The sequence below is a fragment of the Mustelus asterias genome, chromosome 17, assembly GCF_964213995.1.
Source record: "Mustelus asterias chromosome 17, sMusAst1.hap1.1, whole genome shotgun sequence".
NCBI classification, from domain to species: domain Eukaryota; kingdom Metazoa; phylum Chordata; class Chondrichthyes; order Carcharhiniformes; family Triakidae; genus Mustelus; species Mustelus asterias.
In genome coordinates, this window is record NC_135817.1 from 23,022,827 (window position 1) to 23,094,915 (window position 72,089).

At 43.6% G+C, this 72,089-nt stretch overlaps 1 protein-coding gene across 1 annotated transcript; it reads right to left on the reverse strand.

Moving 5' to 3' along the window:
• Positions 1-18,364: 18,364 nt before the first annotated feature.
• Positions 18,365-46,524, reverse strand: syap1 (synapse associated protein 1). Its single transcript, XM_078232395.1, has 9 exons — positions 46,225-46,524; positions 32,644-32,762; positions 31,077-31,143; positions 28,048-28,121; positions 27,056-27,195; positions 24,301-24,449; positions 23,046-23,101; positions 22,748-22,889; positions 18,365-19,462 (listed from the first exon to the last, which is right to left on the reverse strand). Exons 1-9 carry the CDS (start codon positions 46,418-46,420, stop codon positions 19,338-19,340), a joined length of 1,068 nt encoding a protein of 355 aa, XP_078088521.1. The 5' UTR covers positions 46,421-46,524; the 3' UTR covers positions 18,365-19,337.
• Between the last annotated feature and the right edge of the window lie 25,565 nt (positions 46,525-72,089).

Genomic DNA, 72,089 nt, shown 5'->3' on the forward strand with positions numbered 1-72,089 from the left:
CACCCCCGACGGACTCTTTTTTTAAACAGGGGGTGAATGTGGTAAACCACTGTTATCTGTTATCTGTGGTGGTTAACCGCTGTGAGTTAGTATTTATTATTACCTGTATATGTGGCACATCCCTGTCGGTTCCGCCCAAGACTCCTCCCTCTGGTCCGGGTATAAAGGCGGTGGCTCCTCCCCCTCACCTTCAGTACAGACCAGATCTCCGACAGGGATGGCTCCAAGTTCTTGCTAATAAAAGCCTATTTGTCTTGCTCACAACTAGTCTTGACTCGATTGATAGTCCATCACTGCAGGAAGCTAACTACAGCACTGCAAACTCCAGAACACCCTTTAGTATTGGCAGATCCTGTAAATTGTCAGTGAGTCAAACTTCACGTACCACATCTAGTTCTCCCAAATCCGAAGGGCCTGTTTCCATGCTGTAAACCTTTATGACTCTATAAATCCCATGTACTCCTCCAGGAATAACACAGATGGTTTCCTCAGTCTGTACAACACTAGAACTCCTCCCCCAATCTCTTTTCTAACTCCAAAACACCCCATTGTTTCCAGATACTGTACTAGAACCATATATACTTTGTCCCTAAGCCAAAGGACCCCACCCCTGCCCACACTAATCTCCAGGACCATTCTTAGTGTTTTCATCATTATTATTTGTCTCAATTAGTGTTAGCAACTGTGTACTTGGTGACTAGAACCTCAGCAACATCAAACTGATCTACCCAGTGAGTGTGGCTGAACTATAAGTAGAACTCCGAGCATTCACTTGATTTATTATTGTCACGTATTAGTATACAGTGAAAAGTATTGTTTCTTGCAAGCTATACAGACAAGGCATACTGTTCATAGAGAAGGAAAGGAGAGAATGCAGAATGTAGTGTTACAGTGTAGATGTAGCGAAAGATCAACTTCGTGCAAGGTAGGTCCATTCAAAAGTCTGATGGCAACAGGGGAGAAGTTGTTCTTGAGTCGGTTGGTATGTGATCTCAGACTTTAAATTTTTTTTCCGACAGAAGAAGGTGAAAGAGAGAATGTCTGGGGTGTGTGGGGTTCTTAATTATGTTGACTGTTTTTCCAAGGCAGCAGGAAGCGTAGACAGAGTCAATGGGTGGGAGGCTGATTTGCGAGATGGACTTAGCTTCATTCACAACCCTTTGTAGTTTCTTACGGTCTTGGGCAGAGCAGGAGCCGTACCAAGCTGTGATATAACCGGGAAGAACACTTTCTATGGTGCATCTGTAAAAGTTGCTGAAAGTCGTAGAGGACATGCCAAATTTCCTTTGTCTTCTGAGAAAGTAGATACTTTCACTGTCTTAATCCTTAATCTGCAACCTACCCCATTTTATTTACACCCATACCCTTGTACAAAATTACTTGGAACAAATTAAAAGACAGAACGATATCTCCATCCCAAACTGGCAGAGCATCTGCTGAAAACAAAATACAGCATGTTAGTTTGTTGCTGTGGCTTCAATCTCAGCCCGAAGAGCACACAAGAGATCTTTGGAAACATTTATTTTGCTAAAAACTTTTGATTATTTCTGCACATTTCAGGAATTGAGTCAAAGCACAGGAGCCCCATTCATTTCCCACCCCCCAAGGAACTTTTCTTAACCTCAACTAATGTGAGAATGAAAACAAATTTATCTTTTCATTTATTTGTTGAAGTATGCCTTACAAGTAGCAAGGAAGAGAGACAGCAACCATTAAGTTTATAAAATCCATGTCTATTTTTAATTCAGTCAGAAACAGCTACCAGTTCTTTCAGCCTCCATCTTGGGTTCTTTACTAAGCCAGCCACTTACTGATGGAAATAAGGTTTGTAGCATAATAAAGTTAAAGAATTATAAAGCTTACAATGAAATTATTAAACTTTATTAGTATTTTTCTATTTAGCTCTTTCTGAATTCGTCATACCTCAAGACATTTCCCATTCGAGGCCTGTGCCTTTGTGAGTAACCTGAGCCTCCAGTCCATTCAAGTTTCCAAATGTAACTGCAAATTGAAGGACTCAAACTTGCTGGCAACTGCTCACAACATACTGCTGTACACCCATGTGGTGAACCATTGTTGGTTCCCACCAGGTAGTGCTGAGCCATGGACTGGCCAGTACTATGAGTCTGTAGATATGTTACCGTTGGGGTTAAGGTTGGGCTGTTCTACCTGTTAATATAGTCCTATGGTACACCCCAGTTGGCTCCGCCTCCTGGGAGAGGTATAAAGGTCACTGCTCTGCCTGGTGACCCTTTAGTCTGGGATCGTATACTGTATATAGTAGCTCTGTTATTGTTGGCAATAAAAGCCTTTATTTCCCGAGTACATCCTGCCTCCTGTGTGATTTATCGTGCATCAATTTTATTGCCAACAAGTAAATTCTTTTTTTTTGAAAAAAAAACGACAAAAGAAAACATGGAGCAAATGCTTAAACCCGAACGGCTTACGTTGGACCCACGTGCGGCGGGAGCATCGAACACTTTCAACCACTGGTTGAAGTGTTTCCAAGATTACCTCGACGCCTCCACAGCGGTCACCGACGACGCCGACAGACTCCGGGTCCTCCACGCGAGGGTAAGCGACGCTGTATACCTAGCGATCTGTGGGGCCACCGACTACAAAGGGGCCCTCGAGCCTCTCAAGAAGCGATACAACAAACCGCCGAATGAGATCCATGCTCGATACCTTCTAGCCACTCGATGGCGGCAGCCCGGCGAAACGACGGAACAGTACGCATGCGAGCTTCAGCAGCTAGCCAGAGCCTGCAACTGCAAGTCAGTGTCGGCAGACCAGTACATGAACGACCTAGCTCGAGATGCGTTCGTGGCGAGAATCGGCTCGTCGTACATCCGCCTTCGGCTGTTGGAGCAAGGTAACCTCGATCTCACTAAAACCATAGAGTTAGCTGACGCTCTAGAAACGGCCTCCAAAAGTCTGGCGATGTACCCCGACGACCACGTGGAGACATTGTGGCAGGGGCAGCCGCAGACTCCACTTCATTCAGCGGGACCGAAAAACTGCGCGATTGTGTTCCCAGCCTCGGACCTGACGACGGCAGCAGCTCCAGGTGGCCAGCGGTGTTACTTCTGTGGGGGGGTGAAACACCCTCGGCAGCGATGTCCAGCTAAAGCGGTGCTGTGCTCCGCCTGCGGCAAGAAGGGGCATTATTCCAAAGTATGCCGGTCCAAACCTCCATCCAAGAACAGCAGTGCGGCGTGTGACTCCCCGGAGCCGGCCTCCTTGTCTTCTGCGTCTTCAAGGTCTTCTACCACGTGCGATTCCAGGACGCCGCCATTCCGAACGACGGAGTCATAAGACACGTGCGACCTGCAGGGGCCGCAGGTTTTGGCGCCATCGTCCACGTGCGACCTATGGGGGCAGCCATTTTGGTCGGCACCGACCACGAATGACCAGCAGGGGTCGTCATCAACCATCTCAGCTGCCTGCAGTTGCACCCACGAACCAACGGTGGCGTCGATCATCCTGGACCAGGCCAAGCCTCACAGACTCGACAAGTCCATGATGGACATACAGGTAAACAGACGCCTGGTTTATTGTTTGTTTGACAGCGGGAGCACGGAGAGCTTCATTCACCCGGACACCGTGAAGCGGTGTGGCCTCCGGATTCGGACTGTCAAGCAGACAATTTCGATGGCGTCAAGGTCCCGGTCTGTCACTGTGCTAGGGAGCTGCGTGGTCAATCTGACGGTGCAGGGCACGGTTTGCAAGAACTTCAGACTCCTTGTGTTACCGCACCTTTGCGCGCCAATACTCCTAGGACTAGATTTTATGGTCCACTTGAAGAGTGTAACCCTGCAGATGGGCCACTCCCTCCGCTTTCAGTGGGAGACCCGCAGCCTCTAAATTGCCCAACGCGCTCCACATGTAGTCTCTCAATGCTTAGGATTACCACACCCTACCTATTCCAGAATCTCGTGCCAGGCTGCAAGCGCATCGCAACCAAGAGCAGGCGTTACAGTGCTGAGGATCGGATCTTCATTCGATCTGAAGTTCAGCGGCTCCTCAAGGAAGGGATCATCCAACCTAGCGCTAGTCCTTGGAGAGCGCAAGTCGTGGTGGTTAAGAATGGGAACAAACCCCGGATGGTCATAGACTATAGTCAGACCATTAACAGATACACGCAGCTGGATGCGTATCCCCTCCCGCGCATATCTGACATGGTCAATCAGATTGCGCAGTACCGGGTGTTCTCCACCATCGACTTAAAATCTGCTTATCGCCAGCTCCCCATTCGCCCAGAGGACCGACAATACACGGCCTTTGAGGTGGATGGTCGCCTGTACCATTTTTTAAGGGTTCCTTTTGGTGTCACGAATGGGGTCTCGGTCTTCCAGCGTGCTATGGACCGAATGGTGGACCAGAACGGGATGCGGGCTACCTTCCCGTACCTGGATAACGTCACCATCTGCGGCCATGACCAGCAGGACCACGATGCCAACCTTCTTAGATTCTTACGCACTGCATCTCGCCTGAATCTGACCTACAACAGGGAGAAGTGTGTATTTTGCATGCGCCGCCTAGCTATCCTCGGATACGTGGTGGAAAACGGGGTCCTTGGCCCTGATCCAGACCGTATGCGTCCTCTCCTCGAACTTCCCCTGCCCACTAGCATCAAAGCACTGAGAAGATGTTTAGGCTTCTTCTCATACTATGCACAGTGGGTTCCCAATTACGCGGACAAAGCCCGTCCGCTCATCAAGTCTACCTCTTTTCCCCTAGCAACAGAGGCTCGCTTAGCCTTTGCAAGAATAAAAGCCGACATCGCGAAAGCCACGATGCACGCTATCGATGAGTCCATCCCCTTCCAGGTGGAGAGTGATGCATCTGATTTCGCCCTGGCCGCCACACTTAACCAGGCGGGCAGGCCGTCGCCTTTTTCTCTCGCACCCTCCAAGGCCCAGAAATTCGACATTCGGCGGTGGAAAAGGAGGCCCAGGCCATTGTGGAGGCCGTTCGGCATTGGCGCCATTACTTGGCGGGTAACCGGTTCACTCTACTCACGGACCAGCGGTCCGTGGCGTTCATGTTCAACAACACGTTACGGGGTAAGATCAAGAATGATAAAATCTTGAGGTGGAGAATCGAACTCTCCACCTACAATTATGATATCATGTACCGTCCAGGGAAGCTCAACGAGCCCTCGGATGCCCTGTCGCGTGGAACATGCGCTAGTATGCAGGAGAATCGATTGCAGGCTCTCCACAATGACCTCTGCCATCCGGGGGTCACTCGGCTCTTCCACTTCATAAAAGCCCGGAATCTACCCTACTCGGTGGAGGATGTCAGGTCCATAACCAGAAGCTGCCGGGTATGCGCGGAATGCAAACCGCACTTCTACCGACCTGACAGGGCACACCTCGTTAAGGCCACTCGTCCCTTCGAAAGACTGAGTGTGGACTTCAAGGGCCCCCTTCCCTCGACAGATCGGAATGTGTACTTCCTCAATGTGGTTGATGAGTACTCACGATTCCCTTTTGTCATTCCCTGTTCTGATATGACCGCTGCCACGGTTATCAAGGCATTTCGTGATCTTTTCACCCTGTTCGGTTACCCCTGTTATATTCACAGCGATAGGGGCTCGTCGTTCATGAGCGATGACTTGAGGCAATACCTGCTCTCATATGGGATTGCCTCGAGTAGAACCACGAGCTACAACCCAAGGGGTAACGGACAGGTCGAACGAGAGAATGCTACAGTCTGGAAGGCTGTCTTACTGGCGTTGAGGTCTAAAGGTCTTCCAGTCTCCCGTTGGCAAGAGGTACTCCCTGATGCGCTCCACTCCATACGCTCACTCCTGTGTACGGCAACCAACGCTACTCCTCATGAGAGAATGTTTTCATTCCCTAGGAAGTCTTCCTCGGGGACCTCATTACCGTCTTGGTTGACGTACTCAGGACCTGTCCTCCTGCGGCGGCATGTTAGGACCCGCAAGTCCGACCCTTTGGTTGAACAGGTCCATCTCCTCCACGCCAACCCTCAGTATGCCTACGTGGCATATCCTGACGGGCGAGAGGACACGGTCTTGATTTGAGATCTGGCGCCAGCAGGGGGCTTGGAAACCCCTGTCGCTCCCACATCTCCTGTTAGGGACCCCCCAACCATTATTTCCCCTCCTGACACGGCGCGGTCAGTATCAGGACCACCACTTAACCCTCTTACTCCTGTGTACAGCTTGCCTGAGTCCAGGAGATGGTCGCCACTTCAAGGCGTGCCCGAGTTCAGCGGATTGTCACCAGCGACGGTGCGGTCCCCCAGACCGTTTGAACTTATAGACAGATGAACAATTGTTCTGTGTTTTATACCCCGCCGGCCTTTGTTTTCAAAGGAGGGGTGAATGTGGTGAACCATTGTTGGTTCCCACCAGGTAGTGCTGAGCCATGGTCTGGCCAGTACTATGAGTCTGTAGATATGTTACTGTTGGGGTTAGGGTTGGGCTGTTCTACCTGTTAATCTAGTCCTATGGTACACCCCAGTTGGCTCCGCCTCCTGGGAGAGGTATAAAGGTCACTGCTCTGCCTGGTGACCCTTTAGTCTGGGATCGTATACTGTATATAGTAGCTCTGTTATTGTTGGCAATAAAAGCCTTTATTTCCTGAGTACATCCAGCCTCTCGTGTGTTCTATCGCGCATCAACCCAATTTCTAGAAATTGTGATCAACTGCAAGACTAGTTATGAATAAAACGTGATAAAACTCAGTTTATAAAGCTTCTCCAATATAAAATTGAGGAGACAATTGGTAGCACAGTGGGTTAAGTACCTCTTGGGCCTGAATTTAAATCCAGCCCAGACTGATGCAACTGCAAGTCCTCTTTGTTCCGACTTGCAAAATTTGGAGAGCTAATTCAATTCTTAGTTGGTATGGCCTATATCAGAAAGCTTGCCCAGAATTGGCATTGTTTTTGAACAGATAATTTAGGAGGTGGGATGTGGAAGAATGCCAGACTAATGTAGTATGGGATGCCCATTTGTGCTAAGGCCTGAGGCATTGTCAGAGTGAAGTGGAAAGAGGATAGCCTTGTATCTGTATGTTTAAAATCTGACCTAGGAGTGTTTGATGCGGCCAAATGTCCTTCTGAAAGGAAGTATTCCAATCTCCAGCACTGACATCCTTCACCTTGTAAAACAAATTGAGAGCAAAATCCCAAAGAGCAATCATATTCAGGAATAAGAGGTTTTTTGGCATACAATAGTAAAACAATATAAAACACAAGCTTCAACAGTTTTTGAAGTGCTTTGAAAGCAAAATGTTATACTAGTTAATGACCAGAAATTGGATAACCTGATAGGAATTAAATACAGATTAACTTTCATCCTTTCCACAATATTCAAAGTCATGAAGAACATGCTCTGCGATCGCAAATGTGATCCATTCTTCCTTATCCTCTCTACGTCCTTTGAAATGGTTGTCATAACATCCACTCATCACCTTCCCTGTTATCCAGCTCCTTGTGGCTGCCCTCTTACTGGTCAGAATATCTCCGTAAGAAGTTTAACAACACCAGGTTAAAGTCCAACAGGTTTATTTGGTAGCAAAAGCCACACAAGCTTTCGGAGCTGCAAGCCCCTTCTTCACTGAAGAAGGGGCTTGCAGCTCCGAAAGCTTGTGTGGCTTTTGCTACCAAATAAACCTGTTGGACTTTAACCTGGTGTTGTTAAATTTCTTACTGTGTTTACCCCAGTCCAACGCCGGCATCTCCACATCAGAATATCTCCCACAGCAGTTTCTCTTCCCACCACTGCACCATCACCTCCAGAGTCCTTCCTTGGCCTCCTCTACTTCATTCTCTTCCTTGTCAACATCATCCAAATATGCGAAGTCAGCTTCCAACACTGTTGATATCTAGCTCTATCTCACCACCAGCTATCAGCCACTCCACTATCAAAATTGCTCATTTGACATCCAGTTTTGGATAAGCTGTAATTTCCACCAGTCAAGCCACCAGAGCCACTGTACCCAATTCTCACTACAAACTCTTAGTCATAGAATCCGACAGTGCAGAAGGAGGCCATTTGAGCCATCGGGCCTGCACCGACCACAATCCCACCCAGGTCCTATCCTCATAACCCCATGTATTTACCCTAGTTAGTCCCCCTGACACTCAGACGCAATTCAGCATAGCCAATCCACCTAAACTGCAAATCTTTGGACTGCGGGAGGAAACCGGAGCACCCGATGGAAACCCACACAGACACAGGGAGAAAGTGCAAACTCCACACAGACAGTGACCCGAGCCGGGAATCGAACCCAGGTCCCTGGTGTTGTGAGGCAGCAGTGCTGCCCTCTTGATACTAACTACGTTTCCTTTCCTAGCCATTGGCTCAGTGTAACTGAAACAATCTCAGCATCACATTCAACGCAAGCTAAACTTCCAACACCAAATCCTCTCCATCACAAAGACTGCACACTTACACCTCCACAACATACTCTGCCTCTGTGCCCACACCACCCAAACCATCACTTATTCCTTTGTCACCACAAAACTCAACTATTCCAATGCTCTCCTGCCCAGCATCCATTCAACCTCTATAAACTTCAGATTGGCCACAAACACTATGCACGTTTTCTATCTTGCACCAAATCTTGCCCGCCCCACATTTGCACACAGTTCCTCATTGCTTCAAATTTAACTCAGACTTGTATTTATAGATTCATTTTTTTATTCATTTGTACTTTCTTGGGAAGTGGACATCGCTGACAAGGCCAGCATTTGTTGCCCATCCCTAACTGCCCTTGAACTGAGTGTGGCTCGGTAGGCCATTTCAGAGTATGGTTAAGAGTCATCCACATTTCTGTGGGTTTGAAGCCAGATGTAGACCAGATGGGGTTCGGAAGGCAGATTTTCTTCCTTAAAGGGCATGGGTGAACCAGATGGATTCACTGATACTCGTATTCAATTCCAGATTTTATTAATTGGATTCATATTCCACCAGCTGTGGTGGTGGGATTTAAACCCGTGTCCCTGTAGCATTAGCCTGGGCCTCTGGCTTACTAGTGACACTATCATTATACCACTGTCTTCCTCCTTTGCACTTTTCTATTTCTGTTACCTGTAGCGAACACATCCACCTCCAGCTCATTCTGCTTTTCTGATTCTTGTGAATTTATCCCACTTAACACACAACTGGGAGTTGTTCCTTCAGTCACCAAGGCTCCATACTCTGCAATTCCGCTCGCTGCTCTTTTTAAAATCCAACTCTTGGACTATAATTCTGTTACCTCCTGTAATAGCTCTTCCTTGGATTCAGCACATTTTGTTTTGATTTTGCCTCCAAGTGCTTCGGTACAATTTTTCATGTAAAGATGTGATATTTAAATGCATGTCAACATCACATCGAATTACAATTTTCTTTCAAAATATTCTGCCCAAGTATCACACAATCTGGTGAAGAAGGAAACATACAATGAGGAAAAATTAAACTCAGGTTTTGTATCATTTTTTGTCATCAGCAAAGAGCCAAATCCTTAAACTAGGCAGAGAATAAAGGTGAAGATCTGGCTTCATATTTACATGATGTGGAGATGCCGGCATTGGACTGGGGTGAACACAGTAAGAGTTTTAACAACACCAGGTTAAAGTCCAACAGGTTTATTTGGTAGCAAATACCATTAGCTTTCGGAGCGCTGCTCCTTCATCAGATGGAGTGGATATCTGTTCTCCAACAGTGCACAGACACAGAAATCAAGTTACAGAATACTGATTAGAATGCGAATCTCTACAGCCAACCAGGTCTTAAAGATACAGACAATGTGAGTGGAGGGAGCATTAAACACAGGTAGCATTAAGCACAGACGCTACGACAACGGATGAATGAACACCGCTCGACAATCACCAGGCAAGACTGTTCTCTTCCTGTGGGGGAGTACTTCAGCAGTCATGGGCATTCAGCGTTTGACCTTCGGGTAAGCGTTCTCCAAGGCGGCCTTCACGACACACGACAGCGCAGAGTCGCTGAGCAGAAACTGATAGCCAAGTTCCACACACATGAGGACGGCCTAAACCGGGATGTTGGGTTTATGTCACATTATCAGTAACCCCCACAGCTTGCCTCCTGGGCTTGCAGAATCTCACTGGCTGGCCTGTCTGGAGACAATACACATCTCTTTAACCTGTGCTTAATGCTCCCTCCACTCACATTGTCTGTATCTTTAAGACCTGGTTGGCTGTAGAGATTCGCATTCTAATCAGTATTCTGTAACTTGATTTTGTCTTTCTGTGCCCTGATGGAGAGCAGATTTCCACTCCATCTGATTAAAGTGCAGCGCTCCGAAAGCTAATGGCATTTGCTACCAAATAAACCTGTTGGACTTTAACCTGGTGTTGTTAAAACTCTTACTGTTTTCATATTTACATACAGAGTGGTGTATGAGAAAATATGTAATGAGAAAGGAAGAACTATAGGTTTATTCTTCTAAGAAGCAATGAAAAATCGCTTCAGTATCTCTGGAGATGTCTCTCCCCCTCATTGGAGGCACAGTAATGAAATATCTGCTGCAAATGGTTAGTGAGAATCACTAATTTCTGCTTAATGTGGGAAATTGGGGTGGGGGGGAAGGGGTAAAGCAGGGATACAGAGTGATCTCAGTATCTTTGTTCATGGGGATTGGGGGGATGGGGGGGGTGTGGGGGGAAAGAAAGAGGAGAGAATCTTCTCGATGGCAGCACGAGGGCAATGGTATTCCAAACACAAACTCTATATTTGTTTGTGATCTCTGAACATGGGCCCTGTGTGTGTTCACACACTCCTGGAAATGTATTTCACTTCACCAGTCTTGTACGAATGCTCAGTGGGATACGGGGTTTGTCAGGGCCTTCCTTTCTGCTCAGTTGGTTGAACATTTACATCCCAATTCCGTACAGGATTGGAATTTCTCTTTGCTGATTTTTTTTTGCAAACATCAGCACTTCTAAAACAAGGCATTATTTACTCAACCGTGTCTGTTGCCAGTGATTATGTCACAACATCCCCCAGTTTAAGGAAGTTCACCTGATCCATCAACTTTTGAGAAATTTTTATTATCTTTTCTGGCTGGTGTCCTTTACAAAAGTCCACGCTGAGGATATACCCACACTCATTTCACTCCTTTAGGGTTAACTATTTCAAAAAATGTTCCTCCAGTGAAGATAACTTACTTTCTTTGCAAACACTAGCTAGCTTGTAACTCTTTAAAATTTCAGCTTTGCTTCATGGAAACCTAAACACTTTTACTTATCAAAACTAATACAACTGCTGCTGATATTGCTTTTAAAATACTGGCGATAGCCCCATCCAGTGGACATGCTTAGGAATTGCACTGAGATTTTGCACAGAGACAAATTACAAGAATTCAACATCGGTTCTGGCAAAAATCCCACATATTACCTGCAATATTAACTCTTCGCTTGTTTCCACATATGCTGACTGACTTGGTGAGTGTTCTCCTTTTTCTTTTGTTGTTTATAGCACCGGCAATTGCTTTATTTTTTAATTAGGCTACAGATTTACGGTGGCACAGTGGTTAGCATTTCTGCCTCAGCGCCAGGAACCCGTGTTCGATTCCCGGCTTGGGTCACTGTCTGTGCAGAGTCTGCATGTTGTCCGTGTCCTCATAGGTTTCTTCCGAGTTCTCCAGTTTCCTCCCACAGTCTGAAAGATGTGCTTGTTAGGTGCGTTGGTTATGCTAAATTCTCCCTCAGTGTACCCGAACAGGCGCCGAAGTGTGTTAACAAGGGAATTTTCACACTAATTTCATTGGATGTTCATGTAAGCCTACTTGTGACACTAATAAATTAACTTTAAACCTTAGTTGATTGGTGATCAGACCGAATAGTGTACCACCCAATCCAATCAATCAGTCACACATTACTGGCATACATACCTGCACCAAAACTGCTAACTAACCTCAATGCTCCCAAGAATTAACCAACCGTTCATTAACTTCAAGATATGCTTATTTATGATGTTCTAAGAGGAGTGTTTGCTAGAGCGGTTGGGAACCTATGTAAAGAGTCCGAGAAGGAGGGAGCAAGGACAAAACGTGGGGAGAAGTTCCCAACGACATTAAAAATCAGGAAAAAAGTTAAAAGGAAGAACTCAGGAGATGTTATTAATGGAAGTGTTAGAATTCAAAAAGGTACAAAAACTAGCATAAGGGCACTTTATCTGAATGCTTGTAGCATTTGAAACAAGGTAAATGAGTTGACGGCACAAATCATTGCGAACGAGTATGATTTGGTGGCCATTACAGAGACATGGTTGCAGGATGGTCACGACTGGGAGTTAAATATCCAGGGGTATCAGACTGTTCGGAGGGACCGACAGGAAGATAAGGGAGGTGGTGTAGCTCTGATATTTATGAAGGACATCAGGGCACTAGTGGGAGATGATGTAGGTTCTATGGAAAAAAAGGTTGAATCCATTTGTGTGGAAATTAGAAATAGTAAGGAGAAAAAGTCACTGATAGGCGTAGTCTATAGGCCACCAAACAATGACATCATGGTGGGGCGAGAAATAAACAAAGAAATGACTGATACATGTAAAAATGGTACAACAATCATCATGGGGGATTTTAATCTACATATCAATTGGTCAAACCAAGTCGGTCAAGGAGTTCATAGAATGTATCCGCTTCCTTGAACAGTATGTAATAGAACCTACGAGGGAGCAAGCTATCCTAGATCTGGTCCTGTGTAATGAGACAGGAATAATTAATGATCTTACAGTTAGGGATCCTCTTGGAAGAAGCGATCATAGTACAGTTGAATTTAAAATACAGATGGAGCGAGAGAAGGTAAAATCCAATACCAGTGTCTAGTACTTAAACAAAGGAGTCTACAATGGGATGAGGGAGGAGTTGGCAAAGGTAGACTGGTAGCAAAAACTTTATGGTAGGACAATTGAGGAACAGTGGAGGACTTTCAAAGCGATCTTTCTCAGTGCTCAGCAAAGGTATATACCAGTGATAAAGGAGGACTGTAGAAAAAGAGATAATCAGCCATGGATATCTAAGGAAATAAAGGAGGGTATCAAAATGAAAGAAAATGCATACAAAGTGGCAAAGATTAGTGGGAAACTAGGGGATTGGGAAATCTTTAAAGGTCAACAGAAAGCCACAAAAAAAGCTAAAAAGAAAAGTAGGATGGATTATGAGAGTAAACTCGCTCAGAATATAAAAACAGATAGCAAAAGTTTCTACAAATATATAAAATGAAAAAGAATGGCTAAAGTAAACATTAGCCCTTTAGAGGATGAGAAGGGGGACTTAATAATGGGAAATGAGAAAATGGCTGAGGCATTGAACAGATATTTTGTGTCAGTCTTTACAGTTGATGACAGGAAGGCTATGGCAGGTGAGGACCTAGAAACTGTTGTCATGAAAGAGATAGTGTTAGGCAAGCTAATGGACTAAAGGTAGACAAGTCTCCTGGCCCTGATGGAATGCATCCCAGGGTACTAAAAGAGATGGCGGGGAAATAGAAAATACACTAGTGGTAATTTACCAAACTTTGCTGGACTCTGGGGTGGTTCCCGCAGATTAAAAAAGGTAGACAAAAGGCGGGTAACTATAGGCCGGTTCGCTAAACTTCTGTAGTAGGGAAAATGCTTGAACCTATCATCAAGGAAGAAATAGCGAGACATCTGTCGATTGGTAAGATGCAGCATGGGTTCATGAAGGGCAGGTCATGTTTGACTAATTTTGTGGAATTCTTTGAGAACATTACTTGTGCAGTGGACGATGGGGAAACGTGTGAATGTGAATATCTGGATTTCCAGAAGGCATTTGACAAGGTGCCGCACCAAAGACTGCTGCATAAGATAATGGTGCACGGTGTTATGGGTAATGTATTAGCATGGATAGAGGATTGGTTAACTAACAGAAAGTAAAGAGTGGGGGTAAATGGGTGTTTTTCTGCTTGGCGTCAGTGACTAGTGGTGTGCCTCAGGGATCAGTGTTGGGACCACAATTGTTTACGATTTACATAGATGATTTGAGTTGGGGACCAAGTGTAGTGTGTCAAAATTCGCAGATGACACTAAGATGAGTGGCAGAGCAAAGTGTGCAGAGGACATTGAAAGTCTGCAAAGGGATATAGATAATCTAAGTGAGTGGGCGAGGGTCTGGCAGATGGAGTGCAATGTTGGTAAATGTGAGGTCATCCATTTTGATAGGAATAACAGCAAAATGGACTATTATTTAGATGATAAAAAATTGCAGCATGCTGCTGTGCAGAGGGACCTGGGTGTCCTTGTGCAAGAATCACAAGGAGTTGGTTTGCAGGTGCAGCAGGTAATTAAGGCGGCAAATGGAATTTTGTCCTTCATTGCTAGAGGGATGGAGTTTGAAAACAGTGAGGTTATGTTGCAACTGTGTAAGGTGCTGGTGAGGCCACACCTGGAGTACTGTACAGTTTTGGTCTCCTTACTTGAGAAAGGATATACTGACATTGGAGGGGGTGCAGAGGAGATTCACTAGATTGATTCTGGAGTTGAGAGGGTTGGCTTATGAGGAGAGACTGAGTAGACTGGGGCTATACTCATTGGAATTCAGATGAGGGGAGATCTTATAGAAACATACAAGATTATGAAGGGAATAGATAGAAGCAGGGAAGTTGTTTCCACTGGCAGGTGAACTAGGGGGCATGGCCTCAAAATAAGGGGGAGCAGATTTAGGACTGAGTTGAGAAGGAACTTCTTCATACAAAGGGTTGTGAATCTGTGGAATTCCCTGCCCAGTGAAGCAGTTGAGGCTACCTCATTGAATGTTTTTAAGGCAAGGGTAAATTTTTGAACAGTAAAGGAATTAAGGGTTTTGGTGAGCGGGCGGGTAAGTGGAGCTGAGTCCATGAAAAGATCAGCCATGATCTTATTGAATGGCGGAGCAGGCTCGAGGGGCCAGATGGCCTCCTCCTGCTCCTAGTTATTACACCTTGAGCCTCATTCAGACTGTTATAAGTCGACATTTTAACAGAATAACTACATAGCATGGATATATTTAGTACTTCTTCTGGTTTACCATAATTGTCAAGGGGACATCAACTTGAAACTTATAATTGCAATCAAATAACTCAAAGTCATTACTGTTGAGTGGTGTAACAGCTGTTACTGATACAAAGACTACATTCGTCCTCACAGCAAAATTCCACAAATCAGTAAATGACTGACCAGTTAATCCGGTTTTCTGTGGAATTTGTTGGAGAATTTTGTTAGAGCACTGGTAGAAATCTGTGCTCTCTTCAAATAATGCTATTGGATTCTAAATGCTCCCCTAAACTTAATATTTTTTGTCAATGTTGTGTCTTCATAATTAGTTTTCTCTCAGAAGAAAATGAAGACACTATTTTAACTGAAAAAAATCCAGCTAAAAAATTAAAAATCTATTAAGTCACTCCACATTCTTCCTCAGGTTGTATCAGTATCATGTTAAAAGGTTACATTTAATGCAATTTTTCCATTAATCTTCAAACAAAATATCTGGGAAATTCTATCAAAATTTAAACTGTTAGTATCAACTTCAAACTGCCAAGACATTTAAAATAAATTCATATCTGCTTAAAAGAATCTGCAACAAAAAATGTACACATACTTAATCTAAAGAAAATCTAATTTATTCAAATTTAAGTGATACATGAGAAATTCATAAGTTACATTTAGCCTGGAAATAACTTTGTACAACTTAAATCAATTAACCTTTATGGAATCCCAAACCGGCATGATACATTGAAACTGCATTTACTGAAACGCCTCAAGGTCCGAACTATCACGAAGAAAGCCATACACAATATAGACCTGGTGGCAATAAAAAAAACAATCTCTCTGTGATGATAACCCATTTGCCCTATATTTTAGCAGCTTCAAGCCACCTGCATACCGATACACCTTGTAACTATTGGCTAGGATTAGCCGGCAAGTAGATATTTGGTAGGACTCCCCCATTTGTGATTAAAATGGGAAGTTGCTATTCCCAGTCTATCTCCTTCACGATAGCATTGGAAAGAGATAGGATCAGGCAGGCTAGGAAAGTGTTTCTCTGGAGTAAAGGGAAATACAGTGTCATCAGGGAGGAAATTAGACGGGTAAATTGGAAGGAGGCATTCTTGGGGAAAAGTACCGAAGGAAAGTGGAGGATTTTCAAGGAATGTTTGTCGGGAGCTCTGCATGACAACGTTCCGATGAGACAGGGGGGTGTTGGTAGGGTACGGGAACCGTGGTGCACGAAGGTTGTGATGAACCTGGTGAATAAGAAAAGAGAGGCGTACAGAAGGTTCAGAGAGCTAGGAGGTGTTAAGGATTTAGAGGAGTATACGGGATGTAGGAAGGAGCTTAAGAAGGAAATTAGGAGAGCGAGAAGGGGTCATGAGAAGGCCTTGGCGGGTAAGATTAAGGAGAATCCCAAGGCTTTCTACAAATATGTCAAGAGTAAAAGGATGAGATGTGAAGGCATAGGACCCTTAAAAGGTGAAGGGGGAAAAGTTTGTGCGGAACCGTTAGAAATGGCGGAGCTGCTTAATGAATACTTTACCTCGGTATTCACGGTGGAAAGGGATCTGGGTGGTTGTACTGCTGGTTTGCGGTGGACAGAAAGGATCGAGCATGTGGACATAAAGAAAGAGGATGTGTTGGAACTATTGAATGGCATCAAGGTTGGTAAGTCGCCGGGACCGGATGGGATGTACCCCAGGTTACTGTGGGAGACGAGGGAGGAGATTGCGGAGCCTTTGGCGATGATCTTTGCATCGTCGATGGAGACGGGAGAGGTTCCGGAGGATTGGAGGATTGCAGATGTGGTCCCTATATTCAAGAAAGGGAACAGGGACAGCCCGGGAAATTACCGACCGGTGAGTCTAACCTCAGTGGTTGGTAAGTTGATGGAGAGGATCCTGAGAGACAGGATTTATGATCATCTAGAGAAGTTTAGTATGATCAAAAGTAGTCAGCACGGCTTTGTCAAGGGCAGGTCGTGCCTTACGAGCCTGGTTGAGTTCTTTGAAAATGTGACCAAACACATTGACGAAGGAAGAGCGGTGGATGTGGTCTATATGGACTTCAGCAAGGCGTTCGATAAGGTCCCCCATGCAAGACTTCTTGAGAAAGTGAGAGGGCATGGGATCCAAGGGGCTGTTGCCTTGTGGATCCAGAACTGGCTTGCCTGCAGAAGGCAGAGAGTGGCTGTGGAGGGGTCTTTCTCTGCATGGAGGTCAGTGACCAGTGGAGTGCCCCAGGGATCTGTTCTGGGACCCTTGCTGTTTGTCATTTTCATAAATGACCTGGATGAGGAAGTGGAGGGATGGGTTGGTAAGTTTGCTGACGACACCAAGGTAGGTGGTGTTGTGGATAGTTTGGAGGGATGTCAGAAGTTGCAGCGAGACATAGATAGAATGCAAGACTGGGCGGAGAAGTGGCAGATGGACTTCAACCCGGATAAGTGTGTGGTGATCCATTTTGGCAGATCCAATGGGATGAAGCAGCAGTATAATATGAAGGGTACCATTCTTAGCAGTGTAGAGGATCAGAAGGACCTTGGGGTCCGGGTCCATAGGACTCTTAAATCGGCCTCGCAGGTGGAGGATGCGGTCAAGAAGGCGTACGGCGTACTGGCCTTCATTAATCGAGGGATTGAGTTTAGGAGTCGGGAGATAATGCTGCAGCTTTATAGGACCCTGGTTAGACCCCACTTGGAGTACTGCGCGCAGTTCTGGTCACCTCATTACAGGAAAGATGTTGAAGCCATTGAAAGGGTGCAGAGGAGATTTACAAGGATGTTGCCTGGATTGGGGGGCATGCCTTATGAGGATAGGTTGAGGGAGCTTGGTCTCTTCTCCCTGGAGAGACGAAGGATGAGAGGTGACCTGATAGAGGTTTACAAGATGTTGAGAGGTCTGGATAGGGTAGACTCTCAGAGGCTATTTCCAAGGGCTGAAATGGTTGCTACGAGAGGACACAGGTTTAAGGTGCTGGGGGGTAGATACAGAGGAGATGTCAGGGGTAAGTTTTTCACTCAGAGGGTGGTGGGTGAGTGGAATCGGCTGACGTCGGTGGTGGTGGAGGCAAACTCGTTGGGGTCTTTTAAGAGACTTCTGGATGAGTACATGGGATTTAATGGGATTGAGGGCTATAGATAGGCCTAGAGGTGGGGATGTGATCGGCGCAACTTGTGGGCCGAAGGGCCTGTTTGTGCTGTGGCTTTCTATGTTCTATGTTCTATAACATAATAGGTCATAAACTTCAAGTTGTCAATTAAAAAGTCAGTCTAAAACTGGGCAACAGGATTATTGGTAAATGAGCAAATATTTTGCATGAAATTTAGGTTTGGGTAGCGATTGAGAGAATATGTTTGCATTTGAAGTCATAAATATTATAGTGGAGCGTTGTGAAAAAAAGACTTTAATCATTTAATCAGCCTCCAGAATCAATATTGACAGAAATTTTGGATTTGCTTCACAAAAATATAAATAACCAAGCAAAACTATAAACACATCTAGATTTCCAAACTTGCAAGTAAGGCGATTAGTGTTTCTTGGCAAATATGAAACGACAAACATTTGTACCATTTTCAATGCTTTTTGAATTTTTAAAAAGCTGTTTTGTATTCAAACAATTCTTGAACAGCCCATATAATTAGGTGACTGTTACTAACAATGTTTATCAGAAAGATGTAAGGAATATGAAAAGATCGTTTTAGCACTATATGCTGTGAAAAGTTTAAAAACTTTGATATTTTTGTGCTAATAACAGAAAGGACATGAGTTAGTGTATGTTTCAAATTGTTAAACCATTGGTAAACAGTAAATTTAGATTATTTTTCACTTAGTCTAAATATATGTTTTTCACAACAGAAAACTTTTAACAAAGTAGATGGTCACCTTTTCCGTGTATATAATTTAGCATAGTTCAATTCTACAAAGTTCATAACTAGCTTGTGAAGATAGCAACGCTTCTTCCAGTTCTTTATCACATGATGGAAGTTCGAGAAAGCACACTGATATCCCATATCTGCATCAGAATTTCACTTGCACCAAGCAGACTTGTGCTATTTTCAACTACAAATCACTGGTGCACCTGCATGGAATGCACTGAAGTACTAATGACTCGGTAACAAACACAAAATGCAGAAATCCTCTGACTGAAAATCTAACCCTTGCTAATCCACCTGCTTGGACTGAAAAAAAGATAAATTATTCCAAATTACAGAGGAGGCACACAGCAAGGCACATTTAATTCAGAATTATTCCTACAGTTTATCTTCTCAGATGACATATTGTGAAGAGAATTTGAGGTTCATGCCAGTCATGCTGGTTATGTGCTGGGGAAAGTAAAGGAGTGCAACGCAACCTTCAATTCAACCATCTGCTTGTAGTAGGTCTTCAATTTCCTTGTCCCAATTTTCATCTGTTTTTTCAGCCTCAACCACCACTTCATAATCTTGAAGTTCTTGCTGCAGTTCCTCTTCCCAATCAGTAGATGCTGTTGGACAAAGTTAAGCAAGGTTTAATATTGCTTTGCTTCACTCCAAAAGATGCATTTACAGAGCCAGACACAATTTATTCCAGATTCTGCTGCTTTAATACAGCTTCAGTGTAACCTTATTTTTTATTAGTAGGCGCCATCCAGACACATTTTGTCTGAGAAAGAATGTTGCAATACTGCATACTTCAGTCACTGATAGCAAATAAAAATTACATTATATCTATTATATATGACAGGTGGAATAGACAGGTACAGCATTATGAAGAGTGTTTTGTCTACAATGGTTCTATTGTGAATTTAACCTCAAGACTAGGCTTGTTTTATGATGGGAAAAAATCAGAATATAGATTTAAAGTTTATACTGATATTGTGAGATTACATTGTGTGTTCTAACCTTTGGCTATCATGCCAAGTAGATCAAAGGCAGCTTAAATCATTTTGAATCTCATGCTGAAATTCAGCATTCCCGATTTAGTGCGGGTCAGAAAACTACAATTTCTACATAGCTGGAAATCATTCGTGTTTTAAAATTATCCTTCCTTCTCTTATTGTATCAGAACCTTCCAAAGATTTTTTTTAAAAAGCACCGTCTTAAGGGGATATTGAAATTGGCCAGGTTTTTCATTCTATCAAGTGATTCCCCATAAGGAAAGGATTGGGCTCAGCTGTGACAATCTGGCAAAATGTATCCCCAGCAAGCAGTCAACATATTTCAATGGGGTGGTGGCGTTGAGGTAGGGAAATACTAGAGAAAAACAGGAGGGGAAAAGAAATATAGCTCAGCAGAGTTTTGGGGGTGCAAGATCTTCCAGTTCAGAACTTGCTACGTTCACACATCCTGCAGTTGGGAACACAGCTGGGTGACCAACTTTATTCAATGCTATTCTTCTGCTGGCTACTGGGAACAACAGATGACAATGATCTGCACAGTGGTTAGCACTGTTGTCTCACAGCGCCAGCGTCCAAGGTTCAATTCCGCCCTTGGGTCGTCATCTGTGTGGAGTTTGCACTTTCTCTCCGTGTCTGCGTGGGTTTCCTCTGGGTGCTCCGGTTTCCTCCCACAGTTCAAAGATGTGCAGGTTGGGTTGATTGACCATGCTAAATTGTCCCTAGTGTTAGGGGAATTGGCAGGATAAATGTGCAGGGTTACGGGAGTAGGGCCTGGGTGTGATTGTGGTCAGTACACACTCGATGGGCTGAATGGCCTCTTCTGTACTATGGATTCTGTGATCTGGTAGTGGGATAAATTGAGCAGGGGCAAGTCGCAACCCACAGCAACATGGCTGTCAGGAACTCATCTCTTCCCCTTGACCTGTCACATGTTGGTACTCCAATTAGCTTTTCCACCAAGATGATTTTAAACAACATGCTTTTCAAAGAAATGACTTGCATTTTGTATAACACATTTCACTAGCCCAGGATGTCCCAAAGCCTTCGACAGAAAAACTACTGTAAACTGCAGTTACTACTGTAACATCGGAAATGTGGTAGCCAACGTGCAAGCAAAAAAAGTTCATTTACTCGGAAATGTGTTCAAGGACCGCAAATCAATGGAACTCAAATTTGACACTGGAAACAGAGAAGTTGCTCGGCTGAGAAAGAATTAGCTAAAGCATCGCAAAATCATTACAATTGGTGAGTTGGTTCAGCAAGTACTTGAATTTTCATCAAGCTGGACAACTGCCAGTTTAGTTTTATTGGTTTGAGAAAACCTTAACTCTGTTTAGTTGTGACCTCGAACAGCTGTGGGCCACACATTCCATGCATTCTATAAGCAGCAGCAAGTTATGCTGAAAGTAAGCTCTGTTAAGACTGATTCAGAAAGGGAATAATGGTTGACTGCCTCTTTGCTGGGGAGGAGATATTCAGGCCAACCTCAATGCTGTCAGTTCTGATGAGCTAACTCAACTCAGATCAGGAATCAAATGTCTGGTCTACTTGACTCAGCTCCATTGTTCTCTTTGAGATCGTTGTGCTTTTTAATCCAATAAACAGCATTGTGCTATGTGATCAAAAAAATTATAACTCTTTTCCTATACATGGCCACAAATTTTGGTTAAAAATAAATATTAATTTATTGGGATATGTATGTATTATGTAGCAGTGAAATGGAATCAAACCTGGCTAACAGCTGCACAGCAAATTGATTTAAGAACTAAAATCACAATCTAAAAATGTAGATCTGAAATATCAAATCAAACCTTGGGTTAAAATCTAATGAATGGCTTCAGCTCAAATGAAATGGTAGTGCAATGAAAAACAACAGATACGCTTAAGTAAATAATTAGTGATAAGATAACCACAAAATCTAAAGTTTGGGAAATGTTCGTTCATGGGATGTGGGCGTCGCTATCTAAACCATTGAGAAGGTGCTGCCTTCTTGAACTGCTGGAGTCCATGTGGTGTAGTTACACACACTGCTGTTAGGGAGGAAGTGCCAAGATTTTAACCCAGCGACACTGAAGGAACAGAGATATATTTCCCAATCAGGATGGAGGTGAACATCCAGGTGGTGGTTTTCTCTTGTTCTTGTATATGGTAGTGGGTTTGGAAGGTCCTGTCTAAGGAGCCTTGGTGAGTTGCTGTAGTGCATCTGGTGGATAGATGGTACACACTGCTGCTGCTGTGTGCCGGTGGTGGAGGGAGTGAGTGTTTGTGGATGGGGTGCCAATTAAGCAGGCAGCTTTGTCCTTGGTGGTGTTGAGCTTCTCGAGTGTTGTTGGAGCTACACCCATCCAGGCAAGTGGAGAGTATTCTATCACAGTCCTGATTTGTGCCTTGTGGATGATGGACAGACTGAGTAAGGTGGTGAGTTACTCGCGCTGCAGGATTCCTAGCCTCTAACTTACTCAAAGGTGAACATTGTGCAGCTATCAGCAAATATCCCCACGTCTGACCTTATGATGGAAGGAAGATCTTGATGCATAAGCTGAACTTGGTCGGGCCTAGGACACTACCTGAGGAACTCCTGCAGCGATGTCTTGGAGCTGAGATGATTGACTCCAACAACCACAACCATCTTCCTTTGTGCTCGGAGAATTTTTAACCAGCTGAGAATTTCCCTGATTCCCATTGACTCCAGTTTTACTACATATGTTTTATTATACAAAGATGCAACCAGATATATCTATATATATATATATATATATGTTGGGCTAGAAAACAATGTGTAGATTTCAGATAAAACCACATTCAACATCTTGATTTTTAGAAAGAAGATTAAAGAAATAGTATGTTTGAGAATCTCAGGTAGTATTTGGCAATGCGATTGTTATTTCCCACCTTCTTTTGCAACTTCATCTTTTTTATCCAACACCAACTGCTCAATTTCTTTCCGCAGATCTTCTTGGTTCAGACTACATGCATCGTATGCATCACTAATAAATTCTGTAGCACCCGGACTTGTGGAAATTTCCTCTTCCTCCTGATAGGATCATCAAGGCATGAAAAGATTGCTGTAGTTCTATCGGAGGCAGTAAAAACCAAAACCACTCCATAATCTGTCTAGTTACAGCCTAATTATCATGCAAAACTTTATTTAGTAGAGGTAATAAATCATGCTAGTCAAAACAAAAATTACCTCGCATGATTTTGCCTGTGTTTGGATAGCAAAAGGTGGTGTTTTTGACCTTGTTTCTGAAAGGAAGAAAAAAAGTCATCAAATTCTGGTTACGAACAATTCACTCAGCCTTAATAAACATAGATCTAAACAATTCAATTATCTACAGAGATTGATAGAGTGCAATGTAGAGGAATGTGCGTGCATCCTTATTGGCTTTGGGTAAGAATATGCTTGCAGGTTAAGCCCAAGATTAATGGGCATCACCCTGGAAGATACTGCTGTATTGCTATCTTGCAAACAGTCTACAAACCATGATTAAAACAATTCAAATTATTCATAATTACAAAAGTTTGGTTGTGGTTTACATTATTTGAGCTTTTTGATTAGATTCCAGTATGTTTTACAGTTCCTGAAATAGATTAAATGAGCCTCGTAAGATGTGAAATCCAAGTGACTGTAAATCCCTGGTCATGACATTGTCACACCAGTATATTTTTCCCATTCAGGATATTAAATGATTCAACTTACGGCTCAGAACATCTTCACATTTCTCCTTCTCAGCAGGTAAGCAGAGCAAAGGCACCACAGTAATGAAAGTCAAAGGGAAATCCCTTTGAAGGATGTCTGCTGTTGATGCAATTGGCATAGTTTGCAGCCAGCTGCAGACTATTCACTTTTCAGCCAAGTTTACTGGCTGGAAAATAGAAAAATGTGCACAAAATCCAACAACTAACAAAGTGGCATTTTCAAGCAGAACAAGTGAAGAAGACACTCAGTAGAATGCAAACCTCCACCATGCTGTGCTAAAGTTATTACAATTATGCAGCTCTTCTTTGAGGTCTTTCCCTGCCTGGTTGAAGCACTGTAACCGAAAAAAAATCTTCTATTTAGAAGTTTCCATCGCACTGAGGAGCTTCAGGCCAATCCACAACAACCTGCTGTGAATACTATGCTCACATTTTGACAGTTATCTCAAATTGCACCACAGTATCTGAATGAAACTGCAACACTCTAAAATAAAACAAAAAAAATCAATTCCACCCAATCTCCCAACATTAACGGATCCTTTAAAAAAACAAAAAAATCCGGAATCCAAATCCACAAACATCACTAAAAACTAATCCCTTGGGCCATGTTCTGCATTGAAATCCAATCATCAGTTTTTCAGATATATTGCTTAGACATATAAACAGGGATGAAAACATTACCGTGCCCACCTTCAGTGGTGGAGGTAATTAATTTTGTTGGGCTGTCTACCAACATGTTCATTTACCTGTCAAATGGGCATCATCAGTACTGCTATCTTCTCTGTCCTCTTGGTCTACTGTTTGCTGCTGAGCAGCCAGGGCTGTAAGCTGTGCTGACTGTTTGATAAGTGATACTCTGTAGAAGTAGTTTCTCCAGAATACTTCTTCTTTAACACTGGAGAGGGATCATGAGATAAAAACTCAAACGCTGAAGTAATTTTATACAGATTTTGTACATATACATTCTGTCAACAGAATATTACATGGGAAACAGTATGGTACAATATATAATCAAGCCAAAATTCATCTGAACCCACACCCATCTTTCTTTCTCCAATGCCACCTGGCTTAAATCACAAGAAAAAGTGTTTTATAATATATAGATTGTGTGGAGAAATTTGTTCAACTTACCACAAAGAAACAATTACATTTATCTTAGAAATACACCCAGATTTTATTTTTCATTACACCTGAATTTAAAGGTCCTAGTATTCCTACAATTTTAACAAATTGCTCTTCACATAATGTTCCATAACTGGAACTATAACACTGAAGATTTGGAAAGAGGCACTTGCTCCTGTTCTGAAATAATTGGAGAAACTCCTTGGAGCAATGAGGTTAAGAAATCGTAAACCTATTGTTTTTTCAGAATTACCTGCCGATGGATTGGAGGGGAGGGAGAGAGAAAGAACTTGCGTTTATAAGGTATCTTTCATGTCCTCAAAACAAATTAAGTACTGTTGAGGTATTATCACTTTTATACCGAAGGGAATTATGGCAGTGTGTGTAAAGAAATGTCCCTTTAACAACAATCCGACAAGTAAAAAGGTCATTTATTTTTGAGATATTGGTTACAAAGTAAATTTACTCTCAATTTTGGGGTGTGATGGAGGCAAAGCTTTGATTTAACAACACTTGAAAATTGACACATCTAACATTGCAACATTTCTTCAATATTATACTGAAGTGTCATCTTAGATTATACACTTGGGTCTCTAGAGTGGGTCTGAATCTATTGAGTCTGACACTGACAGTAATATTGTTTGTGCTGTACTCATTATACTAAAGATTCCAGAGATGAGGGGTTTGTTTTACGGAGAGAGATTGGGCAGTTTAGGCCTATATGCCCTGGGGATTAGAAGAATAAGAGGATATCTAATTGAGGTGTAGAAGATGATAAAGGGGATTGACAAAATAGACATGGAGAGGATGTTTCCTCTTGTATTGACAATCTAGAACAAGAGGTCGTGGTTTTCGGATAAGGGGATGGCAGATTTAAAACAGAGATGGGGAAAAATTATTTCTCTCAAAGGGTTGTGAGTCTGTGGAATTCACTACCCAGAGTGTGGTGGATGCTAGGACATTGAGTAAATTTAAGAGATGGACAGACTTTTATTTAGTGAGGGCTTGAAGGGTTATGGTGACTGGACAGAAAAGTGGAGTTAAGGCTGAGATGAGATCAGCTGGTATTGAATGGCGGAGCAGGCTCGAGGGGCTAAATTGCCTTCTCCTGCTCCCAGTTCTCATGTTTGTTCTTATGTAAAGTGGTTGTCACATTCTTGCCTCTGAATCATTAGAGTGTGGGTTCAAGCCCAACCTGACAGGCTTAGAGTCATAGAGGTTTACAGCATGGAAACAGGTCCTTTGGCCCAACTTGTCCATGCCGCCCTTTTTCTGAAACCCCGAAGCTAATCCCAATTGCCTGCATTTGGCCCATGTCCCTCTATACCCATTTTACCAATGTAACTATCAATGCTTTTTAAAAGACAACATTGTACCCACCTCTACTACTACCTCTGGCAGCTTGTTCCAGACACTCACCACCCTCTGTGTGAAAAAATTGCCCCTCTGGACACTTTTGTATCTCTCCCCTTAAACCTATGCCCTCTAGTTTTAGACTCCCGTACTTTTGGGAAAAGATATTGACTATCTAGCTGATCTGTGCCCCTCATTATTTTATAGACCTCTATAAGATCACCCCTCAGCCTCTTACGCTCCAGAGAAAAAAAGTCCCAATCTATCCAGCTTGAAAACATAATCTTGGCTGATGCATCAGTGCAGTGCTGAGGGACTGCTACTCTATTGGAAGTGTCTCCTGCATGACAGATTCAGTAGACTACTTCAGCAGAACCTTATTAGTGAACAGGAATGTTTAGAAAGAACATTTTTTGTTACCACGTTGAGACACTGCTTTGCGGAATTATAAAGCAGAAAGGAAATAGACAATCAAAAAGATTAGAGTTTAAAAAAAAGCTGTTATATGTTCCGATAAATTAAGACCTAGCTACTTTTACGCTGTGTGCTTGAATGTCGAACATCAACAAATGAGGCATGGTCCCGGTTTTGACTACAACTGTACTGAATTTTAATTTAATTCACTACTGATACACTTGCCTGCTGCACTGATTCACTCCCTTCACTGCTTTCCACTCTCTCCCACCCATCCTGGCTGAACCACATGTCCAACCATCCTGGCTGTTCCACATATATTGCACGACATTGACAACTGGTTTAATTTGTTCTCTATTGTACAGCCAGTATGCCATTTGTTAGTATAGGAAATGTCCACTCAATTCTATGCAACAGTACCTTCCTATTCACACAGACAAAACCAAGCACCATAGATAGGAATAGCCACAAGTGTTCAAGTTCAGTAGATGTTTTACATTCAAATGAATGATCATTTAACATATATTAACTAATTATTAATATTTTATGTTGGTCTTTTTGCAGTTCCTGTAATTTTATTGAGCATGTATTCTATTTAAGTTGATAACTTACAGCTTTGGAACAAGGTCGAATCGCATTCTGTTAAGAAGTTCGTCTTCCTGGAGCATTACAACAGCAACAGGATACATCTGATCAAAATCAAAATTAAACTGGACTCCTGCTGGTGGATCTCGCAAAAAATTTCTCCTCTCCTGCAAACACGAGAATCTCAGGTTACCTTTCGTCAGATTTTACAAAGGACCTATGTAGAATATACATTAAGTAGGGCTATTATTCACTGACACATGATTACTGTACCTAAAAAGCACTACTGTGAATCAGGTTAAATAAGGAACGAGATTGCAAGGTTGAAAAACATTACCTCTTACAATGCCACTTTACAACTCCAAGATGGCACTAGAGTACAACTACAGCCTGGCAATTAATGGGGCAAAAAAAGCAGGAAACAGTGTCAATTTATGATTAATTCAGACACAATGAATGCATACTTGATCTTGTAGATAGTGTGTAATATTGATGGGTAATTTGTCACTATAGAATATGGTGGCAATTTTAAGTATTCAAAACACCCTGCTGCCTAACATGATTGGAATCTTAAAGAAAACCATTTTGGAATCTCCTTTCTCAGTCCATCGGCTCACTTTTGAGCTTACAACCTTCTGATTCAGAGGTGGCAGTGCTACTGCTGAGCCATGATTAAACCATCCCAATGGCTCCAGATAATGAACATGCCATCATTTCTGCTCTCAGATCAACGACGAATGTTTGGCCTTCGCTATGAGGACTGTGGCATAATTAATCATAAAAGCAGCAACATTTGGAGCAAGTTAGAAGCTGCAACACTAGATCTCACTATTGCAGCAAAATTGGGGCCCTTCAAATACACATTTTTGGCTGGGTTTTGTCATTCTCACGTTATACATTTAGTGCCCAGATTTAATTTTAAAGGTATATTACAGCCTTTAGTTTCAGTCAGTGATATTGTCTAACATTTACACAATTTCATCAAATTATCTTGAAATATTAAAGAAAAGCACACATACTGCTGATAAGGCTAAGATTTGCTGTTGAATTGCTTCTTCCTCACTGTACCCAACCCAAGGAGGTACTGCAGCATCTGGAAGAAAATACTGTTGATTATAAAGAAATCCTGATAAATTACAAAAATTAGCTTACAATGTTACTGACACCACCATCACCATTCCTGCGTATGTTATGCCCCACCAGCAGGACAGACCCACCAGAGGTGGTGGCACAGTCAGGAGGAAGTTACCCTAAGAGTCGTCAATGTCGACTCTAGACTCCATTAATTCTCATAGCATCAGGTCAAACATGAGCAAGTAAATCTCCTGCTGATTACCACACCCCACCCCCATGAATCAGTACTCCACCACCTGCACGAAGCATTGAAGGTGGCCAGGGTTCAGAATGTACTCTGGCTGGGAGACTTCAATGCCCATCACCAAGAGTGGCTTGGTAACAGCATGACTGGCTGAGTTGGTGGAGTCCTAAAGGACATAGCTGATAGGCAGGGGCAGCAGCAGGTGGTGAGGGAACCAAAAAGAGGAGAAAAATATACCCGACCTCATCCTCATCAATATGCCTCCCACAGATGCATCTATCCATGACAGTATCAGTAGGAGTGATCACTACACACAATCATTGTGGATACTAAGACCCGTCTTCATACTGAGGATACCCTCCATTATGTTGTGTGGCACTACCAATGTGCTAACTGGGATAGATTTCAAATAGATCTAGAAACTTGGCAACCATGAGGTGCTGTGAGCCATCAGCAACAATAGATTTATACTCAACTGCATATCCCCCACTCAATCATTACCACCAAGCCAGGGGATCAGCCCTGTTCAATGAAGAGTGCAGGAGCGCATGCCAGGAGCAGCACCAGGCATCACCTAAAAATGAGGTGTCAACCTGAAGATACAACACGGGGCTACTTGCATGGGGAACAGCATATGCAGCAAGCAACAGGTAGAGCTAAGTGATACCACAACCAATGGATCAGATCTAAGCTCTGCAGTCTGCCACATCCAGTCACGAATGGTGGTGAACAATTAAACAACTCGCTGGAGGAAGAGGCTCCACAAATATCCCTATCCTCAATGATGGGGGAGCTCAGCAGATCAGTGCAAAAGATAAGGCTGAAGCATTTGCAATAATCTTTAGCCAGAAGTGATGAGTGGATGATCCATCTCGGCCTCCTCCTGAAGATTTGTGCTCCAGAACTAGCTGTACCCTTAGTCAAGCTGTTCCAGTACAGCTACAACACTGGATCTGCTCAGCAATGTGGAAAATTGCCCAGGTATGTCACATACACAAAAAGCTGGGAGGCTCACCAACACTTTCTCACAGGCAACAAGGAATGAGTAATAAATGCTGGTCTAGGCAACGAAGCCCACATCCCGTAAATGAATAAAAAAGATCATCCCACTCCTAAGTTTATGCAGTATATCTCAATAGAAATCTCATTTTGCAAGGTGCAAGAAACTCAGACTGAATTTAGAGTACAACTTTAGCGTTATGTAAACAAGAAGTCCAGAGTGGTGTTACCAAACGGCAGGACCAATCATCCCCTGACCACCATCAATGCTATCTTGTATGATCATTTCTCTTCCCCTCCCAGCATGCAGCTAATACTGGATATCTATCTATGAATGCTACACCTCGCATAAAACCTTGCTGTGTCTCCTCAAAATGGTAAAGAATAAAAATGAAATACATAATGCACAAAATAAACAATTAAAACACACTGTTTTTTGCAGAATAATGGACAGAGTTGTGGAATCTGATCTCTAAAGCAATACAAAAATATGAGACTATATGATAGAATATGCTAGATGTATTCAGTCACCATGTGGTTCTGATTTACAATGTGTTAAATTGCAAACGTAAAAAGTTTATTTATTAGTCACAGGTAAGGCTTACATTAACACTGCAATGAAATTACTGTGAAATTCCCCTAGTCGCCACATTCCAACGCCTGTTCGGGTCATTGCACCTAACCAGCGTGTCTTTCAGACCGTGGGAGGAATCCGGAGCACTCGGAGGAAACCCACGCAGACACGGAAAACGTGCAAACTCCACACAGTGACCCAAGCCGGGAATCAAACCCGGGTCCCTGACGTTGTGAGGCAGCAGTGCTAACCAAGCCCTATTATAAAACAGCACATCCTCAAACTTACTGTAAGCAGGGTAAACTGATAATTTACTTCTCTTTTCACAGTTCAATTGTGTTTTCAATGCCAAACTTTTACGTCGATTTTTTAACCTGGTAGAAAATAACATTTAATTTCAGCTCTGACAAAGGGTCATCCAAATGTGAAACATTAGCTCTATTCTCTCTCCACAGATGCTGTCAGACCTGCTGAGATTTTCCAGCATTTTTTTGTTTCAGATTCAAGCATCCGCAGTAATTTGCTTTTAATGTTTTCATTGCTCAAGTATTATAGGAATCCCTGTCCATGTGAATAATAAATGCAATTCAGCAGTAAATATAGTAAGAATTAAGAAAATGACAAAGAGCAAGGCATATAAAAATATCACTGAGGTGAAGAAGGGCTGCATGGTGGCACAATGGTTAACACTGCTGCCTTTCTGCACCAGGGACCCGGATTCGATTCCTGGCTTGCGTGGGTTTCCTCCGGGTGCTCCGGTTTCCTCCCACAGTCCGAAAGATGTGCTGGTTAGATGCACTGCACATGCTAAATTCTCCTGAAGTGTACCCGCACAGGCACCCGAATGTGGCGACTACGGGATTTTCACGGTAACTTCCTTGCAATGTTAATGTAAGCCTACTTGTGACACCAATAAATAAACTTTAAAAACTTTAAACTTTGAAAGAAAAGCAATGGATAATGAAAGTAAATGTTATTTTAATGACTGCTGATTTTTCACATGCAAATGATTTTGATCAAATACCATGAAATTTCCCTCATATCCCTGAGGAATATGGAATTTGGAAAGGCCATTGAGATGAAATTAAAAATCAGTTAATGCTTATCTATTCTGAAGCATACACGCATACACACAATATTCCACAGGCAGACAGTACCTGTTTTCTTTGTCAAATTTTCTTGTACAAATTTGTCTTGTTCTTTTTTGAAATCTCCAATGATGGTCTAAAATGTAGAAAAATAATTTGCTTACAACCACATGACTTGGAGACAAACTTATGACTTGAGCTTACTTAACAATAGCGGACTCAAATTCATTCCCTGGCACAAGGGATGTACACTTTCACTTGCGTATACAACAAGAGTTGATGTGCTGCACAAATGCCTGTTGTTAGCAAACTAAAAATAAATCAATAACTTTTGAAAAAAATGCACTGAATAGTTATTTTTTAGTTTATCTTGAGAAGATACTTTTTTCGTCAAATCAGAAACCAAAGGCAAAGCAAGAATTCATAGTTCCTTCATCATAAACTCATATTGAAGTTTGAGCGAGAAATCACACTGGATACAGATTCAGCAAAAGCCATGAAACCAGACTCCAATATAAGTTACTGTTCTTTTACATAGCTCTCGGTTTATTTGAATGTATTGTCTAGTTTTAAACCATGTAGCTTTGATAAAAATATCTAGATGTTCAAATAGGTCTAGTGTGCTTAATATACAGAAAATATTACTGGGTAAAGTTACTGCTAGAAATTGGCCAAACCAGTGGTTGTGGACACACAAGCATAAATTAAGTTTCACCAATTTTTAACACCGACTTAAAAATGATTGTACACAAAGCTTTCCCACCCCTGCAAAACTGGCCAGGTCTCTGGATCAAAATAACGAGATGGAAAGTTTCTCCTGTTGAAATCAGCATAATTTTTTTAAAAAGTGATTTAAAATTTGGCTGCTTACAGGTGGAGTCATCAATACTTTGTAAATACACTTTTTTGCTGCAATAACTCCAATTTCAGCAGCATTGATAAAACCGCACCAGGTTTGCAGTATTAAATGTAACGTGTAAAAGGAAATAAACAATTAGCTTTTATTACCCCACCTGATTACATTGCTTCATGGAACATTTTCCTTGTGATTATGCAAATGTTCTTTAGCAAAAACCTGAATTGTAACTTAACTAGCACAGTTTATAACCAATTGCCTCCAAAGCAAAAACTCTATCCATGGCACAGTGGTTAGCACTGCTGCCTCCCATCGCCAGGGACCCGGGTTCAATTCCTGCCTTGGGTAGGTGTCTGTGTGGAGTTTGCACTTTCTCACCATGTCTGCATGGGTTTCCACTGGGCGCTCCGGTTTCCCCTCCACACCCCAAAGATGTGCAGGTTGGGTTAATTGGGCATGCTAAAATTGCCACTTAGTGTCCAAAGATGTGTAAGTTAGGGGGATTAGCAGGGTAAATACGTGGTGTTACAAGGATAGGGTCGGGGGAAGATGATCTGTTAGGAAGTCGGTACAGACTCGCTGGGCCAAATGGCCTGCTTCTGCACTGTAGGGATTCTATGACATCGTCATGAATTACTGCACATGCGCACCTTAATTCTTACATATTCTTCCTTCATTTCCTCAACACCATCCGCCATGGATGTAATATATCAACATCATTTTAGTGCATAACATTTAATACATTTGTAATCCTATGTATTTCTGTGGAAACATACAAACCTTGTCAATCACACCATCAATGTTTCCTTCCTCTACAGATTTCTTAATAGTCTGTGCAGTCTCAACCATGGATTCAGATATCTTTTTGGTAGCAGCAGTGGCAAAACTGAACAGAAAATCTGTGCAAGAGAAGAAAATGTCAGATACTGTAATGCAACTTCCCTAGGTATATAACAAGTACCTAAACTAAGTTAACAGAACCCTCAAGTAATTAAAAGGGGTGCAACATTATCTTGCTTTCTTGTCTTTGGTTTGAGACCTTCAATGAAACTTTCCAAACACTTCAGTTCCTGAAGTCAGGTCCTTTTTGTATCCCTGTGGAATCGACATTTTATAACTTGTATGCTGAGTACAAAATATGCCACTTAAGAGATTCTACAGAGCAACACGCTGTTAAATGTTCTTGCATTATTCCAGCTGTGAAGTTCTTAATCAAACAAAGATGTATCCTTTAACTAAACAGATTGATATTGATCAAATCTGGGTGTCACCAGAAGGTGTTGCACCTTAACTGTAGTTATCAGCTCTTCTATCCCCAGGCTGTAAACACCCTGCAATTTCTGACTCAGCACATCTGCCCATTAAACCCATTGTGCTGAACAAAAGTTACAAAGCAACAACAAATGGTCTAATAGACACCAGTGCACCAGTAAAGCCTTCCAATCTTTTTTATTCATTTGTGGGACATGGGTGTCACTGGCTGGCCTGCATTTATTGCCCTTCCCTAGTTGCCCTTGAGAAGGTGATGGTGAGCTGCCTTCTTGAAACGCTGCAGTCCACGTGCTGTGGCTTGACCCACAATGTCGTTAGGGAGGGAGTTCCAGATTTTGACCCAGCGACTGCAAAGGAACGGCGATATATTTTCAAGTCAGGGTGGAAGATAATCTACTTACCATCTGACTTCACTGCTCTCACAAATGTGTTCTTGTCACTGGGGTAATTAAATTGCTGCTGTTATTATTAACAAGTGTTGGCTCCCTTGCTATTTAAAAAGTTGAGTGATTTGATTCAAGTTTACAAGATAGTTATGGGAACAGATTAGGTAGATAGAGCAAAACTATATGTTGTTTAGGGAAGTCTAGGGCTTGGGGGTGTAGAAATTGGAGCCAGACCTTTCAGGGATGAAACATACAGAATATAAATAGGAGCAGGAATAGACCATAAGGGCACCTCTGGCCAGAGGGCTGTAGAAGTTCAGAGCTCAAACACAAACATCATTTGATGCTCAATCAATTGGTAATTTAAAATCTCCGATGGATAGATTTTTGTTAGTTGAAGGTATTAAGGGATCTCGGGAAAAGGCAGTTATCTGGCGTTAGGCTGCATATCAGCCATGACCTCACCGAATGGTAAAAGAGGCTCGGGGGGCCAAACGACCTATGTCTATTCCGAAAGGTCCGTTCACGAGTTTAGACGATCTGCAAAGTACTGCATTCTAATTCAAAATCTAACAGTCTCCACCTTCATTTTAAAACTAACTTATTTATACCGTGAGGATTTAACAAAAATTGACAAACACATGCACTAAAATTTACTCAACCACAATATCACAGCACTGTTTGAAATTAACAAATGGTATGTAAATGTTGCAATTCCTTTTCTACCTTGGTAACAGTATCCCTGAACAGTAGGAAAACTGAGATCTTAGGCAAGATTTTACAACCCACTTGACCTCATATTGAGTCATGGTCTCTCCTTTTACTGTCTAATTCAACTCTCCTTTTACTGTCTAATTCAACGAAACTGCCCCTACGACTTGTCCACCACTCTTGAACCCTTCACTTAATCTGTTGTCAAATTCTGTCTGACTTCCAGATGTTTCCATTTCCTTCAGTTTAACATTGTGAAGACCCAACCATAGACTTGTACTAGTTTTATGGATTCCATCCCTCTATCTGGTGATTGTCTAGAATTGAAACAGTTTGCAACCTTGGTCTCCAGAACATATATCCTTTCCCTAATAAAGGTGGTCAACTTTCACCTTTGTAATATTGCCAATCTCTGCCAATACATTAGTCCATGTGCTGCTGAAAAGGTCATCCTTGTTTTTATCATCTCCAAATTCAACTCTTCCAAGCTCTGCTGCCCTCTCTCCGATCCTGCTCACCTGTTGCCTCTATTCTTACAGGCCAAAATTGACTCCCGGACCCAATGCCTCAAATTCAGTTTTATTTGCAAACACCACACAAGCCAAATTACGGTGAAACAAAAAAGTAATCTGCATTTATATAGCATCTTTAACTGCAGAAAACATCACAAGGTGTTTCACAGGAACATTACCAAACAACATTTGATACTAAACCAGATAAAAAGATATTGGGACTCATGACCAAAACCTTGGTCAAAGAGCAAGGTTTAAGGAGCGTCTGGAAGAAGGAGTAACTGGAGTGATCAGTAAGTTTGCGGACGACACAAAACTGGCAGGACTTGCAGATAGTGAGGAACATTGTCAGAGGCTACAGAAGGATATAGATAGGCTGGAAATGTGGGCAAAGAAATGGCAGATGGAGTTCAATCCTGATAAGACCATAAGACATAGGAGCGGAAGTAAGGCCATTCGGCCCATCGAGTCCACTCCACCATTCAATCATGGTTGATTTCAACTCCATTTACCCGCTCTCTCCCCATAGCCCTTAATTCCTCGAGAAATCAAGAATTTATCAATTTCTGTCTTGAAGACGCTCAACGTCTCGGCCTCCACAGCCCTCTGTGGCAATGAATTCCACAGACCCACCACTCTCTGGCTGAAGAAATTTCTCCTCATCTCTGTTCTAAAGTGACTCCCTTTTATTCTAAGGCTGTGCCCCCGCGTCCTAGTCTCCCCTGTTAATGGAAACAACTTCCCTACGTCCATCCTATCTAAGCCGTTCATTATCTTGTAAGTTTCTATCAGATCTCCCCTCAACCTCCTAAACTCCAATGAATATAATCCCACGATCCTCAGACGTTCATCGTATGTCAGGCCTACCATTCCTGGGATCATCCGTGTGAATCTCCGCTGGACCCGCTCCAGTGCCAGTATGTCCTTCCTGAGGTGTGGGGCCCAAAATTGCTCACAGTACTCCAAATGGGGCCTAACCAGTGCTTTATAAAGCCTCAGAAGTACATCCCTGCTTTTGTATTCCAAGCCTCTTGAGATAAATGACAACATTACATTTGCTTTCTTAATTACGGACTCAACCTGCAAGTTTACCTTTAGAGAATCCTGGACTAGGACTCCCAAGTCCCTTTGCACTTTAGCATTATGAATTTTGTCACCGTTTAGAAAATAGTCCATGCCTCTATTCTTTTTTCCAAAGTGTACGACCTCGCACTTGCCCACGTTGAATTTCATCAGCCACTTCTTGGACCACTCTCCTAAACTGTCTAAATCTTTCTGCAGCCTCCCCACCTCCTCAATACTACCTGCCCCTCCACCTATCTTTGTATCATCGGCAAACTTGGCCAGAATGCCCCCAGTCCCGTCATCTAGATCGTTAATATATAAAGAGAACAGCTGTGGCCCCAACACTGAACCCTGCGGGACACCACTTGTCACCGGTTGCCATTCTGAGAAAGAACCTTTTATCCCAACTCTCTGCCTTCTGTCTGACAGCCAATCGTCAATCCATGTTAGTACCTTGCCTCGAATACCATGGGCCCTTATTTTACTCAGCAGTCTCCCGTGAGGCACCTTGTCAAAGGCCTTTTGGAAGTCAAGATAGATAACATCCATTGGCTCTCCTTGGTCTAACCTATTTGTTATCTCTTCAAAGAACTCTAACAGGTTTGTCAGGCACGACCTCCCCTTACTAAATCCATGCTGACTTGTCTTAATCCGACCCTGCACTTCCAAGAATTTAGAAATCTCATCCTTAACGATGGATTCTAGAATTTTGCCAACAACTGAGGTTAGGCTAATTGGCCTATAATTTTCCATCTTTTTTCTTGTTCCCTTCTTGAACAGTGGGGTTACAACAGCGATTTTCCAATCCTCTGGGACTTTCCCTGACTCCAGTGACTTTTGAAAGATCATAACTAACGCCTCCACTATTTCTTCAGCTATCTCCTTTAGAACTCTAGGATGTAGCCCATCTGGGCCCGGAGATTTATCAATTTTCAGACCTTTTAGTTTCTCTAGCATTGTATCCCTCTGATAAATTCTAGCATTGTATCCCTCTGATAAATGCGAAGTGATGCATTTTGGTGGGAATAATGTAGGGAAGAGCTACACGATAAATGGAAGAACCATAAAGGGAGTAGAGACGCAGAGGGACCTGGGTGTGCAAGTCCACAGATCTTTGAAGGTGACGTCACAGGTGGAGAAGGTGGTGAAGAAGGCATATGGCATGCTTGCCTTTATAGGACGGGGCATAGAGTATAAAAGTTGGGGTCTGATGTTGCAGATGTATAGAACGTTGGTTCGGCCGCATTTGGAATACTGCGTCCAGTTCTGGTCGCCACACTACCAGAAGGACGTGGAGGCTTTGGAGAGAGTACAGAGGAGGTTTACCAGGATGTTGCCTGGTATGGAGGGGCTTGGTTATGAGGAGAGATTGGGGAAACTGGGGTTGTTCTCCTTGGAAAGACGGAGGATGAGGGGAGACTTAATAGAGGCGTATAAAATTATGAAAGGCATAGATAGGGTGAACGGTGGGAAGCTTTTCCCCGGGTCGGTGGTGACGTTCACGAGGGGTCATAGGTTCAAGGTGAAGGGGGGGAGGTTTAACACAGATATCAGAAGGACATATTTTACACAGAGGGTCGTGGGGGCCTGGAATGTGTTGCCGGGCAAGGTGGTGGAGGCGGACACACTGGGAACGTTTAAGACTTATCTAGACAGCTATATGAACGGAGTGGGAATGGAGGGATACAAAAGAGTGGTCTAGTTTGGACCAGGGAGCGGCGCGGGCTAATTGTTCTTTGTTTCTCGTTTCAAGGCTTCATTCTATGATCATCTTGCTGGTGCCAGTACAGAGCGAGACTACGGATAGTTGGGAACCTGTCTCGGGGGCAGGGAATTCAGATGGTGTTCGTAAAGCAGAAGTGGAAATGGATAGGGTTGGGAAGCATTTTCTGATCAGGGCCAGGGTGATCTCCTGGACACGTTTCGATCGCCTCAGGGGGTCGGAGAGGAATTTCCCAGATTTTTTCCCCCCATATTGGCCCTGGGGTTTTCACTCTGGGTTTTCGCCTCTCCCTGGAGATCACATGGTCTGGAATGGGGGGGTGGGGGTGAGTTAATAGGTTGTGATGAACAAAGCATCGTAGCTGTGAGGGACAGCTCGGTGGATAGGATATTAGGATGTAGATAGGCTGGAAAATTGGGCGGGGATCCTGGATTCAGGATTCAATCCTGGACCGGGGAGCGGCGCGGGCTTGGAGGGCCGAAGGGCCTGTTCCTGTGCTGTATTGTTCTTTGTTTGTCTTAAAGGAGGACACAATAACCTAGCCAGTTGAAGGCACAGTCGTCAATGGTGGAGTGACAAAAATCGTGGACAAGTAAGACACTGAAATTGGAACAATTGCAGAGATCTCGGAGGGCTTTAGGCTCGGATTACAGAAGTGGGAGAGGTTGCTGAGAGGCAAGAGAGAGCTTTGAAAACATGGAATTTTAAAATTAAGAAACCCGCAGACCAAATATCAAACTAAAAACCCAACAGAGACATTTATACCCAGACTATAAATGTGGCTACATGATATCTATCACTTATGTCACTTTGTGTGGAAAAGTAGCCCATCACAAAATAATTATTGATTCCAAGTCTTTTAATTTGGAAATATAGTGCAGACAACTATGTAACAAGTACTATCTTATGAAGTTGGACAAGAAATATTCTCCACGTTCCTTAATGAACGAGGATTACAATTTGGGGTTGTCTCCAACACTCTAATTGTGCTCACCACAACAGGGAGCTTCCATAAGCAGGCCCATGCCTCTCCTGACTTCATCTAGCTTTCTTAATGTGGTTACTGCTATTATATAGGCAAACGTGGAAGTCTTTTTTCCACAAAACAGGGTTCTGAAAATAGCAATAAAATGAAAATCTGCTTGTTATGTTTTTGGCTTTTGTTGAGGGAGAAATATTGAACACAAATTGCTGCTCTTCAATATTAATGGAGAATCTTTGGCCAGGACACCAGGCATTGCTTGGCTCCTTTTTATCACTTGGTAAATGACATTCAGATTATCTCAGCGCTAGCAGTCTAACTAACAATTGGTAGTTTTAGGCAAGTTTTTAAAATCAAGTTTTTAATCAATTGTATCCCTCAGGTAGCTAATTTGTCAACCATTGATTTAATGCCTGGATGAATCATCACATTCTTGGAAGAAATCATCAGTGGCTATCTAACGTAGCACTTTTTTGTACAAGACAGAAATCTTTATCTGAACCTAAAGAAACTATCTGATCAAATGAAAATTTAGTGGGATCGTTAAGATTTCATAGACATGAAAATCACAGAATTATTTGGCCCATCATGTCTGCACCAGCTCTTCAAACGAGCATTGTGACTTAGTGCCTTTTCCCCATACCCCCATTCAAGTAATCATCCAATGCCTCATAAATACCTCGATTGAACCTACCTCCACCACACTTTCAAGCAATACAATCCAGACCCAAACTACTTGCTGTCTGAAAACGTTTTTTCTCACATCACGTTTGTTTCTTTTGCAATTCTGTACTCTCTCAATTCTTGAGCCTAGTTTCTTCCCATCTACTCTGTTCATCCCTCTCATCAGAAGGGGCAAGGGTCCCACCATTACAAACTTTCCTCCAGCCCAATATCCACTGACTATTACTCTCTGCTTCTATTATTCGGCCAATTTTGTTACTGTCCCTTTTATTCCATGAGCTATAATTCTCAAATCTGTTGCACGGCACTATATCAAATACCTTCTAAAAAGTCCAAGTACATTACATCAATCATTTCTGTTACCTCAATAAACTCCAGCAAGTTAGTTAAATAAGATTTCCCCTTTAGAAATCCATGTTTGCACTTCCTAATCAACCCACATTTTTCCATGTGGCTACTAATTCTATCTTGAATAATTGTTTCTAGAAGATTGTCCACCACTGATGTTAAACGAACTGGTTCCAACCTTTTCTGAACAAGAGCGTAACATTTTCAATTCTCCAGTCTTCTGCCACCCCCTGAATCCAGAGAAGACTGGAAGATTATAGAAACATAGAAGATAGGAGCAGGAGGAGGCCATTTGGCCCTTCAAGCCTGCTCCGCTATTCATTACAATCATGGCTGAGCGTCCAACTCAATAGCCCAATCTTGCTTTCTCCCCATAGCCGTTGATCCCACTTGCCCCAAATGCTATACCTAACCGCCTCTTGAATATATTCAATGTTTTGGCATCAACTACTTCCTGTGGTAATGAATTCCACATACTCACCACTCTTTGGGTGAAGAAATGTCCCCTCACCTATGTCCTAAATAGTCTATCCCAAATCTTCAGATGGTGGCCAGCCCTTCTGCAATTTCCATCCTCACTGCCTTCAATATGCTTTGATGCATTTCATCCGGTCCAGGTGTCTTGTCAACTTTAATACCGACAATCTATTCAACACTTCCTCCTTATCAGTTTTGAACCCTCCTAGGGACAGAGTTTCCTCATCTGTTACCATGTCCTGGTTTACCACCCTTTTACTATTTATATGCTTACAGGAGGCTTTGGGATTCCCCTTTAAGTTGGCTGACAGTCTTTTCTCACAATCTCTGTTTCTCTTATGTGCTTTTTCACCTCATCTGAAACTTCTGTACTCCCCTTGTGTTTTCTACCTGACATCTGTCATAAGCACAGTTTTTCTTCCTTATCTTAATTTCCATGTCTTTTTTCAACCAGGGAGCTCTGGATTTGTTTATCCTACCTTTCCCCTTTATACCGTGACCATGTCCAGACCATTTCTGTTTTGAAGGTAGCCCAATATTCAGCTAGCTTTTCCCGCCAATCTTTTGTTCCCATATAACCAGCTCAGCTTTGTTCTTGCCCTGTTGAAGTTGGCTCGCGCTAATTAATTATTTTTACTTTAGACTGTTATTATCCTTTTCTATCATCATTTTAAACTTTACGATACAATGATCACTGTCTCCTAAAGAAGAGAAACCCCTTCTTTTAATTTAAAATGGATTGTCTCGTGATAAAGTTATGTAATAATGGAATAACAGGGGACAAAAGTCCAATAGGGAAAGCACTTGACAAAAAATAAATGGTAAATTCTTATAAACATGTATAATATTTGAATTTAAAATTTGAAGAATGGTTGATTTAAGTTCCATGAGTGAATACTTGACTTCAGCAGTACAAGAGGTGGCTTTTCTTTTACAAAAGGGAAGGAAAGGATTTAAAGTAATCAATCCTGGGAACAGATGGATTGCTTGTTCTCTGTTCTATGGCTCAAGGTTCACCAGGAAAAAAACACAATGTTACAATATGCCATATAAATATAAGCTACTCTGAAAACAGCCCAGCAATTAATTTGATACATGACTTGGGTCTCTGGCTGTCAGGTTTAACTAATATAAAAGTCTATTAACACAGCGACATTTTCAAGTTGCTGCCCTTGTTTAAAATACAACAAATATACCAGCAATTGACAGAATTTTTTTCACCATGACCTCCACAATTGCCACCAGGGCAAACAGGAGATTTGTATACACTGATCCGCCTATTTTCTAAAAATGTGGAGTGCAGTGAAGCCAAAAGGGGCTAAAAATAAATAAACCAGAAAACTAAATTTGGTGCCAGTTAGATTAGTACGAGAGTCATCAAAGACTTTCAAGCTACTTGTCACCATTGTAAAGTAGTTCAACATCTAATTCTATCCAATCTGTTGGACTGCCTTGCCACCAATTCCATCCCCACCCACTCATCAAGCTCAGCTAGCTCATCAAGCTGGCAAAACCTGTTCGATGAAGTTTGAAACCTCACATTCTGGGTGTCACTAATAGTGCTTACTTACAATTCTGCTTGAACTCTTATTCACATGTTAGTAACCTACAAACCAGATTCCTGGACGGCGGCACGGTAGCACAGTGGTTAGCACTGCTGCTTCACAGCTCCAGGGTCCCGGGTTCGATTCCCGGCTCGGGTCACTGTCTGTGTGGAGTTTGCACATTCTCCTCGTGTCTGCGTGGGTTTCCTCCGGGTGCTCCGGTTTCCTCCCACAGTCCAAAGATGTGCGGGTTAGGTTGATTGGCCAGGTTAAAAAAAAATTGCCCCTTAGAGTTCTGAGATGCGTAGGTTAGCGGGATTAGCGGGTAAATATGTGGGGGTAGGGCCTGGGTGGGATTGTGGTCGGTGCAGACTCGATGGGCCGAATGGCCTCCTTCTGCACTGTAGGGTTTCTATGATTTCCTCCATCCTATATGTGAAAGTTCCACATCAATTTTGACTCCAGACCAAAGCTCATAAGAGGTAAGTCCAGTGAACTGTTTGATACATTCTTATATATTTATGAACTTCAATTTAATGTTTGAAGCAAAGGGATTTAGTCCAATGTTTAAATAGTGTCCTCTGTCATTATCATTGCTGGACTTCCTCAATTAATTTTATGACTGATCATTTTCACCCTTTTTTCAGATTATTCTATCTATAGCCATATTATGGTTTGTCTTACTTTAGATATCATCCTGCAACTGGTAAAGATTTCTATGCATTCAGTAACTAAAGGCAGCCTTTAAAATATTAGCATTACTCAAATTGGGAATATCCAGTGCAGCAAAGTTTCACAGATACCTTTGATCTATTCTTTCATGCAAAGAAAGTCTAAATGCACAAATTCACACTGCACTGCCCTTTAATATTGAATATTTCAGTTTTGGTGGCAAGTAGCTAGTCTCCAACATTAGTATCTGTTCATTTGCTTGGGGCAACAGAATCCACATATTTCAAATGGATGCCGAACTGAACTGGCTGTCGATGCTTGGGGCCAGCATTTGTGCACAAACGCATACAGCTAAGGCTTTCAGGCTATGTGGATATTTTCCACCTGTAACCTGGGCCAGATTGGAGAAGAAATCAGTGAGGTACCGGTTAAGAAATAGTGGAAAATTAATTGGTTACTTGAAACGTCTGAAGGATTGCAAGCAAATAAAAGTTGGATCCATAGTTTTACAAAAGGGAAGTCAGAGACAGGTACTAGAGATCCATTAGCTTTGCATTAATACTGGGTAAAATAATGAAATTGGACCAAGTTGGCTGGATTAACACCTTTATAGTAAAAGCTTATGAGTAATGTTCACCATGGAGTTTGGAGGAACTGATTCTACTCAAAAAACCTCCCATTTAAGAGGTTATAAACACAAAAGGGTAGAAATCCTTATGATTTGGTTTACTTGGACTTCCAGAAAGTATCTGACAAAGTTTTACACAAAAGACTAAATTAAAATCAACAGAATTCAAGATACAATGTAGGGCTGGAGAAAACTTGGATTAAAAAAATTAAATGCACGGAGATCCTGAATGGAATATTGCAGTGGTCTTGGATATTGGGTGAGAATTGGATTTTATTTTCATCTACATCAAATGACCTGGATTTAGAAACCAGCTGCAAGCTTGCAATTAGAGATTACACAAATAGGGTGTAAAGTGGAGTTAGAGGATAAGTTTAACATTTACTGGAGAATTTGTATTAACTGAGCAAATACATTTAACTTGATAGTGAAAATATCAAATTTTGTATATTGGATGAAAGAATGAGAAACAAGTATACAATGAAGAAAACAGGATGAGCAAAGTTGGGCTTTTGTCATGTACCTGGGACTTAGAAGCCTGCAATAAGTAACGAAAATTGAATGTTGCAATATGTGGCCAGGACACCATAGTTAAAAGGACATTGGAAAGGATGCACAGAATAGCATCAATAATCTCATGTAATAGGAAAGGCAAAGTAACTGTAAGATCCATAAACTAGTGAGAGAGTTAAGGGTGGTTTCTGAGATATTTGATATATTTGAATCATTGAAACTTATAGTAGAGGGGGTGGGCTTCTGCTGGTTCTTTAAAAGAGCAGTCACAGTAAGTCCCACACCCCATGCTGCCTTGTGTCCAGAATCTTGCAAAGCTCCTCGACTACCTGTCCAATTTCTTTTCAAAATTTATTGAATCAAATTCCATCACCTATTCAGGGAGAGTATTATTGATTCCAAAAACTCAGTGAAAATATTTATCACCTGCACCCCCAAGACCGTTTCCAATTTGTACCCATTACTTCGAATTATTGGCCAACTTATCAGAGCAATTTTGTTTTACTCTATCAGTTCTTTCAAAACCAATCATCTTGTAAATCTCTATTAGGTTGCATCTTTCCCTGTTCCAAGGAAAACAGTCCTAACTTTTCTCACCTCTCCTTCTAACTGCCATTCCCCATCATTGATGATATCCTACAAACCTGCACTGTAACTGTTCAAATATATTTACATCTTTCCTAAAGTGTGGTGCTGAGAATTGTCCACAATTTTCCAGCTGAGGCCTACCCTCATTTATAAACCCATATGTCTCTTTAACTTGACCAACCCTGCCACTATTGTGCATATGGACATCAAAGACTCCTTTGCTCATTGACACTTTTCAAAATTGTCATTGATAATAAACTGTCCGATATTTGTCTTTCCAACTTGCATAATTTTAAACTTCTTTGCACTGAATTCCATCATCCGTGTTTCTGGCCATTTCACCATCCTGAAACCTACAGCTGTCCTCATCATGATCTATTACTTTGTCAAGTTTTCTATCATCTGCAAACTTAATAATGCTGCTCCCAAAGCTCAAGTCTACATCATTTACAAAACTTGTCATCAGTTATTTTCGTAATCGGCATTTGCCATTTAAATTTATGGACTTCCATCTTCCCAATAAGCCTCATCTGTGGCATTTTGTTGACTACCAATAAAAGTCCATGTATACGCCATCAACTGCACTACCTTGATCATCCTTGTTACCTCAAAATTCATTCATACTTTTTTTTAGCAAATACACAATGCCACTGCTAGATTAACCCATGCCTTTCAAAATGAAAGTTCATTTTGTCCGCAATAATGGTTTCCAATAATTTCCCCACTACCATTATTCGGCTGACTGGCCTGCAGTTTCCTGGTTTATCCCACTCCCATTTCTTGATCTCTTTGCTTTCATAGCAAGCACTCCTCCTGTGTCCAACGAGGATTTAAAATTGTGACCAATGTCTCTGCTACAGCAATCTACCTTTGTTTCTCAGCAACTGAGGATACATTCCATCTGGACCAAATGACTTACCGACTGTTAGTAAGAGTTAGATAAAGGCGACATACTCGGAGGGTGATCTTCTTTACATTAATTCAAGTTGTATCAAATCACATAACACATTTCCAGTCAATGAAAAAAGTCCCATTGAAATTGATTTAATAGGTGATATTTTTAAGTGTCTACCAAGTAAGGGAGTGTGCTCAGACATATTAGAGCTCATAGTTGGGATCTGCTTGCAGTAGTATCCTGGAGTTCAAATCCTGAAGTCTCCATGGCAATCCCGGAGGACAGTATATACATTGTGTTTCTCAAGTTTCCTTATACAATAATGCCATTGACAATCAGCCATGACTCCGTTGGGAGCATTCTTGACGGAGTCACAAGGCTGTGGGTTGAAGTCCCAATCCAAAATCCAAGTTGGCACTCAACTGCAGTGCTGAGAGAATACTGCACTGGTCAGAGGTGGCACCTTTCAGATGGGACCGTGAACCGAAATCCACCTTTGGATGGATGTAATTGCAAGATTCCATGGCGTTATCTCAAAGAACAGCAAGGAGGTTATCCTTGGGGTCCTGGATAATATTTACCCCTCAATCAACATCATACAAAAAAAGATTATCCACTGATTGTCACGCTGCGGTTTGAGAGAGTTTGCTGTGTGCACTTGCTGCTTTCTTTCCAACATTATTTGTTTCTAACATTCAAAATGTACTCAATTAGTTGTAAAGCACAGGTAGGCCAGTCATTCACACGATCAGATCACCGTCAATTGACTGCCGAAGGAGTAGTTGGCACCTCAGTTTAGCATCACATCCAAAAGAAAGCAACTCAATGTTGCACTGTTGTTGTGTCAAAATCCTAGCACTCCTGACCTAAAAGCACCTTGGGGGGGGGGGGGGGGTACCTGCATCAGATGGAGCCCAGTGGTTTAAAAGGGATCACCACCATCTTCAGGGATGCTTGTTGGCGATGCTCACAACCCATTATTTTTAAAAAAAATAGGGCTCAGCATTGTCCTGCATTGGAGTGTGAGTCACCTTAGCTGGTGCTCAAGTCTCTGGATCAGGGCTCAGTCAGCTGCAACCTGTTGGCTTAAGAGGCGAGAGAACTCCCAAGGCTGGCAACATCTGCACTGCACGATGATGGGACATTGCCCACTCTAGGTGCTTGCTTCCCCCCGGGTCTGCACACATTTGTTTCGCCTTTCTGCCCGTTTGGCTTCCAGCATCCAGAGATCAGAGACCTGCACCAGGGGGGGTGGGCGGATGGGATAGCGCAAAGGGGGACACGGTCAGCACCCTCCCCGGGAGGAGGAGGCGGCATCGCCCGTCCGGTGCGAACAGCGGCCGTTCCTGCTCGGGACTCACCGCCCAGACCCTTGGCCTGACTCAGCATCTCGGGAGCATCATCGCCGCTGACTGCTTCTTCTTCTCCTCCTCCTTCCGTCTCCTCCTTCTCCTTCGTCGTCGTCTCCTGCTGGCCGGCGCCATCGCCCGCACTCCCCCGGGCCGGCTGCTCCTGGGCCCCTTCCAGGCCCAACCAGCTGCCCACCGCTCGGAACATCTCCGTCTCTCGGTGACGTCACACACACGGAAGCGCCTGGAACGCTCGGCGTGCGCTGGGCGGAAGCCGCCTACCGTCCGTCACTACGCACACGCCCTTCCAGAAGCGGCCACAGGCGGCGCTGCTGAGACGCAGCCACTGCGCGTGCGCCCTTCCAGGAACGGCCGCTGGCGGCGCTGCTGAGACGCAGCAACTGCGTCGCACGTGTTCTTCCAGGAGCGGCCACAGGAGGCGCTGCTGAGATTCAGTCACTGCGCACGCGCCCTTCCAGGAACGGCCACCGGCGGCGCTGCTGAGACGCAGGTAGGTGAGGGGATGCGGGGTGGAAGGTGGGGGAACATTTCATCTGTATGTTCAGGACATTTGGTGAGGATGGATTTGTTTCAGACCTTGTTGTGGTATTTTGAGGATGGAAGTTGCTCTGGCAGGAAAAATAGCCATGATGTGGGATGCCGGCGTTGGACAGTAAGTACAGTAAGAAGTCTCACAACACCAGGTTAAAGTCCAACAGGTTTATTTGGTAACACAAGCTTTCGGAGTGTTACTCCTTCATCAGGTGAGTGAGGAGTTTTGTTCACAAACTCAATTTACAAGATAATGGTTGGAATGCGAGTCTTTATAGGTAATCCAGTCTTATAGGTACAGATAATGTGAGTGGAGAGAGGGTTAAGCACAGGTTAAAGAGGTGTGTATTGTCTCCAGCCAGGACAGTTAGTGAGATTTTGCAAGCCCAGGCAAGTCGTGGGGGTTACAGATAGATCATAGAATTTAAAAAAAATAGATCATAGAAACCCTACAGTACAGAAAGAGGCCATTCGGCCCATCGAGTCTGCACTGACCACAATCCCACCCAGGCCCTACATATCCCTACATATTTTACCCACTAATCCCTCTAATCTAAGCATCCCAGGACACTAAGGGGCAATTTTAGCATGGCCAATCAACCTAACCCGCACATCTTTGGATAATGTGACATGAACCCAAGATCCCGGTTGCGGCTGTCCTCATGTGTGCAGAACTTGGCTATCAGTTTCTGCTCAGTGATTCTGCGTTGTCGTGTATCGTGAAGGCTGCCTTGGAGAACGCTTACCCGAAGATCAGAGACTGAATGCCCGTGACTGCTGAAGTGTTCCCCGACAGGAAGAGAACACTCCGACAGAATTTCCCGACAGGAAGAATAGCTACATGGCTGAAACATGAGATGGCGAGCATCCCCTGTGTGCTTGTACTCGTCACGTCTGCCTTTCAGAGTGCTTTTTTCTTTGATGATCTAGGCATTAGTGTTATCTTAGTTGGTGTTTGTCATTTCTTCATTACATATATTTACTTGTCAATTACAAACAAATATTTAAAAAAAGTCAGACACAATAGGCTGATTCAGGATTGAGATAACTAATATTTTCGTCAAATCTTTTGTTTTGCTTGCATTTCCTGCCAGGGAAATGGAATAGAAAATTGACAAAGTTCTCCCAGTGAATTTTGTGAAATGTAGTTTTGAAATTTCAGATTGCGGCACTTGTTTGCCTCGGTAATAGAGGCTTCAGGGCTAGGAAATGTCTGCATTCCAGGATCCTTTTTCAGCATTTGCTCTAAATGTGTGTTGCCTTAAAAAAAATCTATTGGTCTTGAACACAATGAAAATGAATGGTCTTCCATGCCTTCTCTAATCATTCAATTGCTGCCTGTCAAGATACTGCCCAGTACTTCTCTAATCTAGATAATTGCCTCAGCAAACCTGTTCGGGTGGACAAAAGGCTATAACATGGACAAGTATCCAAAACTTGAAGAGAACCTTAGAATTACAAATATTAAACTCCTGTTATTGAACGGCCCAGATTCAAGTCATTGTGGGATGGACCTCCATTCCACCACTCCCACCTTCAGCTCCTAAGCATAGGCTGGAATTTTCCCGGCCCAACACTGGTGGGCATCATGGTGGGCGGGATGGGAAAATTCCCGTTCCACCTACTAGTGTCAGGTCCAGAAAATCCCACCCATAGAGCTTGCAGCCATGGTTGTGCAGGAAAGACCAGTCGAGAGCCAAAACAATTCTATTGTTAATGCATTCTGAGATTAGTGGGAAATTTGTGATCATCTGAAGATCATCTACTGCATCTATTGATCCCCAGCCCAAACTGGAACATTGGGACATGTCACAACCTTGTAAAGGCGTTTCCTTAAAGTTGTCTGCGATCTAAGAATTTGTTTGTGCGTACTTAGCTCCTTTTTAGTTAATGAGTGATTCAATTTAAAAATAATGCAGTACACAAGCTTTAAACTGAAACAAGGTAAAGGAAGTTTATTACAAAAGCTACTGCTGAAAGTTGTTGAAGAAAAAGTAATAAAGTTATTAACTAAATTACAGATACAAAGAATAAAATGCAGAATAAACAAAAAGTTACTTAAAGATGAGATTTCAAGTAAGTCTCTGTGAGAGTCTCTGTAAGTCTCATTGCAGGCCGTTACTTGAACTCCCTCTTTCCAAAATGTTTGAAAACTTGACGTTTGGTTCAGCAGCTGCGATGTCTTCTGCATTTGACTATTCATAGGTTTGCCTTTTCAGGTGGATTTCAGAAGATCAATGGGTTTTTGAGAGAGAGAGAAAATTGTCTATTCCTCACTTATGCCACCCTGTGAAAGGAGAAAGGTGATGTGAAATGCTGAAATGCAAAACTAATTGCTGCAGTAAAATGCAAGAAAAACATGCAACCAAATCATGTACTGCACATAGCACACACCATTCAACACTGATAGGCACCCTAGGCTGGTGTGTGGACCACTTGTGTAGCCCTCTGTCATCTGGGTGAAACACAAGATTGAAATTCAGTATGTTCGCTAACCATAACCCAATGAATAAGATTGAATACATGCTGAAAAGTTCATAATGAGTTAAAGTTCAAAGTTTATTTATTAGTCACAAGTAGGCTTACATCCACACTGCGAGAAGTTACTGTGAAAGATACTGTGGAGATAAGGAATAGTAAGGGGAAAAAGGCACTGGCGGGCGTAGTCTATAGGCCCCCAAATAATAACTTCAAGGTGGGGCGGGCCATAAACAAACAAATAACAGATGCATGTAGAAGTGGAACAGCAGTAATCATGGGGGATTTTAATCTCCACATTGATTGGTCAACTCAAGTCGGACGCGGTGCACTTGAGGAAGAGTTCTTAGAATGCTGTCGCGATAGTTTCCTCGAACAGTATGTTACAGAACCTACGAGGGAGCAAGCTATCCTGGATCTGGTCCTGTGTAATGAGGCAGGTAAAATAAATAATCTCCTTGTGAGGGATCCTCTTGGAATGAGTGATCACAATATGGTTGAATTTCTAATGCCGATGGAGGGTGAGAAAGTAGGGTCCCAAACCAGTGTCCTCTGCTTGAACAAGGGGGATTACAATAGGATGAGGGCAGAGTTGGCTAATGTAGACTGGGAACACAGACTAATTGGTGGGACAGTTGAGGAACAGTGGAGGATTTTTAAGGAGATTTTTCTCAGTACTCAGGAAAAATATATTCCAGTGAAAAAGAAGGGATGTAAGAAAAGGGATAACCAGCCATGGATAACTAAGGAGATAAAGGAGAGTATCAAATTAAAAACCAATGCATACAGTGTAGCCAAGATTAGTGGGGAATTAGAGGATTGGGAAGGCTTTAAAAAGCACCAAGGAACTACTAAGAAAGCAATAAAGAAAGGAAAGATAGATTATGAAAGTAAACTAGCACAAAATATAAAAACTGATAGCAAGAGTTTTTACAAATATATAAAAAGGAAAAGATTGGCTAAAGTAAATGCTGGTCCCTTAGAAGATGAGAAGGGGGATTTAATAATGGGAAACGAGAAAATGGCTGAGGCCTTAAACAAGTTTTTTGTGTCGGTCTTCACAGTGCAGGACACAAATAGCATACCAAAAATAGACGGTCATGGGACTGTAGGGGGTGAGGACCTTAAAACGATCACTATTACTAAAGAGGTAGTGCTGGGTAGGCTAATGGGACTAAAGGTAGACAAGTCCCCTGGTCCGGATGGAATGCATCCAGGGTACTAAAAGAAACGGCAGAGGCAATAGCAAATGCATTAGTTGTAATCTATCAAAATTCACTGGACTCTGGGGAGATGCCAGCTGATTGGAAAACAGCTAATGTAACGCCACTGTTTAAAAAAGGAAGCAGACAAAAGGCAGGTAACTACAGGCCGGTTAGCTTAACATCCGTAGTTGGGAAAATGCTGGAATCTATCATAAAGGAAGAAATAGCAGGACACCTGGATAAGAATGGTTCAATCAACAAGAAGTAGGGGAGATCCTAAATGAATACTTTGCGTCGGTATTCACAAAGGAGAGGGATGTGTTGACTGGGAGTGTCTCAGAGGGGAGTGTTGACCCGTTAGAGAAAATGTCCATTACAAGGGAGGAAGTGTTAGGTTTTTTAGGGAATATAAAGACTGACAAATCCCCAGGGCCTGATGGAATCTATCCAAGGCTGCTCAGGGAGACGAGAGATGAAATCGCTGGGCCTCTGACGCAAATCTTTGTCTTGTCACTGGACACAGGTGAGGTCCCAGAGGATTGGAGGATAGCTAATGTGGTCCCGTTATTTAAGAAGGGTAGGAAGGATAACCCGGGAAATTATAGGCCGGTGAGCTTGACGTCCGTGGTAGGGAAATTGTTGGAGAGGATTCTTAGAGATAGGATGTATGCACATTTAGAAAGGAATAAACTCATTAACGGTAGTCAGCATGGTTTTGTGAGAGGGAGGTCATGCCTCACTAACCTGGTGGAGTTTTTTGAAGAAGTGACTAGAATGGTTGATGAGGGAAGAGCCGTGGATGTCGTCTATATGGACTTTAGTAAAGCGTTTGACAAAGTCTCTCATGGTAGGTTGGTGCAAAAGGTTGGATCTCATGGGATAAAGGGGGAGGTGGCTAGATGGGTGGAGAACTGGCTTGGTCACAGAAGACAGAGGGTGGTAGTGGAAGGGTCTTTTTCCGGCTGGATGCATGTGACTAGTGGTGTTCCACAGGGCTCTGTATTGGGACCTCTGCTGTTTGTGATTTATATAAACGATCTGGAAGAAGGTGTAACTCGGGTGATCAGTAAGTTTGCGGACGACACAAAAATGGCTGGACTTGCAGATAGTGAGGAACATTGTCAGAGGCTACAGAAGGATATAGATAGGCTGGAAATTTGGGCAAAGAAATGGCAGATGGAGTTCAATCCAGATAAATGCGAAGTGATGCATTTTGGTAGAACTAACGGAGGGGGGAGCTATATGATAAATGGCAGAACCATAAAGGGTGTAGATACGCAGAGGGACCTGGGTATGCAAGTCCACAGATCCTTGAAGGTGCTGTCACAGGTGGAGAAGGTAGTGAATAAGGCATATGGCATGCTTGCCTTTATAGGACGGGGCATAGAGTATAAAAGTTGGGGTCTGATGTTGCAGTTGTATAGAACGTTGGTTCGGCCGTATTTGGAATACTGCGCCCAGTTCTGGTTGCCACACTACCAGAAGGACGTGGAGGCTTTAGAGAGAGTGCAGAGGAGGTTTACCAGGATGTTACCTGGTATGGAGGGGCTTAGTTATGAGGAGAGATTGGGTAAACTGGGGTTATTCTCACTGGAAAGACGGAGGATGAGGGGTGACCTAATAGAGGTGTATAAAATGATGAAAGGCATAGATAGGCTGAACGGTGGGAAGCTTTTTCCCAGATCGGTGGTGACGTTCACGAGGGGTCATACGTTCAAGGTGAGAGGGGGGGGCTGGTTTAACACGGATATCAGAAGGACGTATTTTACACAGAGGGTGGTGGGGGCCTGGAATGGGCTGCCGGGCAAGGTGGTGGAGGCGGACACACTGGGAACGTTGAAGACTTATCGAGATAGCCACATGAACAGAGTGGGAATGGAAGGATTCAAAAGAATGGTCTAGTTTGGACCAGGGAGCGGCGTGGGCTTGGAGGGTTGAAGGGCCTGTTCCTGTGCTGTATTGTTCTTTGTTCTGTGTTCAAGCAGATGCAGCATGGATTCAGGAAGGGAAAGTCATGTTTGACTAATTTACTGGAGTTTTTTGAGGAGGTGACGAGTGCGGTTGACAGGAGGGAACTGGTGGATGTATTGTATTTGGATTTCCAGTAGGCTTTCGATAAGGTGCCTCACAAAAGGTTACTGCAAAAGATAAAGGTGCACGGAGTTGAGGGTAAAGTGTTAGCGTGGATTGAAGATTGGCTATCTAACAGAAAACAGAGAGTAGGTATAAATGGGTGCTTTTCTGGTTAGCAATCCGTGACTCGTGGTTTTGTGAGAGGGAGGTCATGCCCCAGCAGGGATCGGTGCTGGGGCCTCAACTATTTACCATATACATGGATGATCTGGGGGAGGGGACTGAGTGTAGGGTAACAAAGTTTGCGGATGACACTAAGATGGGTGGAAAAGCAAATTGCGTGGAAGACACAGAGAGTCTGCAGAGAGATTTGGATAGGTTCAGTGAGTGGGCGAGGATCTGGCAGATGGAGTATAACGTTGGTAAGTGTGAGGTTATCCCCTTTGGAAGGAATAATAGGAAAAGGGACTATTATTTAAACGGTGAAAAATTACAACATGCTACTGTGCAGAGGGACCTGGGGGTCCTTGTGCATGAATCACAAAAACACAGTTTGCAGGTGCAGCAGGTGGTCAAGAAGGCAAATGGAATGTTGGCCTTTATCGCGAGAGGGATGGAGTATAGAAGCAGGGAGGTCATGCTGCAACTGTACAAGGTGCTGGTGAGGCCGCACCTAAAGGGCGGCACGGTAGCACAGTGGTTAGCACTGCTGCTTCACAGCTCCAGGGACCTGGGTTCGATTCCCAGCTTGGGTCACTGTCTGTGTGGAGTTTGCACATTCTCCTCGTGTCTGCATGGGTTTCCTCCGGGTGCTCCGGTTTCCTCCTACAGTCCAAAGATGTGCGGGTTAGGTTGATTGGCCATGCTAAAATTGCCCCTTAGTGTCTTGGGATGCGTAGATTAGAGGGATTAGTGGGTAAAATATGTAGGGATATGGGGGTAGGGCCTGGGTGGGATTGTGGTCGGTGCAGACTCGATGGGCCGAATGGCCTCTTTCTATACTGTAGGGTTTCTATGATTTCTATGATTCTAGAGTACTGTGTGCAGTTTTGGTCCCCTTATTTAAGAAAGGATGTATTGGCTTTGGAAGGAGTGCAGAGAAGGTTCACTAGGTTGATTCCGGAGATGGGGGGGTTGTCTTATGAGGAGAGATTGAGCAGACTGGGCCTGTACTCTTTGGAGTTTAGAAGGTTGAGGGGAGATCTTATAGAGACATATAAGATAATGAAGGGGTTAGACAGGGTAGAAACATCGAGATTGTTTCCACTTACAATGGAAACAAGAACTAGGGGGCATAGCCTCAAAATACGGGGGAGTCAATTTAGAACAGAGTTGAGGGGAAACTTCTTCTCCCAGAGGGTAGTGAATCTTTGGAATTCTCTGCCCAATGAAGCGGTAGAGGCTACCTCATTAAATGTGTTTAAGACACAGATAGATAGGTTTTTAGCCAGTAAGGGAATTAAGGGTTATGGGGAGTGGGCGGGTAAGTGGAACTGAACCCACTATCAGATCAGCCATGATCTTATTGAATGGCGGAGCAGGCTTGAGGGGCCAGATGGCCTACTCCTGCTTCTATTTCTTATGTTCTTATGAAAATCCCCTAGTCGCCATATTCTGGCGCCTATTTGGATACACAGAGGGAGAATTTAGCATGGCCAATCCACCTAACCCGCACATCTTTGGATTGTGGGAGGAAACTAGAGCACCCGGAGAAAACCCATGCAGAAACCGGGAGAACATGCAAACTCCACACAGACAGCGACTCAAGCTGGGAATTGAACCTGGGTCCCTGGCGCTGTGAGGCAGCAGTGCTAACCATTGTGCCACCGTGCAAAATGTTCAAACATTCAAATATTAATAGAACTATCAACTTCAAATTGTAAAAACAAAATAAATCGTTATGTTTTGTTTGGATGCAGAGGGAGCACATACCTCTCACTGTCAATGTTGTGTTTAGTCAGCATGCACCTTACTTCACTTGCCCTTGCTTTATGTGTGCATCACTTTAATCATACCAGCAGGGAATAAAACTATGAGGACAAAAAATAGTGAGACGTGGCAGCCCTGCACATGGGCAACAGTCAAACAAAATGTTTTCTGGTCCACACTCAGAACCCTGATGAGCCACCTGTGGCCTCCAGCTGCAGGTTGCCCACCATTGACATATAGGCTTGACAAATGTCACCCCTCTGTATCATATGACTGCTGAAGGGGCTGTGGGGTCAAAAGGTCTTCCACCTACACTTGCGTTAACCATGCTCTATCTTTTTTTATACTTTTCCAATTCAATCAAATCAAATCCAATTCAGAGTCTCAACAAGTTGAGACATTTCAGATCCAGGCTGACAAGACAGGGCGAGCGACCAAACCACCCTGTCCTGGGCCCGATCTACATGAGCCAAGCTGATTGGAGAAGGGGGAGGTTCCTCCTCCAAGACTCGAGCTCATCTGCATCCTAGCCAAAAGGCCGAGATGCCGCTTTAAAAAATTGCTTCATATGAAACATATGAAGCTTCAGTGTAACCTAATGACCTCAACCAAGTGCAGCCGACCATGGGCTGCCGACCATACTACACTTGATCTTAGCCAAAAGGCATGGAGCAACCATGCTCTATCATTAGCCATTCTGCATGATAGAGACCATACAAGAGACCATGACCAGCGTTGCGATCCCAGAGGACTTAGCTAGGTACTCACCCATCATAGTGAAACAACCTTTTGCAATAAACAGGCTAGTAGATGCTCGGAGTTGAATCCATTATCCAACTCCACCCCCACTCCACCTATTCCACATGCCATTCACTCTGCCAAAACCATACACATCCAGTAAATGTTTAGCTCAAGTCTACATGGGAAATATTTCAATCAGCTTTGGCCTATAGAACGAGAGAGATACCTTACAGACTGGGACTGGCTCTTGGAAAACTTACCACAAGTTCTCCAGCCACAAGGTGGTGCTGCTGACTGCCTTTTACTCTGCCACTGCAAGAAGAACCTTTAAAATGAGCAGGGCATATTTCATTCTGTTTCTGTAATCCTGTGAAATGAATTTCAATCAACATACTGCTATAGTGGCCACAAAGGACGTGGGACATTATTAACAGATCTCCCCATGGGCTTCGTGAAATATGAGTTTCCCTATTGAGTGAGTGGGAGCTTGCCCAATGAAAGATGTGCGGTGAGAGTTTAAAACTTGTGTTCACAGCCTGGACTGTGGTTATTGTACGTCCGGAGCACTGGTTTAAGTTGTAAGTCGCAACGCGGCCCTTTCCTTTATTTCAGTAAAGCACCATTGTACCAGAGGGCTGGCCTTGGCAAGATTATTACATTGGTGACAAAGGTGAACAAGTTTTTTTCCTGCTCCTGGTAATCTATCATTGAGCAGAAAGCAGTGCTTCCTCCCTGGTAAGAACAAAATGCCTTTATTCAGTAAACTCAACCCCTATGACATGAACGGAGAAGACTAGGCTCAGTACATAGAGCACATGCACTACTTCTTCTAGGCAAACAATATTGAAGGAGATGAAGGAAAGTAATTTTGCTCACAGCAAGTGGGCCCCAATGTTTAGCCTAATCAAAAGCCTGACTTATCCAGGTACCTCTGATTCGAAGACTTTTGGTTAAAAACCACTATGAACGAAAGTCCGCTGACTGCAACAAGGAGAAACCCCAGGCAGCCCATTACAGAATATTTGGTCAGATTGCAGAAACAGACTGAACATTGTGAATTTGGGTCATCTCTGAATGAAATGTTGATAGACAGATTAGTGTGTGGAATGAACAACCTGATAATCCAAAAACAAATTTTGGCAGAACCTAACCAGGCCTTAAAAAGAGCAATTGAAATAGCCTTGTCACTATAAAGTAAAAGAAAGCGACTCAAGAACTACAAGGGAGGTCTGAAGGAGATGTTCCTCGAATAGAAATTATGGGCGGCACGGTGGCACAGTGGTTAGCATTGCTGCCTCCAATTCCGGCTTCGGGTGACTGTCTGGAGTTTGCATATTCTCCCCATCTCTGTGTGGGTTTCCTCGATGGTAGTCATGATGTGGAGATGCCGGCGTTGGACTGGGGTAAACACAGTAAGAAGTCTCACAACACCAGGTTAAAGTCCAACAGGTTTATTTGGTAGCAAATACCATAAGCTTTCGGAGCACAGCTCCTTCGTCAGATGGAGTGGATATCTGTTCTCAAACAGTGCAAACAGACACAGAAATCAAATTACAGAATACTGATTAGAATGCAAATCTCTACAGCCAGCCAGGTCTTAAATGTACAGACAATGTGGGTGGAGGGAGCATTCAACACAGGTTAAAGAGATGTGTATTGTCTGCAGACAGAACAGCTAGTGAAATTCTGCAAGTCCAGGAGGCAAGCTGTGGGGGTTACTGATAATGTGACATAAATCCAACATCCCGGTTTAGGCCGTCCTCATGTGTGCGGAACTTGGCTATCAGTTTCTGCTCAGCGACTCTGCGCTGTCGTGTGTCGTGAAGGCCGCCTTGGAGAACGCTTACCTGAAGATCCAAGGCTGAATGCCCGTGACTGCTGAAGTGCTCCCCCACAGGAAGAGAACAGTCTTGCCTGGTGATTGTCGAGCGGTGTTCATTCATCCGTTGTCGTAGCGTCTGCATGATTTCCCCAATGTACCATGCCTCGGGACATCCTTTCTTGCAGCGTATCAGGTAGACAACGTTGGCCGAGTTGCAAGAGTAGGTACCGTGTACCTGGTAGATGGTGTTCTCACGTGAGATGATGGCATCCGTGTCGATGATCCGGCACGTCTTGCAGAGGTTGCTGTGGCAGGGTTGTGTGGTGTCGTGGTCACTGTTCTCCTGAAGGCTGGGTAGTTTGCTGCGGACAATGGTCTGTTTGAGGTTGCGTGGTTGTTTGAAGGCAAGAAGTGGGGGTGTGGGGATGGCCTTGGCGAGATGTTCGTCTTCATCAATGACATGTTGAAGGCTCCGGAGGAGATGCCGTAGCTTCTCCGCTCCGGGGAAGTTCTGGACGACGAAGGCTACTCTGTCCACCGTGTCCCGTGTTTGTCTTCTGAGGAGGTCGGTGCGGTTTTTCGCTGTGGCGCGTCGGAACTGTTGATCGATGAGTCGAGCGCCATATCCTGTTCTTATGAGGGCATCTTTCAGCGTCTGGAGGTGTCTGTTGCGATCCCAAGAGGCCAACAGCGAGCACAATGAGACAGCTAATGAACCGGAACAGCAGACAGAGAGACCCGCAGTGCAACCGAAGAGGAAAGAGTCGAATTGGACTCCTCCGGAAGGCCGCTGCCCTCGACTTGACATGTATGCCCAAGCCATCAGGAGGTGCGTCAACACCAAATTCATCAGCCGCACTCACAAGACAGCACCGAACATCACCCGAGCACAATGCAACGCCATCCACGCTCTCAGGACCAACCGCAACATTGTCATCAAAGCAGCAGACAAAGGAGGGGCCATCGTCATACTGAACAGAACGGATTACTGCAAAGAAGTGTACCGACAACTGAACAACGAGGAACACTACAGACAGTTACCCACAGATCCGACCAAAGAACACACCCGTCAACTCAACACTCTGATCAAAACCTTTGATCCGGACCTTCAGAGCACCCTCCGTGCTCTCATCCCACGTACTCCACGCGTTGGAGATCTCTACTGCCTCCCAAAAATACACAAGGCAAACACACCCGGCCGTCCCATTGTTTCAGGAAACGGAACCCTGTGCGAGAACCTCTCCGGCTATGTCGAGGGCATCTTGAAACCCATTGTACAAAGAACCCCCAGCTTTTGTCGCGACACTACGGTCTTCCTACAGAAACTCAACACACATGGAGCAGTTGAACCAGGAGCACTCCTCGTCACAATGGATGTCTCGGCACTCTACGCCAGCATCCCCCATGATGTTGGCATTGCTGCAACTGACTCAGTACTCAATGCCGTCAACTGCCAGTTTCCAGATGCAATTTTACAACTCATCCGCTTCATCCTGGACCACAATATCTTCACCTTCAACAACCAGTTCTTCATCCAGACACATGGAACAGCCATGGGGACAAAGTTCGCACCTCAATATGCCAACATCTTCATGCACAGGTTCGAACAAGACTTCTTCACCGCACAGGACCTTCAACCGATGCTATACACTAGATACATCGATGACATTTTCTTCCTTTGGAGTCATGGTGAACAATCACTGAAACAACTATATGATGACATCAACAAGTTCCATCCCACCATCAGACTCACCATGGACTACTCTCCGGAATCGGTTGCATTCTTGGACATACGCATCTCCATTAAGGACGGTCACCTCAGCACCTCACTGTACCGCAAGCCCATGGATAACCTCATGATGCTCCACTTCTCCAGCTTCCACCCTAAACACGTAAAAGAAGCCATCCCCTACGGACAAGCCCTCCGAATACACAGGATCTGCTTGGATGAGGAGGATCGCAACAGACACCTCCAGACGCTGAAAGATGCCCTCATAAGAACAGGATATGGCGCTCGACTCATCGATCAACAGTTCCGACGCGCCACAGCGAAAAACCGCACCGACCTCCTCAGAAGACAAACACAGGACACGGTGGACAGAGTAGCCTTCGTCGTCCAGTACTTCCCCGGAGCGGAGAAGCTACGGCATCTCCTCCGGAGCCTTCAACATGTCATTGATGAAGACGAACATCTCGCCAAGGCCATCCCCACACCCCCACTTCTTGCCTTCAAACAACCACGCAACCTCAAACAGACCATTGTCCGCAGCAAACTACCCAGCCTTCAGGAGAACAGTGACCACGACACCACACAACCCTGCCACAGCAACCTCTGCAAGACGTGCCGGATCATCGACACGGATGCCATCATCTCACGTGAGAACACCATCTACCAGGTACACGGTACCTACTCTTGCAACTCGGCCAACGTTGTCTACCTGATACGCTGCAAGAAAGGATGTCCCGAGGCATGGTACATTGGGGAAACCATGCAGACGCTACGACAACGGATGAATGAACACCGCTCGACAATCACCAGGCAAGACTGTTCTCTTCCTGTGGGGGAGCACTTCAGCAGTCACGGGCATTCAGCCTTGGATCTTCAGGTAAGCGTTCTCCAAGGCGGCCTTCACGACACACGACAGCGCAGAGTCGCTGAGCAGAAACTGATAGCCAAGTTCCGCACACATGAGGACGGCCTAAACCGGGATGTTGGATTTATGTCACATTATCAGTAACCCCCACAGCTTGCCTCCTGGACTTGCAGAATTTCACTAGCTGTTCTGTCTGCAGACAATACACATCTCTTTAACCTGTGTTGAATGCTCCCTCCACCCACATTGTCTGTACATTTAAGACCTGGCTGGCTGTAGAGATTTGCATTCTAATCAGTATTCTGTAATTTGATTTCTGTGTCTGTTTGCACTGTTTGAGAACAGATATCCACTCCATCTGACGAAGGAGCTGTGCTCCGAAAGCTTATGGTATTTGCTACCAAATAAACCTGTTGGACTTTAACCTGGTGTTGTGAGACTTCTTACTGGGTTTCCTCCCACTGTCCAAAGATGTGTGGATTAGGTTGATTGGCCATGATAAATTGACCCTAGTGTCCTGGGATTAGCAGGAAAATGTGCGGGGTTACGGGAATCGGGCCTGGGTGGGATTATGATCAGTGCAGACTCGATGGGCCGAACGGCCTCCTGCACTGTAGGGATTCTATGATAGGGAGAGGAACTATGAGTGATTAGTAACCATCCCTCCACTGCACAAGTAAGATTTCAGGGCTCCTGCTCCAAAATTGAGGCCCAGTTCGTGTCACTTGGCCGTCAAGGACAATACAATGATATCATCCTCTGGAAGGTTGTAAGTGCCAAAAGTCAGACTGTTGTAGGCACAGCCAGGTGACTCAGCCAAGGCACATTTGCAGGAGTCGACAAAATATTGCTCCAGAAGGAGGCTGTGGAGGTACATCTAATGCCAGAGCAAGAAGCAATGCAACTAAATCGCATTATTATGACCAGGGTGTCCCCAATAAGGATAGAACTGCTGTCAAATGGACACACATTGAAAATAGAGATGGACACAGGAGCCGCAGGTTCCATTATTGTGGAGCAAGCATATAACTACCCCCAAACCGGTATTCAAGTTTGAAACTCGAGAACACAAGGGCCAGACCAACCACCTACACTGGTGAACCACTCAGGATAAAGGGCATTACAATGACTCTAGTGTCCTACGGACAGCAATCAGCCCAACTCCCACTCATCGTTGAGCATGGGCAAGAGTCAAGCCTAGTGGGGAGAGATTGGCTCCAGCAAATTGGTTGGAGTTCTTTTGGCTAGGCAAGGAAGGGCTGTATGAAGCCATTAGCAGACATCCTGAAGTTTTTCAAGAAGGATTTGGGAAGATAAAAGGGGCTCAAGCCAAAGTTTATATCGACTTTGATGCCACGCCCAAATATTACAGTGCAAGATCTGTCCTGTACTCCCTATTAGAGAAAGTGGAGGCTGTAATTGGGCACCTTGAAGACCTGGGCATTATAAGACCCATACAATTTTCAGAGTGGGCCACACCTATCAGCCCTGTCCTCAAACCGGATAAATCCACATTTGTGGGGATCATAAGTCAACCATCAACACGGTCTCTAAATTAGATAGGTACTCTATGCCCAGAATATGCCAAACCAGCTGGTGGTCAGATGTTCACTAAGCTGGATATGAGTCATACTTACCTTCACCTCCAACATAGCTGAAGCATCCCAGAAATATGTTATGATCAATACACAAGGGCTTAAATGAATATACCTGTCTGTCCTCCGGGGTCTCATCAGCACGTGTCAAATTCCAGTGGATAATGGAAAACATACTCCAGGAGTTACCTAAAGTGGTGGTATACTTGGACAACATTCTGGTCACGGGCACCTCAGAAGAAGAGCACTTAGTGAACCTGAAAGTGGTCCTAAGAACGATTTTTGAAAGCCGAAGGAGAGAAAAGTGTGCCTTTCAGGTGAAGAATGTGGCCTGTTTGATTTATTGGGTGGATATGAAAGGTTTACACCCTGTATAAGAGAAAGTAAGGATCATCAAAGTAAAAGTATATTTATTAGTCACATGTATACTTGCATTCACACTGCAATGAAGTTACTGTGAAAATCCCCGAGTTGCCACACTCCCGCACCTGTTCGGGTACACTGAGGGAGAATTTAGCATGGCCAATTCACCTAACCTGCACATCTTTGGGCTGTGGGAGGAAACTGGAGCACGAGGAGGAAACCCATTCAGACATGGGGAGAATGTGCAAACTCCACACAGACAGTGACTCAAGCCAGGAATCGAACCCGGGTCCCTGGCGCTGTGAGGCAGCAGTGTAACCATTGTGCCACTGCTCCGCCCAAGGGGCACCAGCTCCAAAAACTACCACACAGTTAAAGTCCTCCTTAGGGTTAGTAAACTATTATGGGAAATTAATTCCAGGCTTGGCTACATTACTGGTCTCCTTGAATGCCCTGCTGCAGAAGCACCAAAGATGGTCCTGGAAGCAACCCCAGACTGAAGCCTTCAACAAGGTAAAACAACAGTTATTGTTGTCAAACCTGTTTGCCCATTTTGACCCCAACAAGGGATTGGTGCTGTTCTTTCGCATCATTGAAAAGATGGATCAGAAAGACCCATAACTTATGCCTCCAAGACCCCCTCAGATGCTGAGTGCAGGTACCCACAAATTGAGAAAGAGGGACTGGCAGCCATCTTTGGCATAAAAAGATTTCATCAGTACCTTTATAGTTAGTGCTTCATAATAGTGACAAACCCCAAACCCAATTAGGTGCTATTCAAAAAAAGATAAGGTAATCCCCCAATTGCCTCCACCCAGATACAGCGTTGTACTCTACTACTTACTGCTTATGAATACCTTTTAGAGCTTAGCCCCGGAACCTGAATAGCCAATGCTGATGCTTTGAGCCGCCTTCTGCTGCCCATGAGCATTACTCATCCGCCGGCACTAGAGAAGTTGCGATGACCTTAAATGTTTGATAGACCCTACCGGTATACGCAAAGCAGAATAAGACCTGGATGCAGAGAGACTCAACTTTATCAAAAGTGAGGCACTGTCAAGGATCTATCTAGTAACAGCAGTAACAAGAATTTAACAAGGCATGATAGGATGCAATCTGCCCAGCAACAAGTAGAAATCTGCCTAGCGACAATAGTTGCCAGCATTTAAAAGGCATGATGGGGGATGTGACTTTCCCAGTAACGATTAATAGGCATCTAGACAGAACCAGTTGTAAATTGCCATGTTAGTCGGAAACAACTTACCTAGTTGACTGAGAGCTTTGTGGAGGTATATACACGATGATTTCTAAAGTGAAGGAATTTGAGAGATGCAGATAGCCAAATACACAGAAGGAAGAATCAAAGAGGAAAAAATTGTATAATTGTCAGCACCCTCAGAAGCCAGTTTATATCTCACAACCGAGACCAGTTTAAATCTAACAGCTGAGAGCCAGTTTACACCTAACAGCCAGGATGCAAGACCCGCATCTTAGCCTTAGAGCCAAAGCATTGGAAAAACATTTGTAAAGGCAGTTTAAATATCTTCACTGGACCAGGACTTGATCCTCAGCCTGAAGGAGCAGCGCTCCGAAAGCTTGCAATTCCAAGTAAACCTGTTGAACTTTAACTTGGTTTTGTGAGACTTCTTACTGTGCCCACCCCAGTCCAATGCCGGCACCTCCACCTCATGATGCCTCAAAAATGTTTAGGTTCACAGACAGAAATGAATATTTGGGCAGGATAATCGATGTCTATTGGTATCTTACTCAGTACACCATCTTCAGAAGAATCTTTCCCTCAAACCATGCACAAATTGGCAATACAGAGGAAGTTATGTCTTGGATCTGAACTATTCCACAGATAGCCCTAGGAGTCTTTGAACGCTGTCACTGATTGAAACTTAAGGAAATGTGTTCTATTTATTATGCACCAATTACTTTCCACTTGGTGCATAAGCATGTAAAAAGAACCAAACATATGTGACTCTAACATAAAAATTGATTTCTTCCCATCCCTCTCCACTTCACTGTTGATACTTCACTTTGAGGAACACTAAATTCCTTCTCTACCCCCTCACAAACAGTCATGTAGTACGATTAACCATCCAGCCTTTTGAGGTAGTCGGTTGACCCTTAAATTAACTATTTTGTCTGGGAGTCAATAAATTGATGATGGTTGGGAAGATTAGGAAACAGGAATAGAAGATAGCATTTTACAATCATTCCATATAAGTAACACCTCATTGACAATGTCTTGACACAAGCAGTAATACAACTGAAGAGTTTTGACAGCAACACAACCACAAGAGCAAAGTGCAGTCATGAGAATCTACAGACTGTGTTACAATCTGCAACACATATCCTGCTCCCTTTGCATTGGGTCATCATCTATTACAGATATCATCTTCTGTCAGTCAGCTAGCTCTCTTCCATCACTGACTATTACATTTACCCTTTCCAGTTTCTACACATTTTTTACGTTTACACTTCCTATTGCTGGCATGTTTTGCCAACACCTTGGGAAGGTGGGTCAGGCAGCAGGATGTAAGTAAAATCAGACATGTATTGTGACATGGTGCCACATCTGCATGGTAGAAACCACAGTAAGAAGTCTCACGACACCAGGTTAAAGTCCAACAGGTTTATTTGCTAGCACAAGCTTTCGGAGTCTCGCTCCTTCTTCAGGTGAATAGAAACCAAGACAGAGGTAAGGTAGAAAGCGCTTATCTGGTCATCAACATCATAGATCATAGAACATCATAGAATCACAGTGCAGGAAGAGGCCATTCAGCCTATCGAGTCTGCACCAGCTCTCTGACAGAGCATCTTACTCTTATGAGGCCCTATAACCCCACATATTTACCTCGCTAATCATTTATCCTGCTAATCCCCCTAACATACACATCATGGGACACTAATTAGCATGGCCAATCATCTAACATGCACATCTTTGGACTGTGATAGGAGACCGGAGCACTCAGAGGAGACCCACACAGACACAGAGAGAATATGCAAACTCCATACACACAGTCACCCAAAGTCAGAAACAAAGGGTGGATCAGGGTGAGGTTAGGGCCGTTCAAGGACAGTAGTGGGAACTTGTGCATAGAGTCAGAAGAGACAGGAAGGTGATGAATGAATACTTTTCTTCAGTGTTCACCAAGGAGAGGGGCCATATTTTTGAGGATGAGAGTGTGATACAGACTGATAGGCTGGAGGAGGCAGATGTTCTGAGGGAAGATGTATTAGCAATTTAGAAAAACCTGAAGGTCGATAGCTCCCCTGGGCCAGATGAGATATATCCTAGGATTCTTTGGGAGGCAAGGGATAAGATTGCAGAGCCTTTGGCTTTGATCTTCGGGTCCTCACTGTCCACGGGGCTAGTGCCAGAGGACTGGAGAGTGGCAAATGTTGTTCCTCTGTTCAAGAAAGGAAATAGGAATGACCCTGGTAATTATAGGCCAGTTAGTCTTACTTCGGTGGTCGGTAAGTTAATAGAAAAGGTCCTGAGAGATAGGATTTACGACCATTTAGAAAGATGCAGCTTAATCCGGGATAGTCAACATGGATTCGTGAAGGGTAAGTCTTGCCTCACAAATTTGATTGAATTTTTTGAGGAGGTAACTAAATGTGTCGATGAAGGTAGAGCAGTTGATGTCATATACATGGATTTTAGTAAGGCGTTTGATAAGGTCCCCCATGGTCGGCTCATGAAGAAAATAAGGAGGTGTGGGATAGAGGGAAATTTGGCCGATTGGATAAGTAACTGGCTATTTCATAGAAGACAGAGGGTGGTGGTAGATGGAAAATTTTCGGACTGGAGACCAGTTACCAGCGGTGTACCACAGGGATCAGTGCTGGGTCCTCTGCTATTTGTGATTTTTATCAATGACTTGGAGGAGGCGGCTGAAGGGTGGATCAGTAAATTTGCTGATGACACCAAGATTGGTGGAATAGTGGATGAGGTCGAGGGCTGTTGTAGGCTGCAAAGAGACATTGATAGGATGCACAGCTGGGCTGAAAAATGGCAGATGGAGTTTAACCCTGATAAGTGCGAGGTGATTCATTTTGGTAGGACAAATTTGAATGCGGATTACAGGGTCAAAGGTAGGGTTCTGAGGAATGTGGAGGAACAGAGAGATCGTGGGGTTCATATTCACAGATCTCTGAAGGCTGCCACTCAAGTGGATAGAGCCGTGAAGAAGGCCTATAGTGTGTTAGCGTTTATGAACAGGGGGTTTGAGTTTAAGAGCTGTGGGGTTATGCTGCAACTGTACAGGACCTTGGTGAGACCACATTTGGAATATTGTGTGCAGTTCTGGTCACCTCACTATAAGAAGGATGTGGAAGCACTGGAAAGAGTGCAAAGGAGATTTACCAGGATGCTGCCTGGTTTGGAGGGTAGGTCTTATGAGGAAAGGTTGAGGGAGCTAGGGCTGTTCTCTTTAGAGCGGAGGAGGTTGAGAGGCGACTTAATAGAGGTTTATAAGATGATGAGGGGGATAGATAGAGTGGACATTCAGAGACTATTTCCTCGGGTGGATGTAGCTGTTACTAGGGGGCATAACTATAAGGTTTGTGGTGGAAGATATAGGAGGGATGTCCGAGATAGGTTCTTTACTCAGAGAGTGGTTGGGGTGTCAAATGGACTGCCTGCTGTGATAGTGGAGTCGGACACTTTTGGAACTTTCAAGCGGATATTGGATAGGCACATGGAGCACACCAGAATGATAGGGAGTGGGATAGCTGCATCTTGGTTTCGGAAAAGGTTCGGCACAACAACGTGGGCCGAAGGGCCTGTACTGTGCTGTACTGTTCTATGTTCTATGTATTGTGTGGTAAAATAAGCTGGATTTGACTTTTAGATTTATTTAATTTGGATGTTGTTTGGGAAGGGGGAAGTCTTAAGGAGACCAGGGATCATAGATATATTTTGGAACAAGGCGTAAATTTCTACACAAACTGTGTGTGTGTTCAGTGCTTCATATACTTAATTCTCTTAGAATATTGTAATCATGTTTGGCTGTATTTGTCTTTTCTTTCATTTAATAGCTTTAATACTTGTTGTACAACGACTGGACTGGCTAGTCTCACTCATGGTTTCACGTGACTTCTCACACAATAAAACTATACACCACCACAAACTGGTGTATCAAGTTGGGACACCCTCGCAGATAACATCAGGATGGTTCATTACAGGCATGTGATCCTGAATAATGTACTCCGAGGATGAGCCTCAAAAGACTTGAAGGCAAGCCCTACTTGACAGAAAGGGATGAGCTCAGTGTTGAGGACGGTATAATCCTCTGGGGGTCCAGGGTGGTGGTCCCTTGTCCAAGACAGTATTCGATACTCAAGGAGCTACATAATGGCCACCCTGGAATATCAAAAATGAAAATGCTGATCAGGGGTCATGATTGGTGGCTTGGCCTTGACTCGGATTTTGCAGACTTGGTAAGACAATGCGATCCATGCTAGGAGAGTCAAAAACTTCCTCCTCTGGCACCCATGGGAGTGGCCTGGCAGTCCACGAGTGAGAATGCACGTGGACTTTGCAAGGTCTTTTATGAGTTCCATGTTCTTGATCTTGGTAGATGCGCAATCTAAATGGTTAGAGGCACACCACATGAACTCCACTACTTTGCATTAGCACAATCAAGCAGCTGAGACAGAGCTTCTGTACACTTTGGGGATGGTTCTGGCTGGACCCCAGGGATCAGAAAAGAGAAGATGGGACCAGTGTGCTACAATGTGAAGGTCCAGGACAATGTCATGAAAAAACACCTAGACCGTCTGAGGAGCAGGAAGTCCTCCTTAGAGCATGCTTTGCTTCTACCTTGGAGACAGCCACCACCAGTTCAGGACAACAGCTCGAGGCTAACGCAGAGCCTATTCTTCTAAATGGTGAAGAAGCAGACTCCGAGATGGAAGCTGAGGAAGCAGGTGCCGTGAGCAAAACAAATCCCGAGGAAGAACCTGCATCAGTGACACTTCAGTGTTCTCTCCATGAATGGAAACCGCTGGTTTCCACCTCCGACTGTTTTTAAATCAGATGCATGCGGTGAAAAGAACTCCTTCCCAACAGGGGTACTGGGGGAGCTGTGGAGTGGAGGATGGATGGATGCTATAGTGGCTGTGAAGGACATGGGACGTCATTAACAGATCTCTCTGTGGGCTTTGTGGAATACAAGTTTCCCTATTGAGCAAGTGGGAGCTTACCCAATGAGAGACAAGTGGTGGGAGTTTAAGACCGCACTCAGCCTGGACCAGGGATATTCTAGGTCCTGAGCACTGACTTGAGTCAGCCATGGACGTGGGCCTTTTCTTTATTTCAATAAAGCACCGTTGCACTGGATGATTGGCCTTGGCGAGGTTATTACACACACCATATACACATGCAGCGTATACTCTTTTGTACTTTTGTACCCTCCACAGAATGCACATATTTTCATTTTATTTCTTTTTAAATACAAATATAATTTTGTTTTTATTTGTGGGGAACAAGTTGGACTGCGAGAAACGTTAATGAGTCACAATGTTGCAACAACATGAACAGCAACATGAGCATTGAACCGTACAGAAATGTACTAATTTTCATCTCTCCCCACCCCCTGCCCCACCCCTCCCCCCAACAATGCAGCACAAATTATGTCCTTTTAAACACAGGAACAGTTCGTTGCTTAGAAACTAGAAATGAAATGAAACTAAAGGAAACCATGACTGTGATATCTACAAACTGAAGATAAAAAAAATACATTAAAAATGAATTGAAATTAATTGCAAAGAACAGAGCTATGGGGATGAAGGGTGACTGATACACTCTATGCATTGATGTTAAAATTTAAGTCTATGTGCCCGATGTCCCTATGACAGAACACTGACACAGGTGAATCCAGTCCTTGCCACAATAAATATGGGATTAAGTGGAATGTATGGATTGTTACTCATATGCTTTGAATCTATTAATTGCTGCGCTGCATGTGTATATGGTGTGTGTAATAACCTCGCCAAGGCCAATCATCCAGTGCAACGGTGCTTTATTGAAATAAAGAAAAGGCCCACGTCCATGGCTGACTCAAGTCAGTGCTCAGGACCTAGAATATCCCTGGTCCAGGCTGAGTGCGGTCTTAAACTCCCACCACTTGTCTCTCATTGGGTAAGCTCCCACTTGCTCAATAGGGAAACTTGTATTCCACAAAGCCCACAGAGAGATCTGTTAATGACGTCCCATGTCCTTCACAGCCACTATAGCATCCATCCATCCTCCACTCCACAGCTCCCCCAGTACCCCTGTTGGGAAGGAGTTCTTTTCACCGCATGCATCTGATTTAAAAACAGTCGGAGGTGGCATCGAATCTGGAGGCATGAATCTAACCAGCGATTTCCATTCATGGAGAGAACACTGAAGTGTCACTGACGCAGGTTCTTCCTCAGGATTTGTTTTGCTCACGGCACCTGCTTCCTCAGCTTCCATCTCGGAGTCTGCTTCTTCACCATTTAGAAGAAAAGGCTCTGCGTTAGCCTCGAGCTGTTGTCCTGAACTGGTGGTGGCTGTCTCCAAGGTAGAAGCAAAGCATGCTCTAAGGAGGACTTTTTGTCTTCTAATACTTTCATGGTGGTTATTATCATCCGATTTATAAATTCTGTATGTCCTTGTAATCTGTAGTATCTTAGTATATTAGTGGTATATTAGTTATTACTAATAGTATGGAAATGCTGAATAGTATTACCATATTGAAGTTCTGTAGCATATGATGACTCCTTTAAAATTGATCTATAAGTTAACATTAACTCTGGCACCTTTTCATTTTATAAACTTTAATTAAATGAGATTATGTGCTTATGTCAGAATCCACAGGTTAACTAACCAGTTCTACCTCATCACCACATCTCTTGCCCCCTGCACTGTACTTAATTTGTCAAGTTGCTTGTTCAACATCATTATTGGGGAGCAGAAATATCCTCTACTTAAATATTGGGAAGACCAATGCATTAAACCAATGAGACCAATCCTCAAATTAAATATTGGGAAGACCAGTGCTCTGGTTTCAAAGTCCAAAGATGTGCGGGTTAGGTTGATTGGCCATGCTAAAAAATTGCCCTTAGTGTCCTGAGATGCGTAGGTTAGACGGATTAGTTTGTAAATATTGTAGGGATATGGGGGTAGGGCCTGGGTGGGATTGTGATCGGTGCAGACTCGATGGGCCAAATGGCCTCTTTCTGTACTGTAGGGTTTCTATGATCTATGATCACAGTCCAAAGATGTGCGGGTTAGGTTAATTGGCCATGCTAAATTGCCTCTTAGTGTCCCGGGATGTGTAGGTTGGAGGGATTAGAGGGTAAATATGTGGGGATATGGGGATAGGGTCTGGGTGGGATTGTGGTCGGTGCAGACTCAATGGGCCGAATGGCCTCTTTCTGCACTGTAGGGTTTCTATGATTCTATGATTTGCTTTTGGTCCCTGCCATTCCAGAGACATGATTCCATCACCAACTCCTGATCACCTGTATAAGCCTGAACTGGTCTCTTTACAAATTCAATATTCTATTTGATCCTGAGCTGTGCTTTCAACCCCATGTACTCTCCATCACCAAGAGCACCCACTTACACTTCTGTGATATTACCCGTCCCTGCCCAACCAATATACAGCTGAAATTGTCATCCAATTTTCATCTATTTTATTTCTTTAAATCTCCAGGCTCAATTATTCCAAAACAGTCCTATCTTCCATGCTCCATAAACTTCAACTCAACCAAAGCACTTCCCCCTGTATCCTGATTCAAACCAAGTATCATTCACCCCATATTGTCAGCTCTCAGTCTAACAATGCCTTTAATGTCTTATTCTTGTATTCATTTAAATTCTTCAATGGTCTTGTCCCTTTCGATCGCTTTAAATCCCTATGCCCCTCCAAGGACTCTGCGTTCTTTCAATTCTGACTTCTTGCCCATCCCTGATTTCCACTGCCACTCAGTTGGTGACTGCATCTTCAGATATTGGGTCCTAAGTTCTTGAATTCCTTCTCTCTACAGCTCTGCATCAAGAGAATCTGAGGTCCTTCAACTTAGTTATAAACTAATCGCTTTTAGTGCTAGTTAAGAGGTGTGAAAGGAAAAAGCTGAAAATACATGTATGAAAGCATAGAAAAATGTATGACTTGTTATAGTTGAAATAAAATGTTCAACATAAAAACTTTGAGTGATAGTAAATGACCCAACTATATTATTTCTAGGTGTCCTTGTTTAAGATATTGCTGAACTGTTCTACTTGCATCATTTTTTTTCTTCACCCATTTCCTGGAAAAACTGATTTGTGTTAGAATCGAGTTACAAGGGCAAAAAACAGAAAATGCTGGGAAAATTCAGCAGGTCTGGCAGCATCTGTTGAGAGATTTAATGTTTCAAGTCCATATGACTCTTTTGAAGAAGAATCTGATGGACGCAGAATGTTAACTCTGGCTGGAATTTTCCAGCCCCCTTGCTATGGGTGCCATTGAAATCTCCATTCAAATCGGTGGGCTTGGAAGATCCTGTCGGTGTGAAGGGCTGGAAAATTCCTCTCTCCACAGATGTTGCCAGACCTGCTGCGTTTTTCCAGCTGTAGTAATTGCAAGGTTTGGCGACCACCTGTTAATATAATAAACCCAAACAGTTTATTTACAAGCAGGTAAAATATACAGAGTACTTTCACGATGTTAATAATTTCAGCTCTCGGCTCTACTCTGACTGCAAAAGCCAATGCTCTACACTAAAATTCCCACACTTGTTTCCCATTGGGCGATTGAGTCACACAACCCCCCCCAATGTATACCCCTTAAATGGGCCAGCTATTACATCCCTCCCCCTTTAAGTCCCTTGTTATACAATACATAAATGATATATACAATTTCCAATTTTTAACATAGGTTATCAGAAACTCAGTCTGTCGGGGGGGCTTTCTGTTTCTCTGGGAGTGATGTAGCTCAACTGGTTGACGTTCAACTGTAGAGGTAGATTCGGTTGGACTTGCTTCACCTGGACTCTCTTCTAGAATCTGTACCTCACTTACCACTATTTCCTCAGTTTCATTGGGAGTAGCACTTTGGCCTGCCACTGGCTGATCAGCCACTTCATTTCTTGGACAAACAACAACACTGCTTGCTGGTATAATTGGATCATTGGCTCTTGGAATGGCTCCCAATTGGCAACATACAAATGCACTAAGGAGGTGACAAGTGCCCCTTTTACTAGAACTCACCGGTAAGTCCAGTCACAAAGATGCCGGAAGTTAGGGTGCCAGACCTGTTAGATTGGGAACGATGTGTTTCCCACAGGTGTAAAGAACCGTCAGCTGCACCCATGTGGCCTTGAGAGCTCACTGGCAGCAGCCCTTTTATCAATAAGTTTCACTCTCTGAACTTGCAGATAATTTGAGATTGCATAAGACATGTTTGTGCCAAGTACTGACTGTTGCATCTAAATGCACTCACAGGTGGCACCTATCTTTGAGGGACCTCAATACAAACAGGGCTGGCTCCTTGAGGAC

What these genes read in the sequence shown, in the direction of transcription:
- syap1 (XM_078232395.1), bottom strand. Translation starts at nt 46,420, where the DNA reads ATGTTCCGAGCGGTGGGCAGCTGGTTGGGCCTGGAAGGGGCCCAGGAG. An exon ending in TCAGGCCAAGGGTCTGGGCG is followed by an intron (nt 32,763 to 46,224) that starts GTGAGTCCCGAG and finishes TCTCTTGCACAG; the next exon opens with ATTTTCTGTTCAGTTTTGCC. An exon ending in AAATTTGACAAAGAAAACAG is followed by an intron (nt 28,122 to 31,076) that starts GTACTGTCTGCC and finishes ATTTTCTTCCAG; the next exon opens with ATGCTGCAGTACCTCCTTGG.